The sequence below is a fragment of the Eubalaena glacialis genome, chromosome 13, assembly GCF_028564815.1.
Source record: "Eubalaena glacialis isolate mEubGla1 chromosome 13, mEubGla1.1.hap2.+ XY, whole genome shotgun sequence".
NCBI classification, from domain to species: Eukaryota; Metazoa; Chordata; class Mammalia; order Artiodactyla; family Balaenidae; genus Eubalaena; species Eubalaena glacialis.
Genome location: NC_083728.1, coordinates 5,898,932 through 5,970,333, shown reverse-complemented (window position 1 = coordinate 5,970,333; position 71,402 = coordinate 5,898,932). Strand labels below are relative to the sequence as shown.

Below are 71,402 nucleotides of genomic sequence, written 5' to 3'. Positions count from 1 at the left end.
ACTGAGTCCCAGAAGGAGTCGTCCCTGTCTGGTCGCCCCGAGCTGGGCAGCCTCCTCCCGAACGTGGTTGCCTGGCCCGGCCTCGCCTCCCTCCTGCCTGCCAGGACCGGGCAGGCAGCTGACGCGTCACATGCTTTCGGCTCCCTGCGGAGACTCCAGCACACTGTCAAAGCTGTCAAACAATGTCCCTGCCAGGTTTTTACAAGAATCCAAGGCCTCGCTGACCAATGCCAAACACCCTCTTAAGACAATAGCTCCGGGGCCTGCGGGCCCATCCCGAGCCCACTGCCTCTGCTCGGCCACATATAGGCGAAAGCCAGGGCATCCCTCCCCCATCACCGGACGGGCATCCGAGGGAGGCTGCCCCAGCCTTGGCCCGACCCCTGGCATCTCGCACGTCCAGATCCGCCAGCCTCTGGCCCAGGGGCCGGGTGAGGAGGCCAGGTGGGCTGGCGTGGGCTGCCAGGCCGGGCAGGCGCAGGGCCGGTTCAGGGGCCTCCCAGTGTCCCGTCTGCTTGCAGCCCGAGTGGCTGGCAGCACGGGCTCTTCTTACCAAATAAGGCCTGGGCCGCCGTGCCTGGACAGGCTCAAGCTCCTGCAGAGCGGCGGGCGGCAGCGGGCCTGCCGGGTCACCTCTTCCTCCTCGAGCATGGAGCCAGCTGGCCCCGCAGAGTGCTGTCCCCGAGGTCCAGGGAGCCCCACCTCAAGAAGCCCCGGGGGACTGTTCAGCATCCCCGGGAGAGGAGCCTCCGTTTAGAACCGTTGGAATGTTCCATATGGAACCTTCGGAAAGCTCCATTTAGAATCTGAGATAAATCAAGGTGCAGAAAGATCCCTGGAACTCCTGCTGTGGCCCCGGGAGCCCCAAACTAAGCCAAAGGGATGAACTGCCTCCCACCAAGTGCACACGCCCGCACCTGTTCCCACGCCCCCGGGGCTGTTCTGCTGTTGGGTGTGATCTGTGGGTCACCAGTTACACCAGTCAGCTCCTTCCTGGTGCCTGGTCTGTGGTATCAAAGGGCAAGGCTGGCCAAGGGGCTAGGTCAGGCGGACAGGGTCTCTAGAGAAAACTGAGGACCCCTGGGCACTGACCTGTCCCCAGCCTGTGCCTGTAGTGGGGAGGGGGCGTGGGCACTGGCTAAACTGGGAGGACCCCATCCCTATGAACCAGACTGAGCCGCACCTGGGGGAAAGCATCCTGCAGGTGGGGAACGGGAAGAGGGAGGGGCAAGCCCACTGTGGGTGATGGGGGGGTCGGGGGCTTGTCACGTCTCAGGAGCCACTATGGGGCATGGAGCTCCCCAGTCTGCCTGCCTTGGTTCCAGAAAGCAGCTTCACTTCTTGGAGCCTCAGTTTTGCCATCCTTTTTTTTTAAACATCTTTATTGGAGTATAATTGCTTTACATGCCATCCTTAAAATGGGTATAATACAAACTCTACCGTAGGGGTGGCTGCAGGAATTCAACGGGATAAGGTGTGTGGAGAGGCTCTGGAGAGAGCTGTTTGAGGATTAAGTGGGATGCTGGGTGACGGAGGGGATCCCTCCTTTCCTGGGACATAGGTGGAGACAGGGGCTCTCCCTCTGTTCCCGATGCCGCCCCGCCCGCCCCAGTTTTTCACTGCCTTCCCTGCTTTCTCAATAGCCTAGGGGAGCTGGGGTGGCATTTTGAGGTCTCCTGAGCCACTCCCAGAGCAGAAAGCATGTGGCTGGGGGTGACAACGGATGTTCACGTGTGAACACGCATGAGTGTGTTTGAACGTGTAGGGCCCCCATGAGCTGCCATGAGCACAGCTGTGTGATCGTGAACGTATGCAAGAGTGTGGGCGCTCGGACCCCTGGCGTGGGCACGAAGATGTGGTTTCTGCTGATTTCTATTTCCGAAGCCTTTTCGTGAGGTCTGGGAATCTCTGGGTGATGGGGCCCCTCTCCTGGGACTGGTTATGGAATTAAGGGCCCAGTGCAAAATGAAAATGTGCAACCCCTTGTTCAAACAGTATCAAGAATTTCAAGGTGGCAGCAGCACAGCATTAAACCAAGCGTGGGGCCTTTCTGAGCGTGCGGACCCCGTGTGACTGCCTCGGCCCTGTCCCCTCCCTCTCCCTGGCAGCGTAAGTGTGTGCGACCTGGGCTGGGCTGTGGTCACGTGATCAGCAGGAAGGGTCTTTAACGCCAGTAAAAGTGACCTCCCAGCCCCCAGTCATGGAAGCAGCCAGGAGCCAGGTCAGGATATGGAGCCCTTGATAAAAGCACTCTCTCAGCTGTTCTCCTTAAGTCCAAGTGAGCTTTGTTCCCTTAGACCAGAGGCCAGCGAGTGTGTGCAGCTCCTGCTTTTAGCCAGCCTGGCGGGATGCTGTGGGTGAGGCTGTCTGCGAGGGGGACACCCATCGGGGGGCCAGGATTGGCTCAGCTGGACGGGCAGCAGGGGCAGAGCTGGTGAGCCCTGGAGGCAGAGGCCAGGGCCGAGGGGCAGGATGTCCTGAGAGCTCAGAGCCCCTCCCTGGCACGAGAACCGGATGCTGCCATCCGGGGGCTCCTCCAAGGGGCTTGGGGCTCCCCTGACGGCTGCCACTTGACACCGGCCCTAGGGTTACACTCTGCTGGAAAAGTGTGTTTCCCCACCTCTCTGCAAAGTTCTCTGTGATCTCCAGAAACCACCCACCCAGTGCTTGAACGTGCCCACTGGGAACCTTGGGGATTCTGCCCAGAACCTTCTGCGTCCCCCCATCCTGAGCTCTGAGGTCCCTCAGGGAGGGGACCAGGCTTGGCTTGTTCACTGGGGTCTCCCAGAGCCTGGCACAGCGCTGCGTGGGAGGGATGAAGAGCCTTTCCGTGGAGGGGGAACACAGCAGGCGCCTTTGTAGCCCGCGCCATCAGAACCAGGAGCTGGTGTTCATCAGAATCCTCCTCTGGGGCGGGGTCACAGCGAACGTGCTATCTAGTCCTTTGACATTTTATTTTAATGGAAAGCCTGATGATTCACGTGCATTGGCTTATTTTTTGATGTAGGACAAGGTCTTTTCTCCAAGGGTCTGAGGGGTCTGCCGACAGCTCACGTCTTTCTTGCATAAACCACACTCCTAAATCATCTCCTGCTTTTTGCAGTTTCTCTTTCTTTAAAGTGGAGAGAGAATGAATATGTTCACAGAGACAACCAACCAGAGAGGTTCTGGGCAGACTTCAGTGCTCTAAAGTAAACTTGTCCTTTCAGTTAATTAATCAACAAAGATTTATTTGGCATGACTGCACGTTGGAGCCGGCCGCTAGATGCTGAGAAACCAGAGGAAAAATGAGCTGAGGGAAATTCTGCCTGAGTGCAGCGAGGTTGGTTTTCTCTTTTATAAATGCAGAAACCAAGGCTCAGAGAGGTTGTGTGAGTTACCTAAGGCCACACAGCATGTGCATGGCAGTCTTTGATCTGCAAGGAAGCTGAGTGCAGAAGTTGGCTAGAAGAGATGGGAAAACGGGGTATCATTTGGTGGTTAAGATTCAGGCTTTGGTGCCAGTGGAACTGGGTTCACATTCTGCCTCTGGGACCTTGGGCAGAACCTTTCCCTTCCAAACCTGGGTTCCCTCATCCTCTGAAGGTTGTACTTTGCTATGTGCCAGCTGACCTTTTGGAGCCTGTTTCTCACCTGTAAGATGGGGACAGTAAGAGTGCCACTTCAGCCACTCGGCAGATATTTACTGAGCACCTACTACATACCACGCACCATTCTAGGAGGTGGGATGCAGCTGTGAACCAAGCAGCCCCCACAAGTTATTGTGAGAGTTGATGCGGGATGTGGGCTGCGTGCCCGGCCCCGGCTCCCTCTTCAAGCCAGAGATGGGGCGTGTCCGGGCAACAGGGCTGCACTGCAGGTGGACTTTGGCCAAACCGATCCCCGGCTCTGAGATTCCATCATCTGTCCTCAGCCTGCCGGGCCAGGTCAGGAGCCCTAGGGAAGCAGGGAGAGGACTGGGGGCCAGAAGAGGGGAGAAGGACTGGGGAGAGGAGTCGGGGAGTGGGGTTGTCACCATCGTCGCCCTTCTCTGGGGTAGAAGCGAGTTGTCAGGCACTTGCTGACGGGCAGGTCTCTCCATCAGCTCTTCTCTGCCCTGTCCTGTGGACCTGTAGGACCACCCAGTGAGGTGGGGGCCCCAGTTGACAGATGAGGAAACTGAGGCACAGGGGGTGAAGTCACTTGCTTACCATCACCCAGCTCGTGGTGTGGAGTTGGGGTAGCGTCCCTCCGCAGCCCGATCTTTTAATTATAAGGTATTGAGAGAGGAGAGAGATGGGGAGAGGATGGAAGAGAGAAAGAGACTTGACTATGGGAAGATGATGCCCCGCTTCGGGGGGCTTTCTGGACCCCCCTCGCTTCCCCTCTAGCCGTCCCTCTCTGAGGGGCTCAGCCTCAGCCCATCTCTTGGGCAAGCTTTTGGGCCCGGACCCGTGGAAGCTGTTACTCTTCTCTGAAGACAGTGCCCCCTCTTTGGGGTTGGGTTTTCCTTCCCAGCCAGGGACCTGGCATTTCTGGAAGCCTGGGAGGCTATTTTAAAACCTTACAGCTGGTTTTTGTCGAGGCTGCTGATACGTATGTGTGGAAACCTTGGGTTCGTTCTGCCAACACTGAACAAACTTTGCAAATGAGCGGGGATGGTGCTGATCAGAGCGGAGGCTTGGCGGGGGGCGTGCAAGGCTGCAGCCAGTGCTCTGTCCCCATCTGGACTCTGAGAGGAAGGGGGTCACCCACCAGGTCTCTGTGCAACCCCGAGCAAGCCGCTTCCCGTCTCTGGGCCCCAGTCTCCCAAGAATGATGACGGGGCAGCCAGGACTGGTTGAGCATGCCTGGCCCGCTCTCGTCTTTCAGGTGGGAAAGCGAGGCTGAGAGCGGGGCTGCTGCCTGCCCAGGTCACCCAGGAGTAGCCAGAAGACGCAGAGTTTGAACCCAGCTCTGGTCTGACTGTAGAGCCTTCACTGCACGGCTCCCAGGCCCACTTCACCCTCACAGCGAGGAAATGCTCTTATAGTCCCATCTCACAGTGGAGGAAACTGGGGCGAAGAGTGCGGTGACGTCCCCAGGGGTCTGCCCTCCAGTCACTTGTACCGGGTTTCCTCCTGCTTCTGTTCCGTCTCCCCTCTCACTCCAAGCGCTGCTTCTTCAGGAGACCTTCTCTGACCCCCAAACTAGACTCCACGCTCCTTTGGGGCGCCTACTATATAGTTTTTCTATTTGCTGCTGTAACCCATCACCACAAACGTAGTGGCCGAAAATGACAGCCTTTATTAGCGCAGTTTGCGTGGGTCAGAAGCGCAGTGGGCTCCACCTGCTGGCTGTTTTGGGGTCTCCCAAGGTGGTGGCAGGCTGCACTCCTTTCTGGAGGCCCCGGGGAGCGCCTGTTTCCCGCTCATTTGGGTCGCTGGCAGAATTCAGAGGCTTGGCTCCTGGCCCCCACCTCCAGCAGCCTCCAGGCCAAGTCTTTCCCCTCTGCCGTCTCTCTGATTCTCTCCTTCAATTCTCTTCCACTTTTTCTCTTGAGGTGTGATTGACGTATAACGTTATATATCTGTATATGTTATCTTCCACTTTTAAGGCTCTTTGTGATTACATTGGACCTGGATAATCCAGGACAATCCTTCATCTCAAGCTCAGCTGTTTATTTTTTAATTAATTAGTTTATTTATTTTTGGCTGCGCCTTGCAGCTTGTGGGATCTCAGTTCCCTGACCAGGGATCGAACCTGCGCCCTTGGCAGTGAAAGCGTGGAGTCCTAACCACTGGACCACCAGGGAATTCCAAAGGTCAGCTATTTAGATAAATAAATCATGGGGATGTAACGTACAGCACGGTGACTATACTTCATAATACCATATTGCATATTTAAAAGTTGCTGAGAGGGTAGATTAACTTAAAGTCCTCACCAGCAGAAAAAAAAAAGGAAAACATTTCGTGACTGTGCATGGGGACGGATGTTAGCTATTGTGGTGATCATTTCTCAATGTACACAAATATTGAATCCTTATGTTGTACACCTGAAATGAATATAATGTATGTCAATTATACCTCAATTAAAAATTAACTAATAAAAAATTTAAAAAGATTTTCTCAATGTAACCTGAAATAGAAAATGAAATGAGTAGAAATTTAAAAGAATATATTTATTTTATTTATTTGGTTGCACCAGGTCTTGGTTGTGGCAGGTATGCTCCTTAGTTGTGGCCGGTGGGCTCCTTAGTTGTGGCAGGCGGGCTCCTTAGTTGCAGCAGGCAGGCTCCTTAGTTGCGGCATGAGAACTCTCAGTTGTGGCATGCATGTGGGATCTAGTTCCCTGACCAGGGATCGAACCCGGGCCCCCTGCATTGGGAGCACGGAGAGTTAACCACTGCGCCACCAGGGAAGTCCCTAAAATGAGTAGAAGTTTCTTAAAAAAATCTTTAACTTGTTCCCTTAAAAGTGGGTCATTCTAATTTGCCTAGATGTTTTCATTCATTTTCTAATTTCTCATATATTTCTGTTTCCTGCCTAAGTGACTCCACAGTTTTAAGACCTTCCAGTCTGTGCACATGAAATTGTCACACATCCCAACTGTACCTAACATTTAAAATTAAGGGAAAAAATCTAGTATGGTATGTGAAACAAAAAAAGGTCAGCTGTTTAGTAACCTCAATTCCATCTGCAGCCTTAACTGCCCTTTGGCATGTAACCTAACAAATTTACAGAATCTGGGGATCGGGATTGGACAAGGTTGGGGGATCACTATTTTCCTCCCATAGTTACCTTACTGGTCTTTTGCATCACACGCATTTATCAAATTTGTCGTTATATATTCACTTGTGAGATTCTTTGTTTTCTGTCTCCCTCCCAAGACCATTAGAGGGTTGGAGGTACTGAGCACAAATTCCCTGGACAAACAGCAGAACCTCCATATTGTTATATATCAACAAAGACGGTTGGATGCTCAGTTTCTCCCCTGCTCCCATCAGGGCTGCTGTGTCCAGTTGCACAAGTTGTGGACTGCACAACTCCAGGGCTCGGCTCACACCTAAGACTCTGTGATCCTTGCGGTTGGGTGGCGTCCAGCCTTTAGGCCCGTGGGCCACGGCTCTGCCTCTGAACCTGGAGCCTGTGTCCTTAACCCTGGCTGCCTTTGGAGTCATCCAAATGGCTTTTAAAATCCTGATGCCCAGGCCACGCCCCAGACCAGTTGCCTTGGAATCTCTGGAGTGGACCCTGGCATCTGCATTTCCCAGGTGACTCCAAGGTTGGGCTGAGGTACGAGCCTTCCTCCGGCAGGGTCAGAGAAAGAGTTATGTAACACAGAGGGCGGGAAGCCCACTCAGCTAACTTTGCGTAACTGAGGCCCAGCAGCTGCTGGTGACACATGTGCTTTCCTCTCCCACAGGCCCCATTTCCTCACTCTGTGTGGCTGTGGCCCAGCTCTTGGGTTTCCTGCGGCCAATTAGCCGGCCTACACGGGCAGCTGCCCTCATGGCCTCAGGGACAATTTCGGATCTGCCAACATCTGGCTGTCCGTGGACATGGGCCGCTCTTGTCCATCAGCACTGCTACATCAAGGGTGGCAATGTCTCTCCTGGGTGACCAACTGGCTGCAGAGAGGGGCAGGGAGGCTTGGGGCCGGGCAGAAGGGGAGCAGATTCCCTCAGGGAGCCCATGAGGGCTCTTGCTTGGATGTCACTTGAAGGTTGCCAGATCCTAAGTTCCACTTGGCCGCGGTCAATTTGCTGGCCCGTTAGTCGGGAATTATTTCCTTGGAGGGCGCCAAGCACAGCTTCCGAAGTCTGGGAGGCTCACTTTTGGGGCCAGGTGATGAAGTGTACTGGCAGCCGGAGTGAGATAGGGCATCGCAGTCTGTTGGGGTAACGTGCTGTCAACGCTTTGTTTCCAGGACACTTCTGCTCTGCCGGGCGCCTTGGGACCCAGTGGGAGGGGGAAGGAGGGGGTGGACGGGGGGAGCCTGGGGTGGGAGCCAGCAAGAGATGGGACTGTGGCCGGCACATCTCACCATGTCCCAGGAGTACTCGTGGCCCTGCCCCTGCCAGTGGAAGGCTGGGACACATCTCCGGGCCTGGCAGGTGTCTGCCTTTCTCCAGGGTCACCCAGAGCCACACAGCCCCGGGCCTGGTGGCCCTCTGCCCTCGGCACTCAGCTCCTTGCCCTCCCCAAAGGCTTGTGTTTCTTCGGCCTGTTGGCCAGGGGCCTGGGCATTTCTGTTTCCTGCTCAGTGAAGTTGGCAGTGCGGGTGGGGAGACTCAGGGTCAGTTCAGGGCAGGAAAGTGGAGGACCAGGGCTCCTCCCTGGCAACCCCCCAAAGGTGAGGCATCACGTGGTACACCGACCCCCTTGACGCTAACACAGCCCCTCCACCCGTGGCCCTGGGGCGTTACCGTGCTAACAGTCTGCTGTGCCCTCTGCTCTGGCTTGGCCACGCCCCAGATGGCGCCAGTCAGACGCTGCAGCTTGCCCCAAGAAAGGGTGGAGGTTCTTGATAGAAGACCACCCTTCTCGGTGGTGCTGCAAATTTGTTTCCATGATAATACCTGTCAAAGCTTGCTGGGCACCTGCTAGGGACCGTTCTCAACCTGGGTACAAAGGAGTTCGTTTAATCCTCAGAAAGCCTTGGGAGTCAGGTAAACTCTTGTACCCATTTTGTAGATAAGAAGACCAAGGCACGGAGAGCTCAGCTGACAGGGCCACACACTCTTGGGAGCAGCTAATGTGGGGACACAGCCTGAGCGCCTCGGCTCTGGGAAGAAGCCTGCTGACCCTGAGTTTGCACGTGCCTTGGGAGGGGATGCTCGGCCCGGCCAGCCGCAGAGGTCACGGGGAGCGCTTCGGCCGCTCAAGGGGAACCGGAAATTTGGAAACCACATTCTTATCTGCTCCCCACAAGAGCTGCAGCTCGGCAGAGCTCCTGAGCAGCGAAAGTCGGCTGGTTCTTCATTCACTTGCTTGTTCGTTCATTCGTTCGTTCACTCGCTCATTCATTTATTCAACCAATGTCGAGGCAGGCCCTCTCCTGTGCCGGGTTCTCTGCCCAGGGCAGCAGCCGTAAGCGGTCAGGCCACGCCGCCTCTCCTGGAGTTCCAGGTCCGAAGGGGAGACTGGTAATAAGTCAGCAAGCACGTGGTGTCCGTGCTGTGGCAGGTGGAAGGGCTAGAAAGACCATTAAAGTGGGTTATTAGAGACTGGAGGCTGATGGGATGGGTGCAACGGGGTGGTCAGGAAGGCCTCTGGGGAGGTGACATTTGAGCAGAGACCTGAACGAAGAGAAGGGGTGAGCCAGGCAGAGGAGAGGTGTGGTAGTCTTCAAAGCTGTGTAACAAAGTACCGTAAACTTAGTGACTGAAAGAGCACTCAGGGTGTCCGCGGGTCAGGAGTTGGCACGTTTTAGCTGAGCTCTCTGCTCAGAGCCTGACAAGGCTGCAGCCATGGAGTCGGCTGGCCTGCGTTCTCATCTGGAGGCTCATCTCCAAGCTCCCTCAACTTGTTGGCCAACTCAGAACTGAGATGCCTTTGTCCCACTAGCTGTTGGCTGGGAACTGCTCTCAGCTTCTAAGGGACCTGGGAGCTCCCAGGTCCTTACCATGTGACCTCCTCCTTCGGCCCTCTCACACTTTCAAGCTCTGATTTCAGAAGGTGCGGGTCCCTTTTAAGAGCTCACCTGATTAGATCAGGTCCACCCGAGGTAATCTCCCTTTTGAGAAACTCCAAGTCAACTAGTTAGTAACTTCCTCCTGGGATGGATATTCCATCCCATTCACGGTGCTGCCCACGTTCAAGGGCAGGGAATTAGGCTGGGTGCCTGCACCAGGGAGACAGTGCTCTGCCACCCGCAAGGGATGCGGGCTCTTCTGTGTTGCCCGGGGAGACAAGAGCACTCTCTGGAAGGACTCCTGGCCAAACTGCCTTAGAAAGAAATGTCAGTGAGAGGCACAGGCTCCATTCCAAAGCCTTCCCTTGGCCAGCTTTGGGAGTTTCTCCGAGTCCTGGGCACTGTGTTTGAGAGCCAAGTGTGAAGCCTGCTCCTGTGTGGCTGTGTCCTTCACAACAACAGAGAGAGACGGGATACTGCCCAGGGCTCTCTCTGTCACGAGTGACACAAAACCTCCCTCAACTGACTTAAGAAAAATAATGTTTATGTAACTGAAATGGTCTGGGTCTGGAGCTTCAGGCACAGCTGGATCCAGGAGATCAAATGCTGTCCTCAGGACTTGATTTCTCTCCATCCTGGCTCTGTCTTCCTTTCCAGTCAGCTCCTGGCAGCTCAAGATTTACAGCCGCCCAATAGAAATGCAGATTATTTCTTTCCAGCTGTTTCACAGAATTAACTCAGACTGGATTGTTCTGGGGCATGTTCCTATCTGTGAATCAGTCGCTGAGGCCTGGAGGATGGAGTAAGCTGATGAGCCAGGCCTGAGTCACATGTCCACCCTTGGACCCTGGGAATGGGGTTCCCCTGCCCAAACAATAGGGAATCCAGTGGGGCAGAGGGTCCTGTAAGAAAATTCTAAGTGCTGTTTCCAGAAGATGTGGGAATGCATACTGGGGCATGGGAGGGGGGACAGAGAGTGATGTCAGAGACCATAGCTGTCTCTGCATTTGATGAGACAAAACCAAGGGGGAGAGGTATGAACACCCGCGTCCCACACCAGCCAGGGGCAAGAAGCCAACTGAGGGGAAACTCTAAAGCCACTGCATGCGTGTGTGTGAATCAGTGGGCCCTCCCTGAGGTGGGTGGATGGAGGGAAGAACTAGGGGGGCAAAGGAGATACAGCCATCCCTGGGAGAGAGGGGGACTTCCTAAGACTGGGAAGGGGAGGGGGCGTGGCCAATTCCCTGTAGTGATGGTGGGGGGTAGATAGCAGGATCCCCGGGGGCACTGTCTCCTTGGGGCACCTGGCGAGGCCTGACCCATCTCGGGGGCTCCAGCTCCGGCCCAGCAGAGGCTGCAGATCTGCCTCCTTCAGGTGGCCATGTGGGCTTCGACGATGGGTGCATCAGGGCAATGTGTGGGGAGTGAGCAGCCGGCACCCGGAATGTTCCACCTGGGGAGGGACCCTGGCTTTTCATGATACCTGGGACAGTGGGGCAGCATGGGCAGTCGAATTTGTGAGGCCCAGTGCAAAGCGAAAATGAAGACCTTTGTTTAAAAACTGTTAAGAATTTCAAGACAGCAGAGTATCAAACCAAGCGCGTGGTCTCCCTGGCCGCGCCCACGTGTGAAACTGCCCTGCAGTAGGGGAGGAGCCCAGCACTTCCCTCCAAAAATCAAGTTTTATTTGACTTAGAAGAACTGAGTCAAGTGATGCCTCCTGCTTCCACTGCGGCATCCTTCTCCCCCCAGGCACTCCGCCGGAGTCATCGTCCTCTCTGGGCTGCAGTAGGAAGAAAGACGGACTCCACTCGCCTGTGCCAGAGGGGAGAGATGCACTTGCTGGGCTCAGAGCCTCATTTCAAAGGTAGAAGAACCTGAATGTGATTCAAATCTGGGTTACATACTGCTTTTGCCATTGAGCAGCTGTGTGACCCCGGAGAGACAGTTCCTCTCTGACCCTCAGGCTCCTCTGCAGGATGTAGGTTCTGATAGCGACAGGTTAGTTGAGCCCCCCCGGAGCAGCACTGGGGGTGGCCGCGTCGCTGGGCTCTGAGGTTTCTCCGTGTCTATTGGGAGAACTTGTTCGGGCTGAGGGGCATGCTTGCTGGGGGGCGCTGTCCGTCTGCAATCGCCCCGGAGTTGGGATACCCTGAGAACGGGGCCTGGTCTCTGTCTGCGGCCACCTCTGCTGGCACTGCCTCGGGGCGGGGGGGGGGGGTGTGAGGTGAGAAGTTAATCCCCCGCCGTGCACTCCCAAGTTCCTCCTGCCTCTCGGCCTCCCCGCACGCCCCCGCCCCGCCACAGGGCCCTGGCTGTTCGGCAGGGTCACCGATGCCAGAGTCCTTTCATTTTGTTCTGAGGGGCCCACCTCCTTCCCCCGCTCTGTGCGTCCCCATCTGAAGGCCTCCAGCAGGTCCCGGGTCCTCAGGCAGGAGCATCCCCACGAGTCTGCAGGCTCAAGGTCTGTTCTGGCTGCCAGTGGCCAGAGGCATCCCAGGGATGTTCTGAGAAGGTCGTCCCTGTGCTCTGTAGTCCCATCAGATGCTGGCTCCATCCCGCAGTGTGCCTGGGGGAGTATGAACTCAAAGTGCCCGCCCACTGCCGGCAATGGAGCAGGTGTCCCCTGTGTGTGAGGTGATTTTCTTCCAAGACCACGCGAACCAGAGAAATGCCATTTCTGGCATCACGGCAAATGTCTGGCAGCTGCTGGCTGACGGCCTCTGATTGGCTTATCTCCTGGAGCTGCGTGGTGACACTTTGACTTTTCCCAGAGTCCCCTCCCCTCCTCCCATTGCCCGTCTTGATAATGGTGTGGGCCACTCTGACCTCTAGATCGATTTGCACTTTGACCGCTGGGGAGCTATTGGGGGAGGTGGGAGCAGGGGTGGCCAGGCTGCTTGGGTAAAGGCATCTGTTAACAGCGGTCTCCACATTTCACTCTCTGAAGGCTGAGAGACCCCTGAGCAAGGCTGGCTTCGGGAGCGTGTGACCTGGGTAGTCACACAGGCCCTCGAACCCTAAAGGACCCCATGCTTGGTTTAGTGCTCTGCTGTCACTGTTGGGAAATTCTCAATACTTTTTGAACAAGGGCCCCGAATTTCCTTTTCTAGCTGGGCCCTGCCCTTGGATTATGGGGCTGGTCGGGGCCCTGAGGTTGCCCCCTGCCACCATGGGAAGAGCCCCTGTTTTTCACAAACATTCTCGAATGTCTGCTTCCTCCTGAGAGCTATCTCATTGATGTGGCCCCGCTGGGGGCGGTTCATTCATTCTGGCTCAGGGGCCCCCTCAGAGCTGCCCTGCTGCACCCCATTTTTGATCCTCCAGCTTTTTCTTTAATTTTTGACCTTTTTCTGGCCATAGATTCATCGAGTCTGAGCCGGTGCCAGGCTGACCTCTCTTGCTGCAGCATCTCGCTTAGTCTTCACAACACCCCCAGGGGATGGAAACAATCGTCAGTCTATTTTACAGATGGGGAAGTCGAGGCTGGGAGACATGCAACAGGCTGAGACGGCCCTGAATCCAGGCTGCAGAGCCCAGACCCTTAGCAGACGTTTCCTGCCCACAAAGGGCAGAGGTCTCCACCACAGAGGTTGGAGGAGAGAAGAGCGTGTCCTGGGTCCACATCCTCCTCCCTCTGCAATCTCCCTTCCCCAGTGCTTGCTCTGTGCTGGGGACGGTGCAAGACTTTGAGGTGCTCGGGATCCATGGCTGCATCATTGGGGTGGGGTTGGCCACCCATGGGACCCGTCAGTGGGGGCCACGTGTGGTTAGTACCAGGAGCCAGCCTGGACCTCGCCTGGGCTGGCAGAGTGGCCTCCCTGGGGACATGAGGCACCGGCCGAGCCAGGGTTCCCAGGGCTGGGTTCTAAGGAGCTTTTTAAAGCCATTTCCTGGGCTAGAAAGAGGAAGATGCCAATTAAGTGCCTGGCTGAAGCGTGAGACCCAAACGTCCTGGAGCCCAGTCATGGAGCCTCCTCGAGTTTCTGTCCCGGCCCGGTACGGCATCTGGAGTGCAACGGGCCCAGGAACCTCTCCTTAGTGTCCCTTGTGAGGGGAGAAGCTCTGAGCAGACCTCTCAGGACTGTATGTGCCCACCAGTGTCCCAGGGGCTCCTTACAATCCGCGTTCTGGTGGTACTGATGCTGCTGGCCCAGGGAGAGAGAGAGAGAAGGAAAGAAAGTGGAAAAGGGAAAAAAGAAAGAGAGGTGGAGAGGGAGGGAGAGAGAGAGGAAGGAAGGGAAGGAGGGAGGGAGGAGGGAGGGAGGGGAGGAAGGGGGCATGTACTCTGCGGAAGAGAAGCCCCGGGGGGCGCGGGTGATGCTGTGTGGGGGTGACTGGCACAGGTTTTGCCATCGGAGTCCTAGGACCGAATCCCAGCCCCATCACTGATGGCTGGGACTCAGGGCCTCAGTTTCCTCCTCCTGAGAATGGGCTAATGACAGTTCCTGCTTGGTGGGCTGGGGTTAGGAGGCAGAGGGCCTGGTTCCCGGCAGAAGTTCCAACTATGTGGGTTTTATGGTCATGTTTGAAATATGACCAAGTGTGGATCTTTCCAGAGACCCCGCCCTGATTTAGGACTCCTCTGCAAAGATGGGTTTATCATCAGGCATTGGAAGATTCTTTTAAAAGAATTCCTGAAGGTGGGGAAAATCACATATCATATTTCAGCTACTGGGGAGTGGGTTTGGGGTAGAAGATTGGAAAGGAAATTTGAATTTTGGGCTTTGTATTCTTTTGTATGTATAAGCTCCCTGGGGCTCCTTGAGAACTTCAAGGGGTGCCCTTGAACTCTGAAGAAAAGTTGCAAAGATAGCACAGTGTTTGCATACGTCCCTCACTCAGTTTGAATTTCCCGTTAACGCTGTCATTCTACATGACCGGGGTCCTGCATCAACCCTAGTACATCTTCATTCACCCAATGCTAGACTTGATTTCGAGTCTGCAGTGTGTCCGCGTCAGGATCGCATCCAGGATGTACTTTGCATTTAGCCCTCATGTTTCCTTAGTCCTCTGGTCTGTGACAGTTTCTCCATCGTTCCTCGTTTTTGGTGATCTTGGCCATTTTGGGGAGTAGAGCTCAGGTGTTTTGTGAGATGTCCTCCAATCTGGGTCTGCCTGATGTTTTCCTCATGGTTAGACAAGGGTTTGGGGTTTCTGGAAAGAAAACCACAGAGGTGAAATACCCTTCCTGTCACATCCTACCACGGGCTACATGATATCCACATGGCATTGTTTTTACTTGTTAGCCATCCTGGAAAACTAATAATACTACATCTTTCCACCCAAAGTGTGGAGGTGTGTACATCTGTCTCTCGGAGCTGTGGAGGTCTCCACAGCAGAGTCATCTCCAAGGGTCACTCTGAGAGAGGGCAACAGGGACCAGTAATGGGAGCGGTCATTGGGGACTTCAACCCCATCTGTCGTATTTTCATTTTTACAAGCTATTTGCTTTTTCTATGAAATGGTAATTGAACGTGTGAGTAGCCCCAGGAGCCTACTCACTGCATGGAACTAAACACATGCATGTGTACACATACATACACATGTACACACACATAGTTACACAAATACACACATATACACACATGCACACATACACACACATACACACAAGTGCAAGCGAACTGGGGAAATCTGAATAAAATGGGTGGCTTGTAGCCACGTCAATATCCAGGTTGTGATGTTACACTATAGTTTTGCAAGGTGTTACCACCAGGGGAAACTAAGTAAAGGTGCACAGGATCTCTTTGAATTATTTCTTACCCCTGCATGGGAATCAATTATCTAAAAATTAAAAGCTTAATTTAAAATAAATGCTCCAAATGCTTCTGGTTGTCCCCAGAATTAAATCCAAGCCCCTCCGTGCTCTGGCCCCGCCCACCCCAGCACACACCTGAGTTCCCACCTGTGGTCCACACACCCCTCTCCCCCGGCCTGTTTCAGGCCCTCCTACGACGGTGTCCTCCCACCTCAAGGCCTTTGCACGTGCGGTTCCTATGCCAGGATGGCTCTCCCGTCCGCAGGTCCACTTCCCCCAGGTCCGTCCTAGTTGTCCTTAAAGTTTCATTTCAAGTGTCACTTCCTCTGGGAAGGGTGTCCCTCCCAACGGCATCTGTCAGCTCCGCCTGTCCCACCCTGCAGCAGCCCGCGCCTCTCCTTCAACGCTCCCATGGCGTGATTGTGTGGTTGTGTGATTGTTGGTTTACTGTCCAACTTCCCTCTAGACAGTGAGGTCATGCGGGCCCCAGGGCTAAGTAGACCCTCAGCAAATTCTTGCGGATGAATGAATGGATGAATGAACGAATGAAAATAGCCTTTGCTCCTAAGTTAGTCTGAAACAGGGCCAGAGTTTTAATCCTGGTAGTGGAGATGCCAAACTTTCCACCGGAATAAAACTTGTGTTTTCCTTTGGGCCGCTTCTGGTGCACCCTACCTTGGATGATGTGGTTTGATTTGGGGAGGTTAGGGGCTCATGGGAAGGAATTTTGAAGGACTTTGTCTCCCAGGGGACTCTGGAAGGCCAGCAAGGCATTAAGAAATATCTTTCATCAAACTTCAATTCAGCCCTGAGAGCGGATTTAATCTCTGCAAGATAAGCTTATTCCAGGAGTGCAAACAGGTGCCGTCTGTGGAGCGCCTGCCTCAACTCTGCTCCGAGAAGCAGGCCTGGATCTTCTCGGACACAGGTTCAGCCCAGGAGTGTGAGGAAAAAGGTTTCAGGCGCGGATTTTCTCTTGGAAGCCTCTCAACTACAGTTTTGGGAGGTGTTTGAGGATGTCCTTTTGAGACCAGGCTCAAGGCAGGATGAAATGCCCCTGGGGGTCAGCCAACCTCACCTGGGCTCAGAGGCTGTCACTCTGATTCTCCGGCTTCCGGTCATCCTCCCTCCAGCCATCCCAGCCTCGGTTTCCCCATCTGTAAAATGACCAGATGCTCGGCTTTCAAACTCGCATGCGTGTAGGTGTGCAACATTTTCCTCCCATATAAAACATCTCAAAAGGGTAGTGGATGTGCCATTGCAAGCTCCCTCCCTCCCCGCCCCCCTAACTCGGTGATGAAGGAAACCCCAGGCAATGACTTCAACCGACACAGCTGCAGCTTCACAGCCAACTCACTGTTTTCTCGGAAGCTCATGTTTTCATGTACAAAACAGCGCCTGCAAATGAGATTGTGCTCGGGAAGCCCTCCCTTGCCCGCTCAGCATCTGGCACACGGGAAGGGCTTAGTAGCGGGTTGAGGGTGGCCCCTGAAAGCTATGTACACCTGGAGCCTGTGAATGTGACCTTACTGGGAAAAGGATCTTTGCAGATGTAATTAAGTTAAGGATCTCAAAATGAAGTCATCCTAGATCAGGGTGGACCCCAAGTCCAATGCAGAGTGTCCTTAGAAGAGAAGAGGAGGGGACACACAGGGAGAAGCCATGTGACGATGGAGGCAGAGACTGGAGTGAGGCAGCCACAAGCCCAGGACCCCTGGGGCCACCAGAAGAGGCCAGGAGAGGACCCTCCCCCAGAGCCTGCAGAGGGACAGAGGCTCTGCCAGCAGCGTGACTTTGGACTCTGGCCTCCAGAACTGTGAGAGAATAGATTTCTGTTGTTCTAAGTCAGCCGGTTCGTGCTGCATTGTTGCGTCAGACACAGGAAAATGAATACAGATGCCGTAAATGGCTGTGATGATAATTCATCTTCCACCTTGTCGTCCAACCAGAGCTCACATCCCCATCTCAGTTTAGGTTGCGTGCGGATTCCCTGCGCTGTGGGGAGCATCGTGCGTTTATGGGTGTCCCCTTCCCCACGCCTTCCCGGGCTGCTCCCTGGAGGGTGTATCGCCCACCTCTCTACCTCTCTTGCTACATGATTTTTAGGAAACTTCTCTGACATCCTGCAATCTGACTTGGCCAATTTCCTTGCTGAAATCAGACCTCAGCACAACACTGAACCCCCAGCAGCCTGACTTCCTGGAGGCCGCACCCCCCCCAACAGGCCCAGGTGGATGGACGGGGGGAAGGCTCAGTTGTGTTGTCCTGGGGGAAGCGATTTCTTCCAATTCCCAGAAACCCTAAGTCCCGGGAACTTCCCTAAGGACAGCCTCCAACTCTCACAGGCTGAGAAACTGGAGGGGGCAGGAGAATATTTAGCATCTTTTGAGGGGATATGGATAAAAGTGAATCATCAGGGGAGAGGCCAGTGGGGTAGAAGGCATTTGTTCTGGAGCAGGACGGAGCTGGCCATGAATCCCTCTCCACTTGTATTAGCTGTTGACCAAAGTGCAAGTTACACCACCTCTCTGAGCCTTACTCTATTCAGCCGCAAAAGGGAATAATAATGGTGCTGACAGCACAGATCAAGGAGATAAAGCTGACGTTCTACAGAACACCCTGGGCCGGTGCCCCCGGGGTTGTGCAACCCAGTTCTGTGGACACAGAGGGAAGGCATCTTAAGACGTGCCAGCCCTGTGTGACTTAAGGGGACGCCTCCTGGGGCCACCTCTGGGGAAGTTTGGGGGATAATCACCCAGACCAGGCCCCCAGCAGGAACCTGCTGCTTCCAATCCAGAGAACAACTTGTCAGGCCTGTCTCCACCCCACATGGGGTCCCTGTGGTTCTTGAAACTCAGCCTGTCTGAAGCTGAAATTTCCGAGGTTGGCTACCACTGGCTCCTTGTCTCCTGGTGCCCATTCCCAAATCCTCTGCTATGTATTTTCAGTTTGGTTTCCTGCATCCTGGCCACCCTGGTCTGTATCTCCCTCCCTCCAGGCCTGGACCATCAGAAGCACGTGTTCTCACCTCTGAAACGGCACGTGGTGTTCACGGCAAAGGAGACTGTGCTGGGAAAGTCCTTCCCTACTTGCTGAGGCTCTGGCACGTGGGCCGGTTGCTGCCGGCGTGGTGACTGCTCTCCACTGTGATCTACGCCGGCCTGGGACTTCCCCTCCCTCCTGGTCACAGAGAGAAGGACCTCTGTTGCCGATGTGTGGACATGCTGAGCTCCGGCTGCGCCCCTGCACGTGGCTGTCTGCGTCCCGCCTGCTGGGAGGACTCCTTCCTCTAAGCCTTGCCCTCTGAGGGCTCCTTAACCTGAATGTCTTTCTGGATTGTCTGAGCCCTTCTTTATTCCTTCAGACCCGTTTCGAGAGTCACCTGCGATGACCCAGCTCAGCCCCACGAAGGTTTCCCTGGATTTTCTTGGCCTCCGTGCCGTGGTTGTGAACTTGACTTTGCTTTCTAGCTGACAATAATGAGTATTTTTCAGCTCTCTGAAAAGCTTCTGCCTATATTATCTCATTTAATTCCTGCACTATCCCTGCCAGGTTGGGCGGTGTGAGCCTCACTGGCCCCATTTCACAGGGAGGAAACTGAGACCCCAGAGCTCAGGCTGTTGCCCAAAGCCACACAGCCAGCAGGGGGCAGAAGTGGGGTGTAGACACAGGGCAATGTCGCATCTGAGCCCCTGTTGGTTCCATCCGGGAGCACAGAGCCCTTCTGGAACCCTTCCAGCAGGGCTCGGGCTAGGGTGAGGCGAGTGAGGCATGGCCCTGCTCACAGAAAACGCTGTCATCAAGATAAATACGATGCCAAATTAAAAAATATCAAAATCAATGTCGAAAAACATCCATGATGTACAAAATATGAAAATTTTAACACAGACAGGCTGCAGCCCTGCGCTGGCACCATCCTGCCTTATTTGCCTCACCCTAAACCCGGCCCTGGCGCCAATAAACGTGACTTACACAAACAGATGACGGCCTGGGGGCCGGAGTTTACCGATTTGAATTTTCGAACTGAAGACTTCATGTATGTGCTGCCTCTGACCGCCACCAAATTTTTATTATGTAAACTTTCCAGCATGCGGAAAAGGTGAAAGAATGTAGTACAGCAGATCCTGTGGTGTATGTCCTTTTTATCTCCGCTCTGGACCATAAGCACCTCAAGGCCACGGGCAGCCCCGGAGGCCGTCGAGCGCAAGGGTTCGTGCACTTCATACAAGGGCTGCCTCGCGGGCCCACCCCAGACATGCTGCATCAGGTCCGCACCCAGCAAGCCTCCCGGGGCAGCCCTGGGCACAGTCAGGCTTTGTGGTCAGACACACCAGAGTTCAAATCCTCGTCCTCAGGGGTTCTGCTGAGTCCTTCGCAGACATCATGTCATTCGTCTTCATAATAACCCAGAGGCTTTTTCAGCCAGTGGTTTTGTCCCCCAGAAGACACTTGGCGATGTCTGGAGACATTTTGCTTGTCACCGCCGGGAGGGGCTGCTACTGGCATCCTGTGAGTAGAGGCCAGGGATGCTGCAAAGCGCCCCCAGTACAGGACAGCCCCACAGCACAGAATGATCCAGCCCAAACGGCCGTGGTGCCGAGGCTGAGAAACCCTGCCTACTGAGCCAGCGACTATCGTTATCTCTGTTTTGCAGAGAAAGAAACTGAGGCTTAAGCAGGGGAGTGTTCCAAAGCCACCACCCAAGTGGTAGGTGGGGGGCCGTGACAGCCCCCCAGGAGGGTTACTGTAGCAACGGGAGAGCTCATTCAGTCAACTGACTTTTTACAAAGCATCTCCTCTGGGTTAAGTGCTGGAATCACACACCCACGTGTGGGCACACAGTCAGCATTCAATGGTGCTGCCGCTGATCAAACCAGGGGCTCATAATGTTTGCTGAACACTCAGGAACTGCATCACGGCCGTTACCCATTAGACTCCAAAGAGTCCAGCTCTGACGTTACTCCCGTTTTGTATTTTCATTTGGACACGGGGGGGTCCTTATGGGGGGCTTGCTGGTGTTTTCCACATCCTGACCCCAAGTTCCAGGTCTTGGTGCAGAGCTGAGCTGCCCTGGGGAGTCCCCAGAGCCCTGGGGTTCATGCTGGGCAGCACCCCGATGCGGCCCATCTGGGGAGCAGATGTGCTATTTACAAACCTCCACCCGAGGCCATGAGAGGTGACGGAGGGATCCCAGTTCTTGGGGCTGTGGTTTCCAGTAACACGCCTGGTGGGTCCAGCAATATTCAGGACCTACTTCTGCTAAAAAATGATGCCTTGTTTATCCGAAATTCAAATTTAACTGGGCGTCCTGTGTTTTATCTGCACCCTTACTTCCTGGACCACCCCCCTCTCTCCACTTCCCTCCTTTATTATTTTATGTAAACTTTTTATGGTGGTGTAAAATATACAAACAGAAAAGTGCACAAATCTTAACCGACCAGATGCATGGATCTTCACAAAGGGAACACACATGGGTAACCAGCAATCACATCTGGAAAGAGGACGTGACCCCAGAAGCTTCCTCGTGCCCCTCTGGTCCCCACTGTCCCACCCTGGGGTTACCACTGTCCTTATTTGCAGCTCCACACATTGACTCTTCCTGCCTTCGAATGATCTAAGCATGGAAGCACACAGTGTGTTCTCCTGGTCTGGCCTCCTTCTCACATGGAGATGCACCCCTGTGGCTGGTGCCTCATCTGTCCTCAGCGACTGGGAATATTCCACCATCAGATACACGACGCTTTGTTTCCCCATTCCCTGTTGATGGGCATTTGGATTATTTCTAGTTTGGGGCTCTTATAAATAAAGCCGCTAAGAACATTCTCGCACAATCCTGCTTTAGGCATCACCCTCGCACTTCACATCCATCCCCAGTTAACATATTAGGCAACGTGGTGGATCTCTCTGGCTGTCTCCCCTTTGACTGGAAGCCCCAGGGGAGCCGGGCTGGCCTCTCACTCTAGTACCCAGCCCCTAGCACATTGCCTGCACATAGTAGGTGCTTAGTATGGATTTGGGGGATGAAAGAACATTTGCTCCCTCTCTCCCGGGGCATCTCCGGTCAGGGCTCTCCTGGGAACTGCATCCATCAAGAGTTAAGTTGGGGCACAGAACTTGGATTTGCATGCACTTTGACTGCGGACCCAGACAACTGCCATGCAAATGTTAGGGAAATGGGCCCCTGAGGCTCTGGCAGAAGAAGAGATGGAGGGGTTTGTGGAGCAGCCTGCCGGCTGATGTCCTATTTTTACCTTCCACGGGCTGCCTGGACTCAGCAGATGTCGCCAGTGGTAACATTCCTGGGCTTCTCGAATGCTTCCAGGCACCCCGAGTCCAGCGGCTCAGAGCTGGATGATAAAGGCGGATAAGGATTCCAAGCCCAGCACCGGCCTGGCCCTGGAGCTCCTCAGACCTGTGCTCTCAGAGTCCTGTAAAAGGAGCCTGCTCCTAGCTATTCTGGGTCCTGGAAAGCCTCGGAGAGACACACTGTTCTGAGGAGGACCGAGAGGGAACCCAGAGCAGCTGAGACGGGAGATGGAGGCCCACAGGCAAATCCAGCTGCAGACGGCATTTTCCAGCACGTGGGATTGTTTCTGAAAATTGCAAATTAGCTCCTAATATGTTAGAATCAAGAGGAATGTTCACGTGAAAATGCAGTTCCTGCCTTTCCCTACTCACCCATTTTGCACCTGCGTGACCCAGGGGGCATTTGAATTGTGGCCCTGGGGTGACTTTGTCCTGTGGGGGGGTGGGATTGGGGGTTCAGCTGAACCTCTCATTTTACACGTGAGAACTCTGGCTGCGCAGAAGTTCACAGCTCAGGTGTGAGGTCCCTTTAGAAATCCTATCGCCTCCCAGCTGAAAAGTTCTCCCTTCTGTTTAAACACCTCTCCCTTCAAATTAACTCAGTCTCTCAAAGTCTCTCTTTTTCTCTGTTAAAAAATACTAAAAGCAAATTTAAGGACATTTTTATAAAGGGGAGCGCTGTAAAACGCCCTCCCAGCTCAGCTGCCTTTGATTTTGCATATTCCCTTCCTGTGGCGCCACCAGAGCCTCAAGGCACCAGGATGAATAACAGGTCTTGTCGAAGTGGCTGCCCGATCGGCTGCTGTCACTGTCCTGAGATGCACACATGGGCAGCGGCTGTTTTCCGAGGGGGTCCTCAGCATTGGTGACCATGTCCTGGGTTCTCCGTCTTCTTTCTCCCACTTGTGAGCCACAGTTTCCCCATCTGTGAAATGGGCATGGCGACCTACTCACAGGTGGTTGCTTGGATCCAGGAGACGCTGCGGTGGTGGGTCAAGCTCAGGGCTGGGGAAGGCAAGCCCACCCCCCAGGTGGCATCCTCAGCTCGGCATCCCTCCCACTCACTGTTCAGGCTGCTTTGATGTTGCCTTGCTCTCCTGCAACTGCAATGCAGTCCTGCACCCACAACCTTCCTTCCCTTTTCTTTCCTTCCTTCCTCCGCCCTCTCCCCCTCCTTTCTTCGCTCCTTAGGTGAGGTTCTTGGTAACTCTACGTTGCATGTTCTCATCACGAGTAACGTAGAGTGATTTTTTGTGGCAGGCCTGGCTTCAAGGTCAAGTAGCCTTGTCAGGGCCAGGCTGAGTGTGAGGACAAACAGCTCGGGGGCGGGAATCTCTGGGGGCAGGGATGGGGGCTGAAGACCCCTGAACCAGCCCCCCAACATCTGCCAGACCCTGGCCTGGCCTCCCCTCCGGACACAGAAACTCTTTGCATATGCAAAGGAGCCATGAGCCTCCCCAGGCCAGGGCAGCACCGTTCCTGCCACCTGCTCTGGAAGGGGAGGCTGCGGCCACTGGGTCCTTCCAAGGAGCTGAGTTAGGGACCCTCCATCAAGGGCAGGAGGGGAGCCCGCACCCCGTGGGGTGGTGGAGCGAGCTGCTGCTGGCTTTCCCTCCTGCTCTGCTTCCTCTCTCCTCTCTGTCTCTCTGTCTCTGTGTGTGTGTGTGTGTGTGTCTCTCTCTCCGCTTCCCCTCTCCCTCTCTTCCTCCCTCCCCTCCCCACCTTGTTCCTCACCCTGACCCCTTCTGTGGGGACCTGACAGCCCAGGCTGTCCTTTCCAAAGGATGCCTCCACGTGGAGAAACGTCAGGATTTACTCCGGGGAACACGAGATGCAACACGAGTGGAAGCCCTCCGGCCTCCTCTGCTGCCCAGCAAGCGGCTGGAACTCTCTGCGCCCCCTTCCTTCCCCCACAGGCTGTGGGACGGGGCGGGGGGAGGGTAGGGTTATAGTGGTGATGCTAATTAACTTGCAGGAGGGGCCAACCTAGCCTTCAGCAGAGACAAGATGAAACCTGGAGAGCCCAAGTTCGAATCCTGGCTTAGAATCCCATTGGCTGAACTTGGCCTAGCTATTCAGCCTTCTTGAGCCTCTTTGTCTGTAAAGTCAGGGTGGTCATTCTACCAACCACAGGGTGCTGTTGTGATGAGGGCATCATGGGTATTGCCGCTCCAACCCCAGGGCCTTTGCACGTGCTGTGCCCCCTGCCTGGCATCCCTCGCTCACACAACTCACTCTCTCTTTGTTCAAATGTCAAATTCTTGGGCCATCTTTTGAAAAAAACATATGAAATCCATCCTTCCCTCCCTAGCACTCCCTACCCCATCCTTGCTGTATTTTTCTCCACAGCACAGACCACCCTCTGCCCACCAGGCATTTTACTTCTTTCTTTACTTCTTGGACTGTAAGCTCTGCCAAGCGAGAGGGTCTCAGTCTGTTTTCTCCCCAACACATAGTGTTCTGCATACACCAGGTGCTCTATAAATACTTGTGGACGCGATCTGTACATTGAATAAATGGCTCGCTTCTTTCTCATCACGAGTAACGAAAATACACTCTGATCCTGCATCTGAGTTACCAGGACATTCAGATGTCAGCACGCCCCCAAGCAGCAAAGGAGCAGCACGGAGGTTTCCCATCTCTGGAATGGAAAGCAGAGGGGACACTGATCACTCAGAAAGCAGCCAGAAGGGGCTCCAGGGGGCGTGAGGATAGAAGAAACGGAAGCTTGTTCGCCAGGCACCGGTCTGAGGAGCCCACCCCAGCCACTGTGAAGGATTGCCTGAGTGCTGGAAGCCTCCGGAAGGGTCTGCTCCACAGCCCTTGACTTCAGATCTCAATCTTTTTCTCTCTGAGTCGCTGAGCAGATTCTGAGGTTGCCTGAGATCTGACCCTCAGTGAGCATCTGAGAATGCCCTAGTTCTTGGCCCTCACCACGGCTGGCATCCCCGGAGAGCTTCAGCAATCCCGAGCCGGGTCCCGCCCCAGAGGGCCTGGTCTAGATGCAGCTGGGACACTAGGATTCCCTAGGGAATTCTACTGCATGGCCACACTTGAGGATCCCCGTGTTAATGGATCTCTGTGAATGGGAATAACGTTAACTATTGTCTATCTAACATCTTCTGCATACTGGGTGTTTTTTGGGCAAATGTCACAAAACTGGGCTCCCTCCAGGGGCCAGGCAGGCCATGTAATTGTAGGAAGCGGACTGAGAGGCGATAGGGAGTGGTGGGGACTGTGGTGAACTGGGGAACCATGGCCCGTCCTAAAGGGGCAGCCAAACTCAATGCAGATGACGGCCAGTGTCCTGGGAAGCAGGCCCAGTGGGCGAGGGCTTCTGATAAGTCAAGAGAAACAGGAACTCTGAATTTTAGTGGGAAATTAGCTCGTTTTAAAACACCAGCAATTAATTCATATTAAAGAGGCAGGGGGTAGTGAGTAGTCATGTCCATTGGTTGGTTGTAGCCTGTCAGTGGCCAGTTTGAGATCTTGGCTTCATGTCTATTACCGCTTTTCTTCACTGCAGTATCCATGGGGGTTAGACATTATTGCTCTTTTTAGAGACGAGGCAAGAGATTCCGAGAGGTGGAGTCATTTACTCAGGGTTGCCGTGGTAGGCAGCATAACGGCCACCCAAAGATGTCCCCGTGCTAATCCCTATAACCTGTGACGTCCCCTTATTTGGCAGGGAAATTAAAGTTGCAGATGGAATTAATGTTGCTAATCAGCTAACTTTAAAACAGGGAGATTATCCTAGATTATCCGGGTGGGCCAATGTCATCAGAAGGTCCTTTAAATGTGGAAGACAGAGGCAGGAGAGTCAGTGTCAGAGTGAGAAAACCAAGACCGGCCTTTCCTGGCTTTGAAGATGGAAGAGGCCATGAGCCAAGGGATTTGGGCAGCCTCCAGACGCGGAAAAGGCAAGCAAATGGATTCCCCCCTAGAGCCTCGCGGAGTCTCACTGCCCAGGTTGCAATCCTGGCTCCGTCTTTGAGCTGTGTGACCTGGGGCATGTTTCTTAACTTCTTCTGAGCCTTGATTTCTGCATTTGCAAAAGGTGAATAATGATGGCATTTCCCCTAAGGGATGGTTGTGAAGATGAGGTGAGATAATCAGTGTAAACCCCTTGGACTAGGCCTAGCCCATCGCCCATGGGCTCCTGATGACTACTATTACTGTTACGGGACAACGCTTAAAGCTCTGCGCTCACACTCAAGCTGTGGGCTCGGTGGGCACCCTGCATCAGCTGTGGGCTTCATTTGGGCCACATGTGTGCACGGTGGCCGGGGGTAGAGGGTGGGTGCAGGGAAGCTGGGGGGGGTGGGCACTAGTGTCTCCCAGGCTTGCATTTCCTGTGAATAAAAGTTCTAAAAAGCAGCAACCTCCATCCTCTTTCCTTTGAACTCTCTGCCTTTTACGGTCCACCTGAGATGGCTTTGACCTCAGATTTCAACACCCTCCTCAGCGCTGTGGATGCCTATTCACGGCTCTGTCCAAAATTCTAGAGTTGCTTCTAAAGGGCAGGTGCCGTCCAGCATCACCCCACGTCACCCTCAAACCCCCTGCGGCCACGTGGGATTGTCCTCAGGCTATAGACGTTATTAACATAATAACAATAACAGAAAACATTCGCTTAGCACTAAGCACCAGGTCTGTGCCAAACGCATTTCCCTGTATTGTCTCGTTTCACGACCTCAAGAGTCCAAGAGGTGGCCTGTCCTGCAGAGAGGGAAACTGAGGCACAGAGAGGTTTAGTAACCCATCTCTCGGACGAGGAGATGAAGCTCAGAGGCGGTAACTAGTCTGTCATCCCTTACAAATGGGAGGTGGGAGCTGGAATCCTAGGCCAGGCTGGTCTTACTCAGAGCCTACGCTCGCTCTTCCATCATCTGATTAAACAATACTTCCAGATTTTTAATTTCCCCCCAAATACCACCTTCCTCACAGACACCAGGTGAGCATGTTTGGAGGCGGGAGAGCTGAAGAAAAACTCAGCTTCTATTGGCTCCTCCAACAGATGTCCTTGCAAAACCATGTGGGTTTGTGAAGAGAAACTTCAGTCATAAAGATAGATGTTTCGCCGTCTAAGTCAGATCTAGGGAGCCCCACGCTGTGAGCTGTGCTACTTAGAAATATTGTTCATTATTAGATTGCTGGTGCCATTTGGTAAGGAATTTAAATCCCCCACCAAGTAAATGAATTGCTATTAGTTTGAAAGAATGGTGTTGGATTTCCACTTCTTTCTAAATAAAGCCTCAGGAAGACAAAAGGACAGGTGGAAGTTACAGGTTAATTTTTTGTGTGCTTGTAAAATTCAGGATGTATGCAAATGAAGACAAACATGGTAATATGGATAATTTTTTGTGTGCTTGTAAAATTCAGGATGTATGCAAATGAAGACAAACATGGTAATATGGATATTAACTTAAACTCACTGCAAGAGGGCCACTTTTATTTTTTACTTCTTTTTTTTTTGAATTATAGTCGGTTTATAATATTGTCTTAGTTTCAGGTGAAGCGTGCCACTTTTAAACTCATTTATTTGAATCAAAAATACTTAAAAAGAACTTTTCAACACTGCTTTGGTAAATGGAAAACACCATCACTTGCCAGAAAGAGCAATAATTATCATCATTATTATTAGTGACATTTTGAGCATTTACTCTGTGGCAGGAACCGCCAGAATGCTTTACAAACTGTGTGACACATTCATCCTCACGGATGTAAGTCTATGAGGCTGGTACCATTATTCCCATTTTACAGATGAGGAAACTGAGGTTTCCTTCTTTCAGTCTGTTCACAATAGGGGTCTCCGGTGAGCACATGAAACTGACTTGAATTCATCTTTTGAATGCACCTGAATCACCATGTTCCCCTCTCCTCTTCCCTTATTTCACCCAGCTCCTATTCTTGAAAAGTTTAGAAACTTGGTCCAGCACCCCGACCCACACCCGAAGCCTAGGCTGGTGAATGCCCTCTCCCCTCCCCCGCACTGCAGCTCTGAAGCACCCACCACATGCACCCTCTCCACTACCAGACAGAGCTCATGGAGGGCAGAGACAGAATCCCCCCTCCCCATCCCAGCATGTGGCACACAGTAGGTGCTCAGTAAACACTTGCTGAAGAGATGAATGAGTGAATGAGTGAAGCAAATGCCGGAAGCGAATTCAAAGTCCAGCACAGCTGAGGTTCCCCGCCCCCGGGCACCTGGACGATCGAGGTGGCCCTGTCTCTGGTTTTGGAAGTGACCTGTCTATTTTAAGGTGCTGCTACTCTGAGCCTCCTTTTTTCATTTGCAAGATGAGGGACAGTAGAAAGGGGGCCACCCTGCACCTCCCTCGGGGAGCTGTTGTAAGGATTAAATGAGTTCATATTTAGATTAGAACAGAGCCCGGCACAGAGCAAATGCTCAAACGTGTTAATAACAACAACAATATCATGTACTATCGTGATGTACATTATCTACTTATCTATATATCATAACTATTTATGACAAGCGATCTTGGTTTTCCATTTATTGTAGTTGTGAAGTTTTATTTAAAAATAAACGTATTTGATTTTCTAAAAGTGAGTTGGAAATAAGTAAGTATCTGTGCAGTGGTACCCAGATATGGCCCAAATCCTGAGGTGGTACTGAATGACAGGTTAACATAACCAACAGGGGGGCGGGGAGGTGACTCAGTTGGGTACAGCTTCTAGAATACGTACCCTGGTCACCTGGAGACAGGCACCATTGCGGCCTGGGGCGTGGGTTTCAGTGTAGAGAGGCCGAGGCTCTTTGGAGAAGCCTGAAGATGCTTTGCCAAGGACCTCAGATGCGCTGCCACCGTGGGCGTTCCCCATTTTGTCTTCTCTGAATGTGCAGCCTCCACCCCAGACCCGGGCTGGTATTTTTAGCACACAGGCACCCTGCACAGCCTCATACACTCTGACCAAATTTAGAAATCACAAGAGGTCTTTGCACTTCCACGCCCTCGGTAGAAGTAATGAATGAAAAGCCCCCCTTCCCCCCACCAGTCCAGCTAGAGCCCACCCTAATGTATGCCGGGGTCTGTCTACCGACTGGTGAGACGCCCAAGATTTATCTCACAGTGAGAGAAAGCAAGTTGCAGAATCACATGTGTGTCTGGGTCTACTTCTGCAAAAAACAAAACAACCCCCCATGTGTATGTGTGTCTGGAACTGCATAGCCCAGAGAGGGGCATGGGGCAGGCTGCTAACAATGGCCATTGGGGGGTAGGGTGGGTTAGGGTGTGGAGCTGGAGGCTGGGGAGATGAGTAACTCTGTCCTTTATATTTATATAAACAAAGCTTTATATTTACTGTTTAAAACAAGTGTGGATAACTTCTGAAATTTGAAAACCTTGAGCACCAAAAAGTTTAAATATATCCCAAGATTGAAAAGCCACAAGCCAAATGCTCACATGGGATTTTACAGTTAGCCGAAGGTTTCTGAGGCTTTGTGTCATGGTCCCTCAGTGTTTCTGACAACTGGACATCCACTCCCCATTCCCTAATGCAGGGGTCCCCAACCCACAGGCCGGTACCGGTCCGTGGCCTGTTAGGAAACAGGCCACACAGTAGGAGGTGAACAGCGGGCAAACGAAGCTTCATCTGTATTTACAGCCCCTCCCCATCACTCGCATTACCGCCTGAGCTCTGCCTGCTGTCAGATCAGTGGCATTAGATTCTCGTAGGAGCGTGAACCCTACTGTGAACTGCACATGCGAGGGATCAAGGTTGCGTGTTCCCTATGAGAATCTAATGCCTGATCATCTGAGGTGGAGCTGGGGAGCGGCTGCAAATACAGATTATCATTAGCAGAGAGGTTTGACTGCACAGAGACCATAATAAATCAATTGCTTGCAGACTCATATCAAAACCCTATCAGTGAGCGGCAAGTGAAAACAAGCTCAGGGTTCCCACTGATTCTGCATTATGGTGAGTTGTATAATTACTTCATTATATATTACAATGTAATAATAATAGCAATAAAGTGCACAATAAATGTAATGTGCTTGAATCATCCCAAAACCACCGCCCACCCCGGTCCGTGGAAAAATTGTTTTCCACGAAACTGGTCCCTGGGGCCAAAAAGGTTGGGGACCACTGCCCTAATGCTCTCAGATGTGCCAGGGACACTATTGCTCCCTGCTCTGGTCCACTGGGTGCTGACTCCACCCCCAGTTCCAGGGAGGGGCGTGGCCAAGGCTGGCCAATCAGAGCACTGCACGGCCCTGGTTCTTCAGGGCTAGGTCTCACAGCTAGCAGAGAGGTTACTGCAGACATTGTTAAAAACGGAGAACCCAAGACCCTCTGCTTAAGAGCTACTCTGGAACCTCTGTCACACCAACGAATTCATTCCCGTTGGCCAAGCTTGTCTGAGGTTCTTCTGAGTCGTGACTGGGTCTCTGCAAGCAAATGAGGCAGCACCCTTATGAATCCACACAAGCTGATGGCTGAATTCTCAGGAGTTTTGCATAGCAGTTGTCAAACATGGCCAATATTAAAACTAAATTATATAAACTTACCATTAAATGAGTTATATTAAAACCAAAGGTAATCAATACTCGGCACTTACCTCTCCTTAATTATTTCACTACACTTTGCTATTATCCATGTCCTTGGGGTTATTTATCTCTATCGTCTCTGTACAGTGGAAGTGCTGTAGGACAGTGTGTTCCTGTGTGTCTCCCCGCTCCACACACAGTGAGTCACGCTGGTAGCTTGAAACCCGCCATGGTTGGCAGTATTCACACCATGGAAATTGGCAAACGCTGCAAATATGACTCCCCCACCCAAAACTGTGGTTAAACATTTGCGGGCATGGTGCTGAAAGGAGGCCTGATAATGCATGCAGGGCCCCATCTGCTCTTCAGGGACCCCAAGTAACAGCAAGGAGAGATTGTAGCATCCTCGGGGCAAGAACCACAGTTGATCTCCTTTGGTTTCCCCAGCATCTAGCAAGGACATTCCATTTATGGGTGTCAACTGACTTGAGGAAATCAGGGTTCAAGGTCACCTGGTGGTGGGGTAGGGTCCTGAGCTCAGATCCCCTGCCCCACCTTGGAATCAGCCCTTCTTGTACATTCGTCTCTGACACCTGGAAGACCAAGATGCCCTGCTGGTAGCTGAGCCCATATGCTCTGCCGCCAGCAATGAAGGAGACTCTGCCCCTCCCAGAGGCCCTAATGTTCAAGGCCTTTGTTCTGAGCACTCATTTCTTAACAACTTGCAACTGTGCAAGATGGTTTTAGCAAGTGATGGGCACAGCATTTAATAACACAAGGTCCCAAGTTGAGGCAGGTATGCCTTTTCAAAATATATGAAGAAAAACTGAAAGGATAAATAGACAAATCCACAATTATAGTTGAAGACCTCAACACTCTTCTCTAAGTTATTGAAAGAACAAACAGACAGAAAATCAGTAAAGATATAAAAGACCCGGACGGCACTATCAATAATGTGACCTAAGTGACATTTTAGAACACGCCACTCAACAACAGGATACACAGTTTTCTCAAGTGCACATGGAACAGTCACCAAGATAGACCATATTCTGGGCCACCAAACAAATCCTAACAAATTTAAGAGAAATGATAGCATACAAAGTTCATGCTCTGACCGTAATGTAATAAATCTAGAATTCACAAACCGAAAGGTATATGGAAAATTCCCAAATATTTAAAAATTAAATGCACTTCTAAATAACCCATGGGTCAAAGTGGAAATCTCAAGGGAAAGTAGAAAATATTCTGAACTAAAAATAAAAATATAACATATCAAGATTTGTAAAATGCAACTAAAGCAGTGCTGGGAGGGAATTTTATAACATCAAGTGCTTATGTTAGAAAATAAGAAACATCTCAAATGAATTATCCAAACTTCTACCTTAAGAAACTAGAAAAAGAATGGCAAATTTAACCTGAAGGGATGAAATTATAAAGATAAGAGCAGAAATCAATGAAATTAAAATCAGGAAAAATGAGGGAGAAAATTAATGAAACAAAAAGCTGGCTACTTGAAAAGACCAACAAAATTGATAAACCTCTAGCCGGACTGACCATGACAAAAACAGAGAAGACAGAAATTAGCAGTATTAAGAATGAAAGAGAGAACGTTGCTATAGACTCTACAGACATGAGAAGGATAATATAGGAATGTTATGAACAACTTTATGTCCTAAAATTTGACAACTTAGGTGAAATGGACAAATGCCTGAAAGACATGGACTACCAAAGCCCACTCAAGAAGGAATAGTTAACCTGAATAATCCCATAGCTATTAAAGACATGGAATCCACAGTTAAAACTTTCTAACAAAGCAAACTCCAGACAAGGTGGCTTCACTGGTAAATACTACCATTCAAGGAAGAAATAATCCTAATTCTATACACTGTTCTAGAACACTGAAGAGGAGGGAACACTTCCCAACTCATTTCTTGAGGCTAGCATTAACCTAATACCAAAGATATTACAAGAAAACGACGGACCAGTATTGCTAGTGTACATAAATAAAAGAATCGTCAGCAAAATACTATCAAGTCAAATCCAGCAAAATATAAAAAAGATAATACATCATGACCAAGAGAAGTTCATCCTGGAATGCGAGGCTGTTCAACGTTGGAAAATCAGTCAGTGTACTCTATAATGTTGGCAGATACATATAAAGCATATAATCATCTTAATTAATGTAGAAAAAGCATTTGGCAGAATTCAGTACTCATTCATGATTAATTCTCAGCAAACTGGTAATAGAAAGAAGTGTCCTCAGTGCAATAAAGGGCATCTACAAAACACCTACAGCTAACATCTTACTTAATGGCAAAAGGCTCAGTGCTCTCCCTGTAAATTGGGAACTAGGCAAAAATGTCTACTCTCACTACTCCTATTCAAAATCATACTGGAGGCCCTAGCTAGAGCAATATGGCAAGAAAATAAAAACATAGACAGATTGGAGAAGGGAAAAAATAAAATTGTCTCTATTTGCAGATGGCATGATTGCCTATTTAGAAAATACCAAGGCATCTACAAACAAATTGCCAGAACTAATAACAAGTGAGTTTAGTAAGGTTGCAGGATACAAGGTCAATATACAAAACTCAACTATATTTCTCTATGCTAGCAATGAACAATAGGAAACTGAAATTCTAAAAACAGTACCATTTACAATAGTACCAAAAAAAGAAAAACTTCATGAAAAACTCAATATAAGTTCTAACATCTGTGCAAGATCTGTACACTGCAGTCTACAAAACAATGATGAACAAAATCAAAAACCTAAATAAGTGGAGAGATATATGGTGTTCATGGACTGGAAGACTCAATATTGTTAAAATGATAAATTCTTCCCAAACAGATCTGTAAATTCATCCCCTCCAAAATGTACTTTTGTCCAACAAAATGTACAAATTTGTACATCTTTTGTACAAATCAACAAATGGATTTGTAAATTTATATGGAGAGGCAACAGATCTAGAATAACCAAAACAATTTTGGGAAAGAAGTACAACATTGGAGGACTCACATTTTCTAATTTCGATGCTTACTATAAAGCCACAGTAATCAAGACAGTGTGGTATTGATGAAAGCCTGGATCAGTGGAACAGAATGGTATCCAGAAATAGATCCCACATGTGTGGCCAATTTACTTTCAACACAGCTGCAAAGGGAATTCAATGGACAAAGGATGGTTTTTTCAACAAATGGTGCTGGAACAATTGGTCATCCACATGTGAAAAAGAAACCTTGAACCACACCTTGTATCATAAACAAAATTTGACTCACAATGGATCCTTGACTTTCATGCAAAACATAAAATTACGAAACTTCTAGAAGTAAACCTAGAAAAAAGTCTTTGTGACCTTGCGTTATGCAAAGATGTCTTAGCCAGGACACTAAAAGAATGATTCACCACCAAAAAAAAAGGATAAATTAGACATCATCAAAAATTTTAAAAAAAAATCTGCTCTTTGAGAAACACCATTAAGAGAATGAAAAGAGAAAACAGAGAGAAAATACTTGCAAAATATATGTCTGGTAAAGAACTTGTGTCCAGAATCTATAAATAACTCTCAACCCAATTTAAAAAATGGTTAAAAGATTTGACCAGATATTTCATCAGGGAAGATATGCAGATGGCAAGTTAGCCCATGGAAAGATTTTCAAACGCACTAGATATTAGTGAAATGCAAACTAAAACCACAATGAGATGTCACTACACACCTACTAGGACAGCTCAAAACAAAACAAAACAACCCCCTGACAATACCAAGTGAAGGCGAGGATGTGGGCAACTTGACCACTCATACCTGGCTGGTGGGAATACAGGTGTGTCCACTTTGGGAACTGGTTTGGTAGTTTCTTATCAAGTTAAACAACTTCTGTCTTATGACCGAGAGATCTCACCTCAAGAGAAATGAAAATATATATTTGCACAAAACCTGTACACGAATGTTTATAACAGCTTTATTCATAATCCGCCCAAAGTGGGAACAACTCAAATGTCCTTGACCTGGCGAATAGACAGGCAAACTGTAGAATAGCCATACAATGGAATATTATCCCACAGTAGAAAGAAATTAACAAATAATCCAGGAAACAGCAAGGCTGAATCTCAAAGTCATTACATTGAATAAAAGAAGCCAGACTCAAATATATAGTGTATTTGATTGGAAACATATGATTCCATCTGTATGACATTCTGGAAATGACGACCGTAGGAACATAAAGAAACCAGTGGTTGCTATGGATCGGGAGCTGGGTAGCAACAAAGGAGCACAGTGGGATTTGGGGTGGTGCTTACATGGCCATTTGTTTGTCAAAGCTCAGAATTGTACACTTAAAAGGGGGGATTTCACTCTGTGTAACTTATACCTCAAAAATTAAAAATATGTAAAAAAAAATGTATTGTTGGAAAATAGCACCAAGAAGAATTCTAATATCCATTTCACTTAGATAAAAAGTTGTGATTAGTAAATTAATTTCTATTTGGCCAACATTTAAAGGCCCCATATTCCCATGACTAATTTCTGATTCTTCATGAAATTTTTTAAAAACAACATTTTTAAAAATGTGAGCAAGTATCTACCTGTACACACCCATCCATCCGTCCTGACATTATCCTACCTGTTGCAATAAATGGTAAGAATAATTTTTAAGAAGATCCAGCTGTTCTTATTCTGAAATGGGTCTGTGTTATCCAAAGTGGACTCTTAGCCTGACACAGGACAAATGCAAAGTTTGCAAAGTCAGACAAATGCATTTTCAAACGTTCGTGCTCTACGTGACACATTTACCGGCAGCCTGATAGGAACTGCTGTACCGTTGGCAGATCCCGGATCTTCCTGCCATCTCCCTCCCCTTGCCATGGGTCACGCGCTGCCACCGTGAAACAGCTGTCCCAGGCCACCTGAGCGTGCGATCTCGGTGCCAAACCACGGAGGAGGCCCCGCAAATTCCAGAACACAGCTCACATGTCGCTTCCAGAAGCTCTGTCTTCTTCCGTTCCCTGTGGGACAAAAACCAGTTGACAGGCCACCTGAGAGCTGCTGAGTTGCTCTTTGGGGTAGAACCACCCAGAGTGAAATGCTTAGGTCCTGGTATTAAAAGCATCTTCAGTTTTCCCGACATTGGTGAAAACAGGGAAGAAACCCAGCCTGGAGGGCAGATGATGCCGAGGTGGCTTTGCCACAATACTGCCTGATTCTCCGGTGCCCCTTGCAGCTGCTAATCCCGTGGACTGGGGTGTCCAATTCACAAGCCCCTGGACAGTCCCAACGCCCAGAGAGATTTCTGAACCTCCATGGTCAAGGGCCTGGAGGAGCTGGGATTCCACCCCCGCCCCCGTGACGGGAGCAGGTGACGGTCAGGTGTGTTGTGTGGCGGGACATAGAGCCATGCTGGGGCCTCACGCTGGCCGAGGCCAGTGGGGGACCAGGTGACCAGTGCAGTGAGAAGTACACATCCAAGCAACAGGCGACGCTGCTCCGAGCAGGCCCCAGGCCCTCTGCAGAGACGGGCTGCCACTGGAGCAGAGGCACCCCAGAGACCTGGGGTGTCGCCGGCAGACACAGGCTTCAGTCCAGGCGGGGCTGTCCCGCTGTCCTCACCGCCCGCCTGCAGCTCCAGCCACGCCATCCATCCCTGAAAACACCCCTCCCCACCCCCCACCCCCTCCAGCAAAGGTGCCAGGCTCCCGCTGTGGCTCGTGAACGCAGCTGATCTTCCCACGTCCTGAAACATTACTTCCATTTCGTGCTGGGGCTTCCGAGGGAATTCAGGAATCAGATGTAACGTGGGTTCACGCATACGGTATTGAATATCCACAACTTTGGGATCACATTCTAAAATCCAGGCGCACAAAGTTGAAAAAGAGTGGCCAACAATTGTGGCCACTTCTAGGGAGACGGTCATGCCGGGTGACACTTCGGTCTCCAGGGCTTGTCCCAGCAGAAAATGTTCCAGGGATTTCACTGCTAAGTTGGGCACATCCATTAATAAAATTTCAACTTCCTCTAGCTCCTTCGAAAGACTCCTACTTTCAAATATTAGCTTTTTTATTTAGGGAGTTGGCATCAGGCTTGCTAGTGACACTCTGTGGCCAGGACAGAAAAAGCCTATTTGTTCGTATATTCCATTTAAAATTGATTTTTGACACCTGGGGCAGCTGTACTTAAACCCTTCTACACCAGCAGCAAACTTTGGGCGTGCCTGTGTAGTGAAACTCTTTTTTCTGCTTAAGACAAATTATTTAACTGACAAAATATTTTTATGTCGTAGAAAAATCCTAGGATCCCTTTTAGAATTATTTTGTCAATATTCACCGGCGATTTCAATGCCATAAGCATGTTGCTCTCATTTTTAGGGGGTAAAGCGGTTCTCATGCTTTGAAATACTAGAAGAGCTTCTCTCCACAAATTCATTTAAAGTTTTCAAATGGCCATTAAGTGAAAGGGCTACCTCGGAAAAGGTTAAACACAGCTTTTCCAATCAGGTTAGTGACCGATGCTGATTGATTTAAAGTAATTCATTGTCTGGCGTGCTGTTTTGTGTTATTACTTTCCCTGATACTTATAGTACAGGCCTTGGGATACAATTATAATAATTATCTGGATGAGTCTTTTAATCGGTGACCTTTGGACTCTTCAACAAACTGTCACGCTTCATTAACAGGAAATGACATCACGTGCCGGCTGTCGTTTGGCTGTTTCTCTCAGGAATATTCCACCATGAGAGCTACTTGTAGTCTTCCTATATGGTCTCCCGTGGCTGGCTCCCAGCCACTGTGGCTCAGTTAAGAGTTTTTTTTCCCTTTACTGCATTTTTTTGTCTCAACAAGCATGGTGAGCATCCCGTATAGTACTTACCTGCAACTGCTCAGGAAAACAAGCATATATGTCTTTTGACATCCTAAATTGTGCATACTATAAAAGACAATGATTTATGGAAATGAGGCTCATCATCGCAGCCATGCCTTGGAAATGAGACAAAAGCTACTTAAGTAGCACCGTAAACGAGGCTGCCCCTTAAAATCTGTTTTATCTGATACACTCAATTAAAAATAAACTGCAATAAAAAAAATTGGGGAAATGTAGAAACAGTCGGTTTGATAAGCCAAAGGTCCTAAGGCTGTTCATTGAACATGTTTAAGTATAAGTAACACTGCCCACTAAAGACTGATCGTCATAAAGGATACATTCCCAGGGGCTATTCAGTAAGATTATCAATGGTTAGCCAAATGCATAACATTTATACTGGAAATAATACCTGGAAAATAAGAAATTCCTGCCATTTTCACAAGGCTGTCGAACTTTATAATGTAAGCTGCTTGAGTTCCATCAGGACTAACCCCCCTTGTGGTCCCAACCCTTTCAGTGACTGATCTCAAACAATAGAGGCAACAGTCAAGCCTCAGGTGTGTTTAAAAAGCATCCTTTGTATAGTAGAACTGTTGTCAAACAATGTTGTAATTTGAACACCCTTGCCCCAAAAAAGAGGCATTAAATTGTGCAAGAGGTGTGCATTCCAGAATGATTTCCTGCTGGATTCGCAGAACTATGTCGAAGGCGGTCTCTCTCTGGGCATCCTGACCCCAGGGCCACGAGTGTCTTCTCTTCCAGGTCCTGGAAAAGCCCTTTTCTCACTGAGCAACCTCAAGGGCCAGAAACCCTCCTGTTACTACTAAAGACACAGCTTTTTACTCACTTTTCTGTGTCGTACGAAAGTGATCAAACGAATCGCCAAGACTGTTATAACTTGCGTTTGTTAACTGTCTCCAAGGTCTGGCGTCCGTCTCCGTGTTGGAAAAGAAAGAAACCACTGCCCTCTTGTGGAGACTGGTGTCATTGCTCCTGTCACAGAAGTCAAAGGCATCAGGAATTTCTCCTTTGATCCAGGCGTCAGTGGGAATCTGGGCACATAATGGAATCAAAGCCGAGCATCTGAACTTAATTCTACCTAATAGCTCATCCAGATGTTATACATGCAAAACGCTGAAAATTACCTATGAAAGACTGTTTCTGGGGAGTTTTTGATGGTGTCTACATACCAACGGGGCTTACATTTTCAAACCATGTTTCTTATGTTATCTGTTCTTTTTAAATTAAAAAACTTACATGCTAGTAAAATACATGACATGAAGTTTAGCATCTTAACCATTTTAATCGTACAGTTCAGCAGTGTTAAGTACATTCACTTTGCAACCAATCTCTGGAACCCTTTTTGTCTTCCCAAACTGAAACTCTGTCCTCATTAGACAATAATTCCCCCTCCCCCTCCCCTAGGCCCCTGCAGCCACCATTCTGCTTTCTGTCTCTATGAACTTGACTCCTCTAGGGAGCTCACATAAGTGGAATCATACAGTATTTGTCCTTTTGAGGCTGGCTTATTTCACTTAGCAGAATATCCTCAAGGTTCATCCATGCTGTAGCAGGTGTCAAAATTTCCTTCCTTTTTAATGATATTCCATTGTATGGACAGACCACATTTTGTTTATCCATTTATCTATCTATGGACATCTGAGTTACTTCCACCTTTTAGCTACTGTGAATATTGCTTCTATGAACATGGGTGTACAAATATCTCTTCAAGACCCTGCTTTCAATTCTTTTGGGTCTATCCCCATATTGCTGAATCACGTGGTAATTCTATTTTTAATTTTTTGAGGAACCACCATAGTGTTTCCATAGAATCTGCACCATTTTACATGTCTACCAACAACGCACAAGAGTTCCAGTTTCTCCACATCCCCACCAGGCAAAGAAGACGTTTTTTCAGAACCGTCATTCACATATAACAAAGAAAGGCAATTTTAAGTCATTTTATTTTATTTTGTTTTGCAAAAACCTCTGTAAACAACAGTCAAAGAATAAGAAACTACTGCAAAAGTTCAAATAGGCCCAATTATAGCATACAACAGACCATGGGGTTTTAGTCTTATTATGTGATTTCAATTAATTCACTGTCATAAAAAGAATATACTGCCTTTCCTGCTGGGAAATTGCTTCCATATGTTCACCTTACATGGGGCTTCTGAACTTGGGGTATTTTAACAGCAGATCAGCATTTTAAGAATTTGAATTTAGTCAACTAGATGGGAGAAATTCTTTCACAATGCATACATACATCAAATTGTATATCAAATCATCACAAGGTACACTTTGAATACCTTACAATTTTATTTGTCAATTATATCGCAATAAAGTTGAAAAAAAAAAAGAATTTGAACTTAGGACCTATCAATGATTTTAAAATATGGGGTAGAGGGGAGTTCACAGTAAAAGCAGCTGCTGAGCTAAGAAAAGAAGAAAAATACGACTCAGTATAAAGATAGGTACTAGTTAATTTTAAGTACTAAAGAGGCATTTCATGTGCTGCTCGAATGTGGGAAAATCTCTTTGGTGTGGCAAAAGAGAAATACTCATTATAGGTGCTCTAAAAAAGTACAAATTCTCTGCAAGTACACCTTTTCATTATCAGATTTTTCTGTTTCTTCTCACTCGGCCAATTATTTTAAAAATATAAACAAAGGCGTTTTAGCAAAACAAAAGGGTGACAAACTGATATACTAATAAGCTATAACGGAATGTAATGGGGGGACTTCATACCTGCCAAAGAAAATTAAGAAAGAATACAAAATCTCAAAGCGAGCCCTGCTGATCTGCCACAGTAAAAAAATTGCTCATCACTTTCCAGTCTAATCTGAGGTTTCTCTTTTTCTACTCAGTTTTTTAAAATACCATGAGGGTCCTTTGCATTGAATTTAGAACTAATTAAGAGTATTATGGTAGCTTTAAGTTTTATGGATAATTCATTTGCATAAAATTAGTCTTTTATGTTTAAAACTCATAGTATCAGAAATATCATGGGTGTGTACAATTCAACCTTTCCCAGCTTTGCCTGTTTGCTGAAGCACTAAGTAGTCTATGTTATCATGGAAATGACTATTATCCAAAAATCACTGCTCATTCATTGTGGGCCACCCTGCCAGTATCAAGTGAATGAATTCATAGGTTTGAGGTTTCATCCTCCAATTCAGGATTTGGGCCCTTTATCAAATACCTGCAGTGTTTCTGAAACACCCAACTGAAAATAGGCAAACAATTCTAGGCGCTACCACAAGCTCTGGAAAAACTGTGACCATCGGTTGTCATGAATTTAACTGTTTCAAAGACGGTGCTAAACCCTCATAACGTACATTAAGAACATGTTGTAACACTGAACCCTGACTCCCCATCACTTCTCCATCATGGCCAGGATCATCTCACAGGTCATGTCTTCACCCAGGTCCTCGCCTCCAGCCGTGGCTTCTCCAAAGTTGATGGGAACCAGCCCTCCCGGGTACTGCTCTCCGCTCACCAGGGAGGCCTCCTCGGCAGCGGCTTCTGGGGGAAAAGGCACAGGGTTGGCAAATTTAAAATAAAGCAGCCAAGAAATCAGAATTGATAAACGGTGCAACTGTATTTTGGAAACAATCGCTGAATTTTTAGCACAGCATTTTAGAAAACAGTACTTCCATTTATAGGACAGTACAAATATCCTGATCTCAACTCTTTAAGGCAGGGCTTCTCAACCTCAGCTTTAAGGCAGGGCTTCTCAACCTCAGCTCTGCAGACGTTTAGGGCCGGAGGGTTCCCTGCTGTGGGAACCTGTCCTGCGCACCGTTAGGTGGTTAGCCGCCTCCCTGGCCTTCACCCGCGGGGTGCCAGAAGCACCCTCCCCCAGCTGTGGCAACCAGAAATGCCACCAGACACAGGCACCTGTGCCCTGGGGGGCAAAATCACCTCCCGCTGAGAACCACGGCCTAAGGTGAATGCAGATCCTGTGAATTAGTGGCCAGACCGCTTACACAAGTCTTGTCCTGGTGCCCACGGAATGACACTGATGAAATGAAAAAGGCCAGCTGCTCTCGGGACACCTGTCCCATCAGCTAATCAACATACCCCGAGTCACCTCCGGGTCAAGCGTCCTGCTAGGTACACACTGTGCGCCACGCTCAGATCCGTGACCATCCCTGCCCTCCTTCCAGCAGCTTCTAAACAGTCAGCCCAACTTTGGGAGTCTAAAAACAGAGGCTCACATCCACATCCAACCCCCTACCCATTTTCCAAATTCCTCCCCAAGAAGACCCGTGGAAAGTCACTGACGAGGCATGGGGAATGAGAGACAGAGGGCCCCGTGCAGAAGAAGGCTTTTATCGCATGTGACTTCAAACTTGTTGCAACATAGTTTTGCTTATGGTTCTTTGAAGCATTTGGGCGGGGGGGAGTGGGGAGAGGAATAAGACCCAGGCCTTGTGTACGAAGATGAACACAAGAGTCGCGGAATAGGTGCCGTCTGACAGTAACTTGCAGAAATCTACCGAGGACCTGGTGGGGGACACGCTGACCCACTAACACAGCAAAAGTAGAAGAGAGACGATTACCTGGAGGATGTAGGTTAAAAAAAACCCCAGAAGTGCAAATTAAGTCCTGTTTTTGGCTAATACAAGTCAGGTTACTTGTCTCAATTCACACTTTGCTTTGAATACACAGCTGACCCTCTTCGATACGCAAAACGTTTTAATATATCCAGTCTTTTCATCCCCGATTTTTAAACCTGCAAGAGCTTTGCCCTTTCTGCCCTTCTGGCTCATGAACAGTCAACGCCAGCCGTGTCTCCAGGGCCCTTCCCAGAGCTCGTCGACAGAATGGTCCTGTTTCAAAGACTAGTGTAAGTAAATGGGGGAGAAGACGCACGTGGGGATCCACTCATCACTAAAAAAAATTTTTTTCTGTTCTTTCAATGTCAACGTCCAGAAAGCACGTTGGGGAGAGGTCAGCTCAGGATTAATGAGGGTGAGGTGCCGCCCTGCAACCGCGGAGGCCGGTGCCCAGGCTGGAAGCCCTTAGACTTGAACTCTGCTCCCCGGCAGAAATGTCACCAACCGAGGGTGACGATTTCAAGGCCGCTAATGAAGGCTACTCTTATTCAGGAAGAATTGTGCCAAACCATTTAGGCACAAAGAAAATACTGCATTTATGTATCAAGGGGAGGCCCTTAGGTGCCTAATTAGCCGGGAGGTCACACATTCATGTCGGCATCTTGGGATCCAGCCGAGGGGTCCGGGGAACCTGACCTCGGGATCTCTTTTCCGTGGTTGAAGGATTTGAGTCGACTTCACCTGCTTGACTTTGCCTGTAAATGACTGTGCTCATGACTCGCTGGTTTATTTAACAAGCGGTGCGTGAACCGACACTGACGCCAGCCTGGTCGGGGGGAGCTGGGGACCGACCTGACGGCCAGGCCCGCCTTGCAGGGGAGCACGGTACAGTTGAGAATGGGCACTCACCGGAGGGTCAGAGAAACGTGAAACTCAGCCCCGGGTGAGGGTCTGCAAAGCAGAGGCACGGTCCTGGGGGCACGTGAAGGGAGCTGACCCGGTCGGGGCTCAGAGCTGAGATTTCAGGGAGGTACAGGTGGGAGCCTGGGGAACCGGGGCACAGTCACCCAGGAATCCCCGGCAAAGGAGAGGGTGAGCCTGGCCTGGATGGGAGGGGGACCAGCGTGGCTGGGAGCCGGAGTTAGGGGGCTGCGTCTGGGGTCCTGGGCCTTGGAGCAGAGGGTGGTCAGGGAAGGGGCTGGGTGGTGAGGATGGAGGGGCCCAACGTGCACGTGCGAAAGGTGCCCTGGCGGCCGGGAGAGGCGCTGCGAGACGGTGTCCTGGGCCAGGCGGAGGCAGGGGTGGAATCGGGATGAGCAGGGGCTGAGGTGCCAGGACCGGCTGCCTCCAGATGTGGCCGAGAGGGGCTGCCAGTGCAAGCCGCAGCTTCAGGGGCCCAGACGCCGGTGTGGCTCGGGGATATGGGAGAGAACAAGGCTGAGGGTGGGAGGGATGGCGGAGGGGGGTCAAGACTTCAGTTTTGGATGGACTGAGTTTGAGGCAGCTGAGCAGAGGTGCTCACCAGGCAGCTGAATATTCACCCCCAGTCTGCAGAGGCTACAGGGGCTGCAGCTCTGGACACCAGTGACCCGCCTGAAGGACAGGGCGTGGGCCTGGTGTGGATGCGGTTCAGGTGTGGACACAGCTGTGGACGAGGGCGAGGGCATAAGTGCGGAGGTATGGATACAGGTGTGGACACGGCGCAGGTGTGGACATGACACAGGTGTGGGTGCAGGTGTGGATGTGGATACAGGTGTGGACATGACACAGGTGTGGGCATGGGGGCAGCGGTCCTCTATGGACACCAGGCCGACTGTGGAGGAGGAGGAGCTATGGTTAGAAGCGGGGTCGGGGGAGGGCAGCTAGAGGGGCAGGAGAAACGCCAGGAGGCTGTGCCTGTAGCAAGTGGGTCAAGAAGTCAAGAGATGGCCAGTCAGCAGTGCGAGGGCTGCGGAGAGCAGGGAAAGGCCGGCGGAACGCAGTGACCTCGGGTGGCGTGATGAGGCGAAAGGGACAGACTGCAGGACGCCCTGTTAAACGTGAGTTTCCGATAAACACTGAATCATTGCTTAGCATAAGTTTATCCCAGATAGCGTGTGGGATATACTCATAACGACAAAGTTATTCATTGTTTATCTGAAATTCAAATTTAACTGGGCTTGTCCTCCACTTTATCTGACAACCCTTGAAGGAAGGAAGAGGCTTCCAGCTATCCGTGGGAACATTCACAAGTCCAGGATTGAGGCTGGAATCAAAATCTAGGGAATTTAAAGGATGAGGACATCATGCAAACATTTTCCATTTGTTTTTGCTGAAGGTTGCCTTGGTTTCCAATCACACTCTAAGTTCTAAGAGTCTCATACGAAAGGAACAGAAAACATACAGAAGAGCTGCACAGGAGCTAGGGCCTCCCCCTCGTGGAGCAGAGCCATTCACAGGGCCGACAGGGCATGGACAGCCCCTGTGTTAACCTGGGGACTCACATCTGCTCCCTGAGGCCGGAGGGAAAAGACTGACGCCTGGAGTGCGTTGAATGGCAGCCCTGCAAAAGACACGTCCTAACCCCCAAACTGGGACTGGGACTTTATTTGGAAGAAGGGTCTTTGAAGATGTAATGAAGGATCTCGAGATGAGATCATCCTGGATCTTCCAGGCAGGCCCTGAGGCCAATGACACGTGTCTGTATAAGAGACAGAAAAGGTGAGACGCAGATACAGGGGATGCGGACACGGGCAGACAGAGGCAGAGACGGGGTGATGCAGCCACAGGCCCAGGGGCGCCTGGGCCACCGGAGGCCGGAAGAGGCAAGGAAGGGTGCCCCGCCCCCCCCCCCCCCCCCGAGCGTGCAGATGGAGCGTAGCCCTGCTGATGGCCTTGATTTAGGGCTTCTGCCTCCAGAACTACAAGCGAATCAATTCCCGTTGTTCTAAGCCACCCAGGATGTGGTCATTTGCTGCGGCAGCCCCAGGAGATGGACACAGGCCGTAGCTCCACCAGGCACAGGGACGGTCCAGCAGCACGACCAAGGACAGCGGGGGCATGTGCAGTGTCATCACCTGGCTCTCACGTCCCGCCGGGACCCCATGTGACGGGGGGTGTGGACCCACTGGGGTCCCCAGGCTCACTTCCTCTGCGCATCCCCCCACTTCACCAACCCGCCCGTCGGGGCAGCAGCAGCAATGGCTGCTGGGACCAGGCGCCTGCTTGGGTCGGACACTTAGGGTTTCTGGATGCGTCCCCCGCACCGTAACGCTCAGCACCCAGGGAAACGTACAACCAGAAAACCGCCGTCAAAATAAAACCTGATTCATTTAACATGAGGTACCGTCTTCCTTGGCCGTCTCTTTCGGGATGGTCGGCTTCCTCTTTTTTGTTCGTCTTCCTTTTTCCGAGGTGGTTGGCTTTTCTTGCCCGGAGCCACACTTTTTCAAGTGTCTCTGCATGTTATTCTGCCAGAGAAATGAGAGCACAGGGAAAGCCAGCATCACTGGGAATGGCGTGGAAAACCCACGGCTAAAGAGACGGGAAGCAGGGAGGAGCGCGCGCCTTGGGTAATTTTGTACAAAAAAGATGATTTTTTTTTAAAGGTGACCCTTTTCTGTTGTGTTTCGGTCTAGCCGAAACCCAGCTTATTCTTAAATATTTTTAAAGTCATGGTCGTCAATGAGAAGACCAAATTTATTTTCCTAGACTGCTTCTACTGAAGTGAGGCTTGACAAATTCAATATATCCTCGATTTTATGAAAATCAATAATATACCATGGGCATTTTACTGCCCTGCCAGCTTCCCTCCAGACCCACTATGCATGGACGTATTAAGACTGTACAACATTTGGAATTAAAAAGGCAGCTCAGAGCTTTCCTATCAAACCTAGCAACGATATATTTTTGTCTATGAACACTCAGGATGGTTTAAAATAAGTGAGAACACTTACACTAAGTCCATATGCTAAAGTAAGATACTGGCGGCATGTCATTAAATATGCTGATTATATAAAATGTGACCCCTAATTTCCATTGAGACTTCAGAGTGGCGCTCAGGACTGTCCTGGTGCGTCGGGGGAAAGAGGAAGGATCCACATGTAAGGGGAGGAGGATGGTATTTAAATTTCTTCCATTTTATGCTTATCCATAGGGGTTGGTAAATTGCTTTTGAGCTACAACAGCAGACTTGAGTAGTTGGGGCAGAAACTGGTCTGTGAAGCTGAAAATATTTACTCTCTGGCCCTTTACAGAAAAAACTGTGCCAATCCCTGGTTTATAGGATGACGAAGTATATAAAACCAAGCCTTTTGGAGTCAAGGATTCCTTTGTGAATATGATAAAAAGCAAGGCTCCTTCCCCAGCAAAGGGCATGTGTATCTCCATACACAGTCTCCCTACAACTTCACAAAGTTCATGGTTAAGAACTCCTGACACCAGTTTGGATGAGCAAACAAAACAAACAAAAACACATCCAGCCTTTAAAAAAATAAGTGGGGTAAGATTTTAGGTAAACATATGGACATTTACGGCCCAGGGGGCAAAGTAATATAACAAACATCTGTGTCAGGGAAATGTTTCTCAAGAGAGGAGGTGCCCAGTATCCTGAATCCAGAGCAGGGGTCCTTACTGGGGAGGAGAGGGGTGGCCCTGTGACATTCTGGTATAGAGATACACTGGGACCACTGTGGGCTAAAGAATGGAAGTTTGTGAATCATATACTTTTTAAAAATTAAATTGAATTTGAGTATCCAGATACACTTTCATTTATTTGTCTATTTTTAAACACAATTTTTAAAGAGCAGTTTTAGGTTCACAGCAAAATTGAGAGGGAGGTAGATTTTCTTCCCTACAAATCCTCTGTTGTCTGCCTATTCTTTCTTCCCCCAAACCCCAACCCCAAGCGACCGCTGGTCTTCTTATTGTCTCCACAGTTTTGCCTTTTCCAGAGTGCCATAGAGTTGAAATCATACAGTATGGAGCCTTTTCCGATTGGCTTCTTTCACTTAATGTGCATTTAAAGTTCCTCCATGTCTTTTTTTTTTTTAAGATTTTTTTTGATGTGGACCTTTTTTTTTTTTTTGCTCTTTCTAAAATATTAATTTAAATGTTTATTTCCTCTTTTACATTTTGTATTATAAACTCATTTAAAGCTACAACTTTACAAATATTGACAAGCTAATTCTAAAATTCAAATGGAAATGCCAAGGACTCGAATAGCTGTAGTTTTTGGCTGCATCCCATTAGTTTGGACACGTGCTGTTCATAAGTTTGAAATATAATTTTAATTCTATTCTTGATTTCTCCTTTAGTCCTAATAATGTTATAAAAGAGTGATTTTAAATATTCAAATTTGTATTGCTGATTTAAAAAAATGTTTTTGCTGTGGTCAAAAACATGATCTTGCAATTTCAACTATTCTGGAAGCTAAAAAGAAATTTGAGGTTTTCTTTACGAACAATTTTTATAAAACTTCTTCCAGTTCTTGAAATGTCCTGCCCCATAACTTTGAAAGTAAATATTAACTTAAGTTTCTACCATCTAATTGTTGTATTTTGCGCATTGTGTATTGTGAGGCTAAGAATGAAAACCAAGTATTTAGTCAGTAGTTCTTTCTTTATGCCTGTGTCATCAAATCTTTTTTAGAGAGAAAAGAAATAGAAGTTTAATAGCTATTCTTAATGAAGAAATAGCTTCACTCCAGTCGCTGTCATACAACATCTGAGAATTTTCAACAGGAAAATAACTGGCTGCTGTCATGTTCAGAAAGGGGGAATCTGAGGAGAATGGCACCGTTTTCATTAATCTGGGACACTTATAATCCTTTACCCCACAAGCAGTTTTGTATTACTGTGTATACTATGAACTCCTAACACGGGAAGTTAATTCAAAGTATACTGTTGTCCTCCTAGACAAAGATAATGTACTGATAACAATGTCACTTCTTGTATTTACAAGTTCAGCGAAAGGGATGAAAGTGACACCCATTCCTCTTCTTGGGAATCACAAGTTGAATAGAAGTATTCAGCACTGGTCATGCTAGATCTTTAAAGAACTAGGCACACAAAAACCAGTAAGTAACCATAAGTCCATAAATAATCATTATTTCACTTAATTAAAGTATTCACTCTTTCTAGATAACATCTTCAAAATAGAATTTTTTCTTTGATATTAAATGTTTTTGTTGTTGTTGCCATTGTTTTGTTGGTTTCGGATTACCATTAACTTTTGTAACTTCTCTTAAAAATAAGAGTAACAGGGGCTTCCCTGGTGGCGCAGTGGTTGAGAGTCTGCCTGCCAATGCAGGGGACACGGGTTCGAGCCCTGGTCTGGGAGGATCCCACATGCCGCGGAGCAACTGGGCCCGTGAGCCAGAACTACTGAGCCTGCACGTCTGGAGCCTGTGCTCCGCAACAAGAGAGGCCGCGACAGTGAGAGGCCCGCGCACCGCGATGAAGAGTGGCCCCTGCTCGCCGCAAATAGAGAAAGCCCTTGCACAGAAACGAAGACCCAACACAGCCAAAAATTAATTAATTAATTAAAAAAAAAGAGAGTAACAATTTTCCAACTGTAATGACTAAACATTTATGCCATGCTAAATTATTACATTAAAAACTTACTTTTTAAATTATATAAAGGGAATTAATAAGAAGTTCTCTACCTAAAAAAATGTTTTTAATTAAAAAAAATAAGAGTAACAGCAAAAAAAGAGTGACAATGTTAGGGAACTAATAGATTTAACGATCCTCAAAGATATAACTCCAACCTTATGAATCCGGCGTCCTTAGGGCTAGCACAGAGCCTGGCACCTAGTAAGTCCTTCACAAATTTGTGTTAAATGAGCATATGTGGCACTGTCAAAATGATGCAGTTCCAGAAAAAGCACTCTGGTGCCATCCAAGACAAATCACATACTTGCCGCGTGGTTAAGATCCCTTGACTTATCTGGTCCTCTACCAAAGCTTTTCTCTCCATTCTTGGAAGCCCTTTCAATCCAATTCTAGTTCTCTGATGCTAACATTTTTCTTTACAATCTACTAAAGAAGGAGGAGTCGGAAAGGGACAAGGGAGAGGAGGGAAAAGAAAAGAAAAGGAATGTATATAGACCACGAAACTTCTCCACCTTCTCCATCTTACTGCTGTTTGCTGACAATGAACCATCCAAGAGGTGGGTCAAGATCCACCCAAGTCCAGGAGGTTATGGTCTATACAGGCGTTCAATCAGGCGTCTCACTGTTGATGTGGACCATCTTTAAAGCCTTTATTGAATCTGTTACAATACTGCTTCTTTTTTATGTTTTGGTTTTTTTGGCTGCGAGGCGTGTGGGATCTTAGTTCCCCGACCAGGGATCGAACCCGCACCCCCCGCGTTGGAAGGCAAAGTCCCAACCACTGGACCGCCAGGGAAGTCCCTCTCCATGTCTTTTCATGGCTTGATGGCTTGTTTCTTTTTAGCACTCAATCATATTCCACTGTCTGGATGCACCACAGTTCGTTTATCCATCCACCTACTCAAGGAAGTCTTGGTTGTTTCCAAGTTTGGGCAATTATGAGTAAAGCTGCTATAAACACCTGTGTGTAGGTTTTTGTGTGGACATAAGCTTTCAACTCTTTTGGGTAAATACCAAAGAGCACGACTGTGGAATTGTGTGGTATGAGTATGTTTAGTTTTGTAAGAAAGTTCCAAACTGTCTTCCAAACGGGCTGCACCATTTTACATTGCCACCAACAATGAAGAAGAATTTCCGTTGTTCCACCTCCTCGCTGGCGTTTGGTGTTGTCAGTATTCCGGATTTTGGCCATTCCAATAGGTGTGTCGCGGTATCTCATTGTTTTAATTTGCATTTCCCTGATGACATATGATGGGGAACAATTTTTCATATGCTTATTTGCCATCTGTATATCTTCTTTGGTGAGGTGTCAAAGTCCTTGGCCCATTTTTTAACTGGGTTGTTTTCTTATGGTTGAGTTTTAAGAGTTCTTTATATTCTGGATAAATCTTTTATCAGATGTGACTTTTGTAAATATTTTCTCCTAGTTTGTAGCTTATGTTCTCATTCTTCTGACATAGTCTTTCACAGAAGTTTTTAATTTTATTGAAGCCCAGCTTATCAGTTTTTTTCTCTCATGGATCATGTCTTTGGTGTTTTATCTAAAAAGTCATCACCATACCAAGGTCATCTAGATTTTTTTCGTATGTTATCTTCTAGGACTTTTATAGTTTTGTGTTTTACATTTAGGTCTGTGACCCAATTTTTTTTCTTATATCTTTATTGGAGTAGAATTGCTTTACCATGTTGTGTCAGTTTCTGCTGTACAACAAAGTGAATCAGCTAAATGTATACATATAGCCCCATATCTCCTCCCTCCCACCCTCCCTATCCCACCCCTCTAGGTTGTCACAAAGCATCGAGCTGATCTCCCTGTGCTATGTATGCAGCAGCTTCCCACTAGCCATCCATTTTATCTTTGGTAGTGTACATATGTCAATGCTACTCTCTCACTTCGTCCCAGCTTCCCCTTCTCCCTGTGACCCATTCTGAGTTAATTTTTGTGAAGGGTGTAAGGTCTGTATTTAGATTCCTTTTTTTTTTTTGCACGTGGATGTCCAGTTGTTCCAGCATCATTTGTTGAAAAGATTATCTTTTTTCCATTGTCTTGCCTTTGCTCCTTCCTCAGAGATCAGATGACTGTATTTACGGATGTCTATTTCTGGGCTCTCTATTCTGTTCCATTGATCTGTTTGTCTGTTCTTGCCCCAATACTGCACTATCTCTCGATTACTGAAGCTTTATTTGAAGTCGGGTAGCATCAGTCCTCCAACTTTATTCTTCTCCTTCAATACTGTGTTGGCTATTCTGGGTCTTTTGCTCTCTCTGTAAACCTTAGAATCAGTTTGTCAATATCCGCAAAATAACTTGCTGAGATTTTGATAGGAATTGCATTGAATCTATAGGTGACGTCTTAATGATATCGAGTTTTCTTGTCCATGAACATGGAATATTTCTCCATTTAGTTCTTCTTTGATTTCCTTCATTAGAGCATTCTTCATTTCTGTTACATTGTTGTTGATCTCTAGCACTTCTTTTTGGTTCTTTCTTTGGATTTCCAGCTCTGCTTACATTGCGTGCTGCCTACTTTTTCTGTTAGCGCTCTTAGCATATGAATCATAGTTGTTTTAAGCTCCTGGCCTGATAACTCCAACATCCCTGCCATTCCTGATGCTTGCTCTTTCTCTTCAAATTGTGTTTTTTGCTGTTTGGCACGCCTTGGAATTTTTCTTTTTATTGGATGAAAGAAGCTGCTGTAAATAAGCCTTTAGTAATGTGGTGGTGTGGGGTGCATTCTCCAGCCTGTGTTGAGGGCTCGGCCTTTTCGTGAGCTTGTGCCTCTGGGCTGTGGTTTCTCAGTTTCTTTTTTCTCCCCTCTTGGGTGGGACAGAATTTCTAGAATGGGGTGGAGTTGGGTATTTCCCTTCCCCAGGTCAGTTAGGCTCTGATAAAACCCCAGCAGATTAGGCACTGGTTAACTAGTCTACCCCCAAGACAGGCCTTGTTAAGAAGAATGGTTCCTTTTCCACTCCCCCTGCAGGAAGCAGAAGGAGATTTTTTGTTTTTTTTTTAGATATTCGCTGTGGGAACCTTGTTAAACTCCTGGTGGTAAAGCTCACAATATTGTGGGGATCCCCCTATGACTGGATCCCCCTGCACCTTTCAACACTCAGAGTTGCCCACACCGAGCCTCCAGCAATTCATCAATGACAGCTCTGGTTTTCCTACACTGGCACTGGCTTCCACAGCAGTTCCTGCTTCTAAGTCTCCGCTCAGGTAAGAGGGGACTCCCTGCATTCAAGCTTGTGTCTCCAAGCTTGGGGGCAGCGGTTTGCCCTGTGGCCTCACCTCTTTTACGAATACTGAAGAGTTGTTGATTTTTCACTCTGTTCAGCTTTTTACTCGTTAGGATGAAGCAGTGACTTCCAAGTTCCTTACACATGGAACCAGAAATGGGAAATCCCTTTCTTTTATTTTTTTTAAACAGCTTTATTGAGATATAATTCCCATACCATAAAATTCACCTGTTTAAAATGTATAATTCAAGGTTTTTAGTTCATTCACAGAATTGTGCAACTATCCACCACAATCAATTTTAGAACATTTCAAAAAGAAATCCTATACCGTAAACAGTCACTCTGCATTTCCCCTCCTTCCAGCTCCTGGCAACCACTAATCTACTTTCTGTCTCTATGAATTTGCCTGTTCTGGACATTTCATCAAGATGGATCATATAATACATAGCCTTCTGTGTCTGGCTTTTTTCAAGGTTCATCCATGTTATATAGCATGTATCAGTGTTTCACTTCTTTTTGTGGTTGAATAATATTCCAGTGTATGGGCGGGCCATGTTTTATCTGTTCGTTAGTTGATGGACATTTGGGTAGTTTCCACTTTTTGGCTATTATGAATAATGCTGCTGTGAACATTTGTGTACAAGTTTTTGTGTGGCCATATGTTTCAACTCTTTGGGATACATGCCTAGGAGTGGAATTGCCGGGTCACATGGTAACTCTATGTTTAACTTTTTGAGGAACTGCCGGACTGTTTTACAAGGTGACTTCACCATTTAAAAATCCCACCAGCGATGTATAACAGGTTCAGTTTTCCCACATCTTTTATTATCTGCCTTCTTTGATCACAGTCATTCTAATGGCTCGTCCTAGGGGTATCTCACTGTGATTTTGATTTGCATTTCCTTAGCGACGAATGTTTTCATGTGCCTATCGGCCATCTGTATATCTTCTTTGCAGAAATGTCTACTTAGATCCTTTGCCTGTTTTTTTTTTTTGGTATGTATGTATGTATGTATGTATGTATGTATGTATGTATTTATTTATTTATTTATGGCTGTGTTGGGTCTTCGTTTCTGTGCGAGGGCTTTCTCTAGTTGCGGCAAGCGGGGGCCACTGTTCATCGCGGTGCGCGGGCCTCTATCGCGGCCTCTCTTGTTGCAGAGCACAGGCTCCAGACGCACAGGCTCAGTAGTTGTGGCTCACGGGCCTAGTTGCTCCGCGGCATGTGGGATCTTCCCAGACCAGGGCTCGAACCCGTGTCCCCTGCATTGGCAGGCAGATTCTCAACCACTGCGCCACCAGGGAAGCCCCCTTTGCCTGTTTTTAATAGGGTATTTAACTTTTTATTATAGTGTTGTAAAAATTCTTTCTATATTCTAGATGCAAGTCCCAATGTGCTTTCTCAAATGGAAGGAAAAGTTTCAAAACTTCTGCTTTATGTTCTGAAGGATTCTATGAGGCTGACTTATTCTTTTCTCTGCTTTCTTGTTTCTCACACCAAAGGGCAGCTTCTTTACAATTTTAACTCAGTATGAATGACACTATTTTTGGAGCACTACCACCGCTTCTGTTTGAAATTTTGAACTAATAGCATTAACACTCCAGAACTGTCCCACACACTACCCAAAAAACACAACTACCCTACCATCTTCTTCTAAGAGAAAAGATAGTTTCTTCCATAAAAATAGTCAAGTTCAGATAATTTTAAACTTTTATAAAGTACACACATCATCTGGGGATCTAGCTAATCATCTGTGGTGGCTTTAAAATGTCCACAAATTCTTTGGCACTCTTTCTTTCAAAAGGGACTTTACCCCTCACCCCTTGAGTATGGGCTGAATTATATGATGCATTTCTAATGAACAGAAGTAGGGTCGTGTCACTTCTAAGATTAGGGGACACTGTGGCTTCCTCCTTGCTCTCTCTCGCTCTGGTCACGAGGACACTTGAGCAGCCCAGCAGAGAGGTCCACGTAGTGAGGAACTGAAACCTCCTGCCAACAGCCATGTTGAGCATGCCATCTTGGAAGCAGTCCCTCTGGCTCCAGTCAAGCCATCAAATGACTGCGGCCCCTGACAACATCCAGACTGCAACTCACGAGAGACCCAGAGGCAGAGCCACCCAGCTGAGCCACTCCCACCTTCCCGGCCACAGAAAATGAGAGATAACAAATGTTGGTTGTCTTAAGCCACTACGTCTCGAGGTAATTTGTTATGCAATAGATAACTAATACGACACCTAAAAAAATAAAACTGAAGAGTAAATGTATTTCTGAGCACAGTACCGAGAGCCCTATTCTAAGAATATCTACAAAACATATTAAAAATTGCATTCTCTCTGTGAAGTAGCCTAAATCTAATCCACAGGGACAATTTTTAAAATGTTACCCTAAAAGCAGGGGTTCTTTGTAGATTGTTTGGGAGTCTGAGAACTCCCTAAAGCCATTTGCAAGATTCTGTCTGCAGGAGTGTCTTTTTTCACGGAAGGGAAACCACATGTTTATAAGATTTTCAAGAGTTTTGTGACTCCAAAAAACTAATAACCACTTTCTTAAGGCATGACAGATGCTATCTTAAATCCTGGCAAGTTTCTATAATCAGGATAAAACTGCCCAAGTGTGACACCGTGCCTGGGGACACAGAAATCTTTTCAAGGAGGATTTATTGGGACTTGAGTGAGCTTACCAAGCGGGAAAAGCCTTTGCCACACCTGGGGCATTTGTAAACAGTCGGGACGAAAGTTGTATCGTGGTATTTCTTGAAGTGCACGTTTAGAAGTTGTTTCTGTCGGAAACATCTATTGCAGGAGGGGCAGGCAAACGGCTTCTCTCCAGTGTGGGTACGTATGTGAACTGTCATATGACGTTCCTAGAAGGGAAGGAAAACAAATGGCTGAGCTACTGACAGGAATTTTTTAGCATCAGACGTTATTTATTGTATACCTTTTTTTTTTCCTCCCCAAAGATGTGTGCATTTTTAAGAAAAAACAAAGCAAATGCATTCTTGACACAGCACTACCGTGGAAGTAGCGCGGTCTGGCCTCTGGGAAACAAGCTTACACAGTCCCTGCCATCAGGTTACCAAGTTCTCACGATTAATCCCAGCTGGTCCCACAGTCCCAGGGGGGATGCAGTAGAACATACCTTGGGGAGTGAAACCGTAATCAATTTCCCCTCCAAAACAGCTTATGTATTTGCAGCCCTACTTCTATAATTATTTGCCATGACCTGAGTTTACAAAGGGCAGATGGAACCTGCAACCTTGAAAATCTATTGTCTGAAGGACATTAAGCATCTAAACATTTTCCCGGCTACTTCCTGATAGTGTTACAAATCTTCATATCGATTTAAAAGCATAGTGGGGGACTTCCCCGGTGGCACAGTGGTTAAGAATCCACCTGCCAACGCAGGGGACACGGGTTCGAGCCCTGGTCCGGGAGGATCCCACATGCCTCGGAGCAACTAAGCCCGTGCGCCACAACTACTGAGCCTGCGCTCTGGATCCCACGAGGCACAACTACTGAGCCCATGTGCCACAACTACTGAAGCCCGCATGCCTAGAGCCCGTGCTCCGCAACAAGAGAAGCCACCGCAATGAGAAGCCCACACACTGCAACAAAGAGTAGGCCCCGCTCACTGCAACTAGAGGAAGCTCATGCGCAGCAATGAAGACCCAATGCAGCCAAAAATAAATAAATAAATAAATTTAATAAATTCCTTTTTTTTTTTAAAAAAAAGCATTTGGGTGAAAATAATTGTTCTTGGCAAAGAAATCGCCAAAAATTTTAACTAAGATTTATATGAGTAAATCATTTGGGGCATCAGGACAAGAATATAGAGAGAGCCAAGCGAAAGTACACATTTTATTTGTTTTACTTAAAATGGCATGATTATTCAGATGGAATATACGACCACTTCTGCATTACTGTTAATGCCTTAACTGATGGTCTTCCTTGCAATCTTTCTCTCATGAACATACACCTCCCCGCCACACACCTTTCAGCTCATCCCTCTCTCCCAGGTAAGCATCACCTGGTCTCCTGCTGGGAGTCATGGTCTAACCTGGGAGGGCTGCTCTCCAGGACCAAAGCGGCTCAGTGCACCCCGCAGTGCTCCGGCCTCATCCCTGGCCTCCAGGTACCCCTGTCTGCTCTCTGCTCCCCAAATACCTGGGGCTCTATCCTCCCTGGAACCACCTCCCAAGTCTCATCCATCTTCCAGGAAGCTCTCTTAGTTCATTTAAACAAATTTGAGCCTGAGGCATCCGAACAGTCTAATGCTCAAAATCTACGAGAAAAACTCACTCTCCTTTATTCAAAGCATATACTATTTCTAGCCCACACTCTGAAACACAATAAGAACTGACCTCCACCTTTGGTGACCAATGGCAAAATATTCACAGTAGCACACAATGCTTCAAAACCGCTGTTCAGTTCTTCAACTTTTGGTCTTAGGACCCATTATACTCATAAAAAATCATGGACAACTCCAAGGAGCTTTTGTTTATGGGGATGATATCTATTAATATTGACTGCATTAGAAATCAATTGAGAAATTAAAAATATAAAAAATATTTATCAATTCATTTAAAAATAACAACAAATCAACTATGTTAACGTACTTCTGTAAATGTCTACTATCTATTTTTTTAAAACGAATGTCTCGCCTCATATGTAAGATTGCATTATTTGGGACATACTTATATACAAAAGTATTTGTTGTTTACCTGAAATTCAAATTTAACTGGTCATTATCTATTTTTATTTCTAAGTCTGGCAACCTTATTCAAAGGAAATAGTTTCTGCCTTCGGTCTGCAGGGGTGTGTTATTGTGGCTGAAATAGATGAAGAACATCTGCTCTCCCAGATATGTAGTTGGGAAAGGGAGCAGAATTTTTATAGTCTTTTTCAAATAATTGTGGCTATTCTCCTCTATTACACCAAAATTCAACAAGTGGTAATTTCTTAAAAGTTGGTTAAAATGTGGGGCCTAAAACCACACCAATGAACTTTTTGTACTTTGTTACGTTAAAATGTGTTGATCTTTTTATACTTTGAATGGATCTTTTACCCATGCATGATTTTGTAAATAACAGATGGGTCATTTGGAAAACATCAGCTTACTGAGTTATAAAGAGCTTCTAGGTGTTGAATATATACTATTAAAAATGCTTTCTTAAAATCACTTCAATCTCATTTGCAAAGTCTTAAGTATTAGAAAGCTGCCAGGTTCACACTGATGGATATAAGTTTTCCAAAATTCTAATTCTAATTTCCTCTTGAAAGTGGAAATTGCTTTCTTGGCAACCCATTTTCCCTGACATGGCAGGATCACTTCATTTGCTTTCAAGAGAACGTCTACCAAATACCCAATAATGGAATAAGCAGAGTTTGTCATCTGTTCTTTCAAGAAAAAATAGTGATTCATGAAAAAGTGGCTAGTTGAGCTGGCAACTCAAAAGTCCCACAGATGCCTCCTCCAGATGACCGCTGTGCTTTGGAGGACAGCAGAGGTGCTTTATGCCAACTTTGTAGTTCATCGTGCAGACTATTAAAAAGAGCATTCAGGGTCAAGATGGAATAAAGTGAATATAACTTTCACTGCTTTGTCAAGGACATTCTCAAGTAAACTGCCCTTTCTTTTTGCTGCCAGTGCACGAAGAACAAGAACACAGTGGTCCTGCTTGGTGTGGCCGCACTGACTCACATTAAAGCAGCTCCACTGTATTTGCACCATCAGTGCCAATGTCACCTAGTGAAAAGGGCAAATAATGTGTTGGCATTACAACTAGTTAATAACAGTGATTTTGATCTTATGATCCTGATTGGTTTCAGGGACCTCTAGGGGTCTGTGAACCACACTTTAAGAACGGTTGCTTTCAACTCTGGGCTCCTCCCCAAAGTGCCTGAAACACAGTACCTGCTTGCAGGCGTAGCTGCAGTATTCACACTTGAACCTCTTCTCGTTTTTGTGAGTTTTGTGGTGCTGAAGGAGAGCATGGCGCTCGTGGAAGACAGCAGGACAGTAGTGGCACTTCATCTCTGCAGCTTTGTACGTATGCAGGTTGCGCAAATGGACACCTAAAAGAGTAACAGAGCATCACGTAGGAGAATAGGGTTACTTTCTGTGAGGCCGATTTCCCCCTACCCTCCAAATAGGGTTTCTCATCCTTGCTACTACAGGCAGACCTCGGAGATATTGCAGGTTCCGTTCCAGACCATCACAATAAAGCGAATAAAGCGAATCACATGGACTTCCTTGTTTCCCACTGCGTATAAAATTTATGTTTATGCTATACCGTAGTCTATTAAGTGTGCAGTAGCACTATGTCTAAAAAACAATGTAATACTTAAAAAATACTGCTAAAAAATGCTAATCGTCATCTGAGCCTTCAGCAAGTGATAATCTTTTTGCTGATGGAGGGTTTGAAATAATGCGAAATTTACCAAATGTGACACGGAGACAAGAAGTGAGCAAATGCTGTTGGGAAAATGGTGCCAATAGACTTGCCTGATGCAGGGTTGCTACAAACCTTCGATCTGTAAAAGATGTGGTATCTGAGAAGCACGAGAAAGCAAAGTGCAATAAAACGAGGTCTGCCTGTATTAACACTTGAAGCTGGCTAATGCCTTCCTGGGTGGGTGTCCTGGGCGTTGCAGGATGTTCAGCAGCATCCCTGGCCTCTACCCTCTAGTGCCAGTAGCATCCCTTCCTCCCCACTTGTGACAACCAAAGTGCCTCCAGACATTGCCAAGTGTCTCCTGGGAGGTAAAATCATTCTCAGCTAAAAAACTGCTGCTCTAAATGCACAGCGCACTGACATCTCATTTTAATATTCGTTCATATAGAGTTAAGCGTTACATAAGGTAGGGCATATTGGACCTAGCGTGTTCATTTAACAAAGCACTTGGAGGGCTTCCCTGGTGGCGCAGTGGTTAAGAATCCGCCTGCCAATGCAGGAGACATGGGTTCGAGCCCTGGTCTGGGAAGATCCCACATGCCACAGAGCAACTACGCCCGTGCGCCACAACTACTGAGCCTGCGCTCTAGAGCCTTCGAGCCACAGCTACTGAAGCCCGCGCGCCTAGAGCCCGAGCTCCACAACGAGAGAAGCCACCGCAATGAGAAGACCCCACGCAGCCATAAATAAATAAATAAATAAAACCAAAAAACAAAGCACTTGGAGAACCTTACGGTGTGGGTGGAATTTTAGGATAATGTTAAGATGGTTTTGGGGCTTCCCTGGTGGCGCAGTGGTTGAGAATCTGCCTGCCAATGCAGGGGACACGGGTTCGAGCCCTGGTCTTGGAGGATCCCACATGCCGCGGAGCAACTGGGCACGTGAGCCACAACTGCTGAGCCTGCGCGTCTGGAGCCTGTGCTCCGCAACAAGAGAGGCCGCGATAGTGAGAGGCCCGCGCACCGCGATGAAGAGTAGCCCCCGCTCGCCGCAACTAGAGAAAGCCCTCGCACAGAAAACGAAGACCCAACACAGCCATAAATAAATAAATTAAATTAAAAAAAAAAAGATGGTTTTACATAACAAAGATATAACTTCTGTATTTTAGCTTAAAATAAAAGCCCCGAAGTTCTGTTAGAGGCCAGTGCTCTGTTTTCTCCTACATCGTAATTGAGAGGCGCGCTCTAGGATAATTTCTGGTCAACTAAGTCTAAAGCGTGGTGGTTTTGTGTTAAGACGTCTCTGCAGGGCAGAGGTACACACCTCATATGTGCCGACTCAGTCATTTAAAGAGCTTGGTGTCTCAATATAGTGACAGGAAGGGAGACTTAGCTTGTATACAAAGCATCTTACGGGTATACTGAGGTATAGGGAGTGCGCCACCGACTTGGATGGGACATAACCTGCATTTCTTTGCTGTGGTGTCGAAAATGTCCTTTCTTGGCAACTGGCTCAAGACTCTTTTGCCCTACAGGGTCTCACTGGGCTGTGTTTTGCAACTGACAAAGGATTTGGACGCAAAGTTGTTAAGACTTCATTAAACACCTTTACCCTTTCAGAAATGTTTGCAAACGTTTGTGTCTCTCATCTCCAGAATTTCTCTGGGCAAACCAGGGACTCTATTTCTGCCGACATACTCTGAGTGTCACAGTGTCATGTGTTTTAGAAAGAAGAAAATGAGAGACCAGGAACCCTGAAACAAAGGAGAGGGGCTGGTTCACTCACCGTCACCTCCACCACCGCCCACGGCTAAGTAGGGCCGGTTTCCCCTGCGGGCGGGATACAATCCCAGCTCCCAATCTGGCACTCGGAGCTGCTCAAGGTGCCTCGTATTGTTAGGAGGGTTTACCTTGTCACAATACGGATTTCACGTCACGTGAAGCGGGCTCTTTTACTGAAGCAAGTTCCTTATGGGAAGAACCATGTCTTGCTTCTTGCCTTTGCACCCTCGGTTCCCAGAATTGTTTAGGGTCACGACAAGGGTTTAAGAAAAATTTGCTGAGTGTCACGGGAGAGATCATTTAATAGAGAGTCAGAATCTGCAATCAGGCCACCTCCTGGCACCTGGTCACGAGACTCTGGGGCAGTTCGCTTTTTGTCCCTTATCCGCTTTGTCATCTGTAAAAAAACAGGCCCAATATGGAATAAAATAATACCCGGGGAAGCCCTTTATGAGCTCAAATGCCCGTGAGAGCTCATCTGTGTACCTGGACCGGGCCTGGGCCAGACTCTGAAACTGCACTTATGCTATCTAGCCACAAGATGGCAGCACAGGACGTCTGGAAAAAAAAAAAAAAAAACAACCCAGGAGCAGCTCCTGAATCCCGCTGCCTCCTTGGAATCAGGCCCAGGGCTCCACAGGCTTCCCGAAGAGCCGGCCCACGGGGCAGCTAAAAGAAGTTCTCTACGCCAGACACTCACGCAGGTCACTCTTCCTTGCAGTGATGGTGGCACAGTGCGGGCACTGGTACTTGGGGACATTCTCGCTGTGCTTCTGCAGGACGTGTATCTTCATGGTCCCTCTCTGGGTGAAGCGTGCGTGGCAGATGTGGCATTCGTAGGGCCTCTCACCTGGGACACGGATGACAACAATGACCCTCCGCCGAGGGGCTTCACCTCGAAACCCCTGGTGCTCCCCAAAGGACACCTGGAGCTGAAAGCCTTTCTTTTCCCCCCAAGACTCCCTTTGCAACTCCTTTCTCATATGTTTAACCCCCAACTAGGGCCAGGTTCTTAAATCAAGCCCGGACAACGTGATGTCCAGCTGTGTGGACAGCAGCCCAGATGGGCGACTCTCCTAACATCTGGCGGCTACTCACAGCTCAAGACCCACACCTAGTTCCTACCCTTGGTGTAAAGGACCCAGAAGCACACATAACCATAGCCCTTATACAACAAAATATAAAGAGAGTGCTTTACGAAATCAGTACACCTTGTGTTTTGTTTTGCCTTAGAGTTGAAGGATGAATGAAGGCGCCGACTTTTAAAACCCTGGAAAACCTATGGGAGCAAATAGTTGACGGTGTTTACTCTTCACAGTGGGGTCACCACGGGGTATTTACGTGCTGTGTTTATGTGTTGTATTATGCTCCCTTAACGCTAAATAAATGCAAAGGCAACATCTCTGTGTCAAAACTTCGCTTTGACGTTCGAACTTTAATTCTGCACTGAAGATAACTTTGACAAGGTCACTTGTAAGAAGGAAACTACGCTTTACTTATTTGGCCTTAAGCGTGAGAAACTTTTACCGGAATGCGTCCTCATGTGCCGTTTCAGCTTGTAGGTGTCTTTGCCGGCGTAGCTACAGAGACAGCACTGAAAGGGGCGTTCGCCCGTGTGTGAACGGATGTGGCGCTTCAATTTACTTGCCTGATAAACAAATGAAAGATATTTATTGCAATAGAAACTTCCAACTTGTGGAGTCTTCAATAAACCAGCGTTATAAGAGACATCTAAACGAGTCCGATTTTAACAGCAGAGCCTATCTCACAGCCTGAAGAAAACATGGTAAAGCCACTGCTTTTTCTTTTCCGTGGTGGACGATGTACTGCATTTGACGTGTATGCATAAGACCCTCGGGCGATAATGAGCGGAGCTTCAGGAGACCCTCACCTTCAGCTTCACTTTACAAAGGAAAAACGGAAATCTAGCTGCTCAGTGGCATCCACAATTTTATTTTCATTTCTAAGGCAACGGCCTCTCAATAGCTGCAAAGTTTAGGTCATGCTGCAGAAGTGCAGAGGCCAGAAAATTTTTTGCTTGCATAAATAGAGAAACTTGAAAACATGAGCTCTTGAATGGACCGACATCTGTCGGAGGCACTTCACAGTTCCAACTTCTGTGGACTCTAAACGGCCCAGGGATGTTGGAACACCTTCCTTGCCATTAAGAATAGATTCTACGCGGGGACTTCCCTCGTGGCACAGGGGCTAAGAATCTGCCTGCTAATGCAGGGGACACGGGTCTGAGCCCTGGTCCGGGAAGATCCCACATGCCACGGAGCAACTAAGCCCGTGCGCCACAACTACTGAGCCTGCGCTCTAGAGCCCGCGAGCCACAGCTACTGAGCCCGTGTGCTGCAACTACTGAAGCCTGCACGCCTAGAGCCCGTGCTCTGCAACAAGGGAAGCCACCGCAATGAGAAGCCCGCGCACCGCAACGAAGAGTAAGCCCCCGCTCGCGGCAACTAGAGAAAGTCCAGCACAGCAACGAAGACCCAATGCAGCCAAAAATAAACAAATAAATAAATTTATATATATAAAAAAAAGAATAGGTTCTACGCGGTAGCAGTTTGTAAGAACTTTTAAGTAGAAGAAAATACATTCAAATTTGATTAATTACATATCGTAGGCAATTAGTTAAAAGGCAAACATGCCCATTTTATCATGTTTTTGGCCTATTGTATTAACCTTCTAGGACTGTTCTTATTCTGTATTCACTTACTTCAGGCTCTTTTCTACCTTTAGCAGAAACAGAGGTAATGAACCATGCTTGGGCTACAGACGTGGGAAAGCCCTCAGCAGCCTGTCTGTGATCTTAGGAAGGCTCCACTTGGCCTGGTTCCCTAATGTGCGGCAAGTACCCAGAAGCCTAAAGAACATTCAAGAACAAAGGAAGACTCGGAATGGAAAACAAGATCCAAACCAAAAAATTTAGCTTAGATTTTTAGAAGAAAAAAAGATATCTTTGAGTGTATCAGAAAGCAAAACAAAAGGAATTTTTAAAATTGTAGCATGAGAGGTTTGATAAGCTGAGTCGTGTGCATGATCAAAGAAGGCTGTGTGTAAACCTTCTCTGGACAGCTTTGAAAGGTAGGAGGGGGAGGGAGGGGAGTTCAGAAGTTGGTGTACTCTGCACCCCAGCTTCACACATTCCTGCTGGCACATGTGTAAAGGGGTGGCGTCAGGGTCGGGGGCTTTGGCTACTCCCCCTTAGAACAGACCAGCATGCCAGGACTTGGAAAATGCAAAAAACAGGGGGATGGCAGAAACAGGGGGTGCATATGTTGAGGTCGACCCTGGAGAAGGGTCTCAGCGAACGTGGGAAATTTGTGCTGAGAACTGGCGGTACACCAACCAAAAGTCTATTCTAGGCTTAGGATTCTCAGATGGCTTTGCTCTTTGAAACCCTCATTTTGTGTTTTCACAGTACAGTTTCAACCTTTAACTCAGATGACAAATAATTTTTAAAAATAGTAATAGCAAAAAAAAAAAAAAATTTTTTTTTGGAATCAAATTCTGCCCTGTCTGTGAAATTTCCTAGTTGATGAAACACAGTTTCATCACTACTGTATTTAAACTTTAGCCATCCCCTTTAACTCAGTTCAATTCAAGTGTATTGTCCTTGCCCAACGGGGCTCAAAATCAGGACCCAGCATGCGCTCTGATAGATAGTGGAGTTCTTAAAGATTAACTGTACAAAAGTGACACTCAAAAGTAAATATACTGTGCTGTTGTTTCACTGAGGCTGTGCTAAATCTGCTGGAAGGTATAAATAAACCGATCTAGTTGAAATGAACATGACTTATAACTGAAGATTTAAAAAGTTGGCCTCTGTCATTAAGAGTGGAAATGGCCATGTTTAAATCTTTAAGCCCATTGCTTTGTATCGAATCAAGTGCCACTGAGGAAAGCTCAAAAATCTCAGCAAAAATTCAGATTGGATCTCTGTTCTGTTAGAGCAAATACACTTTGATTTTGTGGAATGAGTCCTACAAAGAATGCAAGGTAGGACTTTTTAACAAATATGAGAATTATTTCTCAAGGACCACAGATTATTTGTAATTTGTACAGCTCTACATACTGCTTTCACTAATCGGTAATCCAAGAAAAAAAGAAATCACATTTTAAAAATTAAATTTAGGAAACAGAATGAGTATTATTTCCTGCAGAGATGTTACAAGAGATTCTACTAGTAGTTTGACTTACATGACTTTTACAGCAGCTTCTTAATACGAAACTATGAAACTTTAAGAGTGAACTTACCTCTACGCTAGCATACTTGCACATGGAACATTTAAAGGGCTTCTCGTGAGTGTGTTTATAACGTCTGTGTCGGACAAGTTCTCCACTGGTGACAAATGCCATGTCACAATCACCACACTTGTAGGGCCTGGTTCCTGTAAAATCACATAGTTTATTCTTTTAAGCAAGATTTAACCACAATTTTCCTAGGGAATCATAACTTATAAATGACACTCAGTCTCAAAATGCTTTAAAAATTAAGAGGCTCTTTAAACCACAAATGCCCCGGATAGATATGAGAAAAATCTTTGGAACATCCAATGTTTTTAACTAAAATTGAAGAAAAGAGACAAAACTAAAGTCTAAAAAAATGCATTATTTTAATATACAAACAGATGGATTTGCATTCTTACCTAAGCCTCAACACACATCGTTCAAGGGAAACATCCCTCTCAGCTGTTTACCTGTATGGGTGTTGATATGATTCCGAAGGAGAGTAACAGTACGGAAAGCTTTCAGGCAAAGGTGACACATATGGGGCTTTTCATTGGTGTGAGTTTTCATATGACGATTCAAACTCGAAATTCTAGAAGAGGTGAACATGCAGATGTCACAGTGGAAGGTTTGTTTTACTTCTGCAGGAGGGAGAGACAACATTTATGTATTTGTAAAAACCTTTCTTTAGGTGTTCAAGTTCCACTTAAATACAAAGTAACTACACACATCCTTTTCTCATCTAATGTGGTAACCGAACAAAAGGTGCTCCATGCAAATGGTAAGCAAAAGAAAGCTGGGTGGCTATACTAATAGACAAAACAGACTTTGACAAAAATTGTTACAAGAGACAAATAAGAACATAACGCAATGATAAAAGAGTCAAACCATCATGAAGATATAACAATTATAAATATACGTGAACCTAATAACAGATCCCCAAAATACTTGAAGCAAAAACTGAAAGAATTGAAAGTAGGAAGAGATGCTTCAATAACAGTTGGAGACTTCAATGCCCCACTTTCAACAATGAAGAGAACTAGACAGAATATCATCAAGGAAACAGAAGACTTAAACAACATTATAAACCAACTGGACAGAAGAAACAGCTACCGAACACACACTCAACAACAGCAGAACGTACATTCTTCTCAGGTACACAGGGCACCTTCTTCAGGAAAGACCATATGGTAAATCAGAAAACAAGTGTCAATTAATTTTAAAAGACAGAAATAATTTGCCCTCTGACCATTATGGAATGAAGTCAGAAATCAATAAAAGAAGGAAATTTGGAAAATTCACAAATATATAGAAGTTAAACAACACACTCCTAAAGGACCAATGGGTCAAAGAAGAAATCACAAAGAAACTGTAAAATACTTTGAGATGAATAAAAGTGAAAACATGGCATACAGGATATGCCAAACAAGCTTACAGGATATAGCAAAAGTGCTCAGAAGGAAACTTTTAATTGTAAACACTTACATTAAAAAAGAAAAAATATTTCAGATCAATAACCTAACTTTACATCTTAAGGAACTAGAAAAATAAGAGAAGTCTAAACCCAAAGCTAGCAGAAGGAAGAAATAATAAGGATTAGAGTGAAGATAAATGAGATAGAAAATAAGAAAACAGCAGAGAGGACCAATGAAACTGAAAGTTGGTTCTTTTAAAAGATCAACATCGACACTTTCTCTAGACTGGTAACCAAAAAGAAAGATAAGTCAAATAACTAAAATCGGGAAGCAAAGTGTACTACTATTTCTGTACTACCAACCGTACAGAAGTAAAAAGGACTATAATACACAAATGTGTGCCAATAAACTAGAAAACCTAGACAAAATGGAAAATTCCTAGAAACACACAAACTACCAAAACTGACTCAAGAAGAAATAGAAAATCCAAATAGCCCTACAATCAATAAAGAGATTGAGTCATTAATCAAAAAACATTCAATAAAGAAACCCCCAGGGCCAGAGGGCATCATTGGAGAATACTACCAGACTTAAAGAATTAACATCAATCTAAAACTCTTAAAAAACATCTAAATTCTAACATCTAAAACTCTTAAAAAAAAAAAAAAAAGGAGAAGAGTAGGAAACACTTCCCAACTCATTTCATGAGGCCAGTATTACTCTGATACTGAAAAAAAAGACACCAAAACAAAACTATAGACCAATATCCCTTATGAATACCGATGCAAAAATTTTCAACATACTAGCAAACCAAATCCAGTAGCATATTTAAAAGATTGTGCACCTTGGCCACGTGGAATTTGTCACAGTAATGGAAGAGAGGTTGAACAGATGGAAATCAATGTAATACACCAAACTGACAAAAGAAAGGGAGAAAAAAACCTACGTGATCATCTCAATAGGTACAGAAAAAGCACTTCACAAATTCCAACACCCTTTCATGATGAAACACTCAACAAACTTGGAATAGAAGGTTTTGGGGTTGAGTTGTGTTCCCCGAAAAGATACGTTGCAGTTCTAATGGCAAATATCTATGATGTGACCCTACTTGCACATAGGGTCTTTGAAGACAATTTCAGATGATCATACTGGACTAGGACGGGTCCTAATCCAATATGACTGGTATCCTTATAAGAAGAGAACAGAGACACACGGAGAACTTTATGTGACAACAGAGGCAGAGACTTGGAGGGATGCATCTACAAGCCAAGGATGCCGTGGCTGCTGCATCACCAGAAGCTAAGAGAAAGGCATGGAGCCTTTAGAGCCTTCCAACAGAGCATGGCTGTATCAACACTGTGATTTCAGACTTCCAGCTTCCAGAACTGTGACAGAATACGTTTATGTTGTTTTATGCCACCCAGTTTGTGGCATTTTGTTATGGCAGCCCTGGGAAGCTAATACAGGCACCAATTTAAAAATGGGCAAAGGATTTGAATAGACGTTTTCGAAGAAGGCACACCAACAGCCAATAACACATGAAAAGATACTCAACATCATTAGTCATTAGGGAAATGCAAATGAAAACCATAATGGGATATCCCTTCACACTCACTAGGATGGCTGTAATTTTTTAAAATGGAAAATAGTGAGAATGTGGAGAAAGTGGAACCCTCCTACATTGCTGGTGGGAATGTAAATTGGTGCAGCTGCAGCTCCTCAAATAGTGAAACATAGAGTATCCAGCAATTCCACTCCTAGGTATACACCCAAAAGAACTGAAAACAGGTGTGCAAACAAAAACTTGTCCATGAATATTCATAGCAGCACCATGGACAACAGCTAAAAGGTAAAAACAGCCTAAATGTGGATCAACAGATCACTGGATAAACAGAATATGGTGTGTATCCATACAAAGGAATGTTATTCAGGGGTGAAGGAATGAAGTACCGACACATGCTACGACGTGGATGAGCCTTGAAAACGTTATGGTAAGTGAAGGAATCCAGACACAAAAGGCCACGTGTTACCTGGGTATGATTCCATTTAAATGAAATGCCCAGAAGTGACTGTTTAATGGGTACACTTTTCTTTTTAGGGTGATAAAAATATTCTGGAATTAGACAGTGGTGACACTTGCACAGAATTGTGAATATATTAAAAACCTGAAAATGAGCTAGCAGCTGGGAATTTGGGGGTACAATCTCTTGATTTAAATATATGAGAAACTAATATATAGCAAAGGTTACGAACGCAACCAGCTACTGAAGCCAGAGGCAATCAGCCTAAATGAATAACGTTCACCACACGTAAGAAGAAGGGACCGTGGTGGCAGTGTGGCTTTCTAAACTGAGTCTCTTTCTGACCCCGACTAGCTGTTGCTAGAAGGAGGAAACAGCCGAGGGTGGCCAGATATGACTTTTTATAAATGAGCTAAAAGTTGAGACTTCAAGGGTGAACTCTCTTGATTTAAATAAGGGAGAAACTAATACTTTTTAAAAAGCTGAACAAATAATTTTCGAGGGTCAGAGTCATCCTCTTTCCTGGCCTCACCTAAACATCCCCTCCCCTTAAAAGGCGCCTCTGCTGCCCTCTGGGCATCACTCCTTCCTTCTCCAGGGCCTGAAGCACTTGCTCTGGTCTCTGTCAGACCCCCCTAACCCCCTGGGGCTGCAAACTAGGGAGTAGATGGGGCCCAAACTTCTATTTATGTGCACGGCCCTTTTCGGGAGCCTCTGTACTATGCTTTCAAAACATTTGCGCACAAGATGCAAAACTCTTTTGGATTTGATTCACAATACAGAATGTTAGTTCAAAATTTCTCCCATTTCCTGACATTCTGAAAGCGACTAAGGCAACCACTTCAAACTTCAACTGCCATCCCCTTCCCCTAAAGAGAATCAGCAGCCCTGCTGTTTGAAGAGTCTCTTACAAATGAACTGGCCTACCCTTTGTCTTCTTTCGACTTTTTGTAGCGTTGGCAACGTGTGCTTCACCCAGCGCAGGTTTCTCAATATTTAAGGTTGAAATTGTCAAAACAATTTCATCTCCTGGTCTCGCTTCCACAAGAAAAAACTGCCCTTCTGTTTCTTCACTGAATCCACCTTCAGCCAGCAGCTGTTCCTCTTCCTGACCTTTCTCAAGCTAATACACAAAAACAAGTATTCAAACAAGTACAGTACTATGAATTACAGCCTGATTCAACTCTTTGCTTTGATGAAACCATAGAATCCATAGAGAAAAACACACATTAAAGAAGCACAGAAGATTGTCCATTGCAACCAAAATGCTTAAACTGTCATTACTAAGCATCAAGGGTTTTGGTGGTGAAACAGAATACAACTTAAAAACTCGATGCATCTCATCGTATTCTAATGAGTGTAACTTTTTAAACTCTTAAAAAACAACATGAGGTCCCCCAAGATTTTCCTGGGAAATATTTTTACTGTATTTAATTTTAAATTGCCAATTTTAAACTGCTTGTCCATACATAATACTGCATGAAGGGCAACTCTAAAAAATAGTTTTCTGGCTTCCTCCCCCGCCCCCCATTTTATTAAAACCAGTCGTACCTTTATAGATCCAGAGCTTTCTGCCAGGCTCACTGCACACTTACTGTCGTCACTGGCCCCGGTCACATTCTCCTCCAGAACATGAAACTGCATCACCTCCACCTCCTGCAGCGTGTACACCTCCTCCTGGATGCTAATGGTGACACACTGGTGCAGGCTCTGCTGGGACCCCTCCCCAAGCCACACCAGTGACTGCAGCCCACTACCAGCCTGCTGCACCACCACCGGCACCTCTCCCTGGTGCTGTGGTGCCAGGTCCTGCAGCTCCGCCTCTTCGGAGGTCAAGTGTGCCGTCTGCAGGGTCAGGACGTGCTTCTCGCCCTCCTCCGGGATGGCCAGCACCAGCTCCAGCTCGCCCCCCGGGATCTTGGCCTGCAGGGCCCCGTGGGTGCTCTCGGCCTCTAACTCTTCGGAGCTTGGGTGTTCCCTCACTCTGCACACCCCGTCTTCTCCCTCCTCCAGGGCTTTTTCTGTTATCAACACTCCTTCTTTGATTTTGGTGAACTGCTCCGGAGGGACAGAGATCTCGGTCCCTGCCATTGTGACTTGGGCTGTCAGAGAAAGAAGCAAGCCGTGTGGGCACAGTGGGTTCGGCCTAGCAGGCTTTGGGGCTGATCAAGGCCTGACAAGTTTCCAGCCCCAAAAGGCTTTGGGGCTCACACGGCTCAGGACTAAGTTAACTCAGCCTAGGCCTAGAAGGGGCTGGACTAAGTAGGATTGAGGCTAAAGCAGGTGTTTGTCCAGAAGATTCTAGAACCAACAGATTTGGGCCTGGGCAGGCTTTCAACAAATGCACATTCCAGGCCTGGAATGCTTGACCCTGGGCAGGCTTCCAGCAAATGCGCATTCTAGGCCTAGAAGGGAGGCCTGGACAAGCGTCCCACCAGGGCACAATTCCAGATTCGGCAGCCTTTCAGCCACGGAGGCTTTTGGCCTCGAGCCTCTACCCACGCAGCCTTGGCCCTGCAGACCTCAGGTCTAGCATGCGCCCCTCCTGGTCTGGGGCACCTCCCCCCTCCTGGCTCCACCCTGGCCAGCCCCCTCCTCGGCACCCACCAGAACCTTTCCTGCCCACGCCCACGCGGGGCAGCTCCGGCTCTGGAGGAGGCTGGAGTCTGGCTCCCGGGGGCGGCCCCTTACCCGGGAGGCGTGGCTTCGGCGCCCGGGCGCCCAGTCCCGGTGGGCTCCACCTCGTGCCGCGTGCTGCACCTCGTGCCGCGTGCTGCAGGCCACCGCCCGCCGCCGCCAGCCAGCTGCCTGGGCTCGAGGGTCAAGAATGGCAGTACGCAGGCGCAGGGTGGGAAAGTGGGGCGGCGTGCAAGGGGCGGCGTGCAAGGGGCGGGGCCGGGGGGAGGGGTTGATGGAGGATGTGGAACGTGGAGGAGCGGAGGTGGGAGCTGTAGGGGGCGCTGCAGGTAGTGCTGAGAGACCATGGGGGGTGGGGATGGATGAAGGGGGGAGTGGAGGGGGACCTGCAGGGGGTGCTGAGACCCGGGGGGAGGTGGATGGGGGGGAGTGGCGGGGGACCTGCAGGGGGCACTGAGACATACGGGGAGGTGGATGAGGGGAGGAGTGGAGGGGGACCTGCAGGGGGCACTGAGACCTGCGGGAAGGTGGATGAGGGGAGGAGTGGAGGGGGACCTGCAGGGGGCACTGAGACCTGGGGGGAGGTGGATGAGGGGGGAGTGGAGGGGGACCTGCAGGGGGCACTGAGACCTGGGGGGAGATGGATGAGGGGGGGAGTGGAGGGGGGGAGTGGAGGGGGACCTGCAGGGGGCACTGAGACCTGGGGGGAGATGGATGAGGGGGGGAGTGGAGGGGGACCTGCAGGGGGCGCTGAGACCTGCGGGGAGGTGGATGAGGGGGGGAGTGGAGGGGGACCTGTAGGGGGCGCTGAGATCTGGGGGGAGATGGATGAGGGGGGAGTGGAGGGGGACCTGCAGGGGGCACTGAGACATACGGGGAGGTGGATGAGGGGAGGAGTGGAGGGGGACCTGCAGGGGGCACTGAGACCTGGGGGGAGATGGATGAGGGGGGGAGTGGAGGGAGACCTGCAGGTGGCGCTGAGATCTGGGGGGAGATGGATGAGCGGGGAGTGGAGGGGAGGGGAGAACCAACTGAGAGGGGTTTTGAGAGATGGCGTGTGTGGAAGGGGGAGGAGGGAACCCGCTGGAGGCTACGGAGACCCGAGCGCGGGATGGATGGCGGAGGAGAGGAAGGGGGGAGGAGATGGAGGGAGAGGGGAACACGGCGGGCGTGATGGAGAACAGGAGTGAGCCCAGGGCATGGTCAGGGGGTTAGAAATGGAGGTCAGTGGAGTAAAAGACGTTGAGGGGGGAAAGGGTGGGCTGTGGAGGAGATATGAGGAGGCCAGAAGGAAGACACGGCTAGGTGGAAGCGAGAGGGAGCGAGAAGGCGAGACGCTGGGAGGGGGCTGGACTCCCGTACAGCTTTACATTCTTCCTGGCTCTTTAAACAGTCTAAAGTTCTTTCCAGAACCTCTCCGGTAAGGCAGGTGGAGGGCAAGGGAAAGTGAGGGAGAAACAGAGAAGGGGGTGTGGGGAGAGGTGAAACTCAGAAGGAGCCGTGA

The 71,402-nt window shown here is 48.0% G+C and overlaps 1 protein-coding gene across 2 annotated transcripts; it reads right to left on the bottom strand.

Moving 5' to 3' along the window:
* Window positions 1-40,395: 40,395 nt before the first annotated feature.
* CTCFL (CCCTC-binding factor like) lies at window positions 40,396-69,352 on the bottom strand. 2 transcript variants are annotated; one of them, XM_061208655.1, is made up of 11 exons: window positions 69,038-69,352; window positions 68,813-68,938; window positions 68,189-68,384; window positions 64,296-64,466; window positions 63,853-63,986; window positions 61,117-61,237; window positions 60,290-60,439; window positions 57,328-57,488; window positions 54,095-54,277; window positions 44,907-45,030; window positions 40,396-40,544 (listed from the first exon to the last, which is right to left on the bottom strand). In XM_061208655.1, exons 1-11 carry the CDS (start codon window positions 69,350-69,352, stop codon window positions 40,396-40,398), a joined length of 1,830 nt encoding a protein of 609 aa, XP_061064638.1. The 2 variants fall into 2 exon arrangements, with proteins under 2 accessions (XP_061064638.1, XP_061064637.1); XM_061208654.1 differs by having other exon boundaries at window positions 68,189-68,369; window positions 68,813-69,352.
* Between the last annotated feature and the right edge of the window lie 2,050 nt (window positions 69,353-71,402).

Excerpts from the sequence above, each read along its gene's own strand:
- CTCFL (XM_061208654.1), bottom strand. The coding sequence starts at position 69,352 with ATGGCAGGGACCGAGATCTCTGTCCCTCCGGAGCAGTTCACCAAAATC. Across the intron at positions 60,440-61,116 it reads GCACATGAGGACGCATTCCG|GTGAGAGGCCCTACGAATGC; the intron begins GTAAAAGTTTCT and ends TCCGTGTCCCAG. Across the intron at positions 40,545-44,906 it reads AGAGACGGCCAAGGAAGACG|AAGCCGCTGCCGAGGAGGCC; the intron begins GTACCTCATGTT and ends CTTTTCCCCCAG.